General features: G+C 42.5%; 1 protein-coding gene across 1 annotated transcript; it reads right to left on the bottom strand.

The window, feature by feature from the left end:
- Nucleotides 1-43,122: 43,122 nt before the first annotated feature.
- On the bottom strand, nucleotides 43,123-64,853 carry SNX18 (sorting nexin 18). The gene is made up of 2 exons (XM_050946992.1): nucleotides 63,220-64,853; nucleotides 43,123-45,221 (listed from the first exon to the last, which is right to left on the bottom strand). Exons 1-2 carry the CDS (start codon nucleotides 64,781-64,783, stop codon nucleotides 44,968-44,970), a joined length of 1,818 nt encoding a protein of 605 aa, XP_050802949.1. The 5' UTR covers nucleotides 64,784-64,853; the 3' UTR covers nucleotides 43,123-44,967.
- Nucleotides 64,854-72,089: the final 7,236 nt, after the last annotated feature.

Below are 72,089 nucleotides of genomic sequence, written 5' to 3'. Positions count from 1 at the left end.
CATAATTGGGTTGTAATACTGGGAAATGGTTTAGTTTATAATTAAATACTTAAATAACTTTTTTTAAAATAACCAATTAAATATATTAGCCGGATGTATACATTATTCCACATTTGATATTATATATATATATTGTTATATATACACACGGTTACATTTTTATATACTATACATCCTTTGTCTGTCTTGTAAATTTAGATTGTAAGCTTTTTGGGGGCAGGGACTGTCTCACACTAAGTCTTTGTACCATGAGCCCTAATTTCAGTTGGGATCTCTAAGTGCTACTGTAATACAAAAAAATAATAATCAGTGATAAACTGAAAATCTGAATAATGGAAAAGCAGCCGCATTGTCCATCAGCTGGAAATAATGGTCAACGATATTACTCCAGAATATTTTACTTGAATTGAGATGTCCAATGTTTAGCAGGACTTCTGTTTTCATAAACCAACACATTACAGTAAAAAAGTTAGCCTCACAATTAAGCCTGAAATCTTGTCTGGTCCTTCTGCCACAAGTGGACAAAATACAGAGGAAATGCCAAGTTTCTGCTGTTCCAGAAGGCTAGGCCATGAAGAGCAATACAAAGAGATTACGCTACCTACTGTGCACCACAAAGCAGTGGTCCACAGTGACTCTCCATGCCAGTGTGCAGTGGGGCATTGTGGGTCGGTTGGAGAGTGACAAGGACATGGTCTGTGGGTCTACACATGGCACTACAGACAAATACAGAAGGGAAGGTTACAACGGCGGTGGGGGCTGTTGTAGCCAGCACAGGGTGCCTAAGTGGGTAACCCATGCACTATCTCTGGGCTAGGCATGATTCTGTTCCCAGAACCTCTGTATTGTGTCTCCACATAATCAATATTTTTTCAACCTTAAGTATAATTTAGTTTGGCTTAACACTCATATTGAATACATATATAAGTAAGTTGTCTTTAGATATATATTAATGCTTAATTCCTACCTCATGCAAATGCAAGGTAAATAGAACTGGGAGCTGCTTCTTCTAAATGATGATTAGTCATACTGCCTATGTAACCACACATTATTTATACTAGGAGTTACTACACTATCCCATCCTCAGGCTTGTGAAATATGTTTTACTGGTATATCCATATACCCCTTGCTCATGTTCTGGAATTTTTGCCACAGGCTTGTGCACAATTGTCATTGTACAACACTCAGCACAAAGCTATTGCTCTCTCACCAAGGCTAGTGCCACAAAGCCATTGTTGCTTTTTCTTCTTCACAGCAAATTTGTCAATACATTTTAAACAGGAGATGACAATAAAAACAGACAGATCTTTAACTGCAATAAAATGAGGGCAATTGTTCAGGATTATTTTAAAGTGTTAGTCAGTATTTTTCACAATTGAGTGAATGGAAGTGATCAGAAGACTATTTGCCTTCAACAGCAGCAACATGTCCTAACTAAACACGGAAAGAAAATTAGTCCTTAACTAGGTTCAGAAGTCAGTAGATCTCTGCACTGAAGTTCAGACTACCTTTCTTTATATTTTGCAAGCCTAACATGGTTCTTATTACAGGACAACAAATAATTAATGAAGAGGAATCATTCATCATTTGAAAAATACAGTGGGATTTGCCAAGGAAATTATTCAAGACCAAACTGTAGTCCAGCAGTGCAAAAGGCAAAAGTAGATTTAGCAGAGCTATGTCACCCACTCGCGCTAGTGAGTAGGAGGGAGTGCAATGGGGTGTGAACTGGATGGAGTCATGACTTGCCCCATCCCACAGCGTCAGTAAATGAAGCTGAGCCGGTGCACTGGGGAACATACACTGCACTGACTATAGGCTTGATTCTGTTTACTTCCTCCCTGGGTTGGGGAAATAGGGAGAAAGACTGTGACACAGGCACAATCACTCTCTCCTGGGCTGCTCTTGTGGCAAGGGTAAAATGCATTGTCCCTTAGTCTGGGCACATGGCAAAACCATGTTTGAGCCCTCAAGTGAATATAGTCACTAACAATTTGATTAGTTCTGTAAGGAGGGCAAGTGATGAAAACAAAATGTATCAAATACATTCAAAACATGTTGTGAAATTAATCAAATAAATTATTTAACAAATAGTATTTAATCAACTGTAGTTTTGCTAATAATTTCTCTTACCTTTTATAGCATTATCTGCACCTTGCCTTGTCCATTTTCCATGGTAATAGAGGTTTAAATTCAGATTTAGTTCAGATGGTTAGAAGAGCAGAGTCTGAGCCAGTCTGGATTCCATTCAGATTGGATTACCTCACTGATACATGAAGTCCATCAGACTGACTAAAGTCAACATTTGTTGGGGCCTGGTTCTAGTACAACTCATCCCATTTAAATGATATGAGATCATTGAACCCTCTAAATAAAATACGTGCTTACCCTGGTAATATGTGGAAATGTTTTAGCAAAAACAAAGGTTAACATTCAGCAGCTGGCAGTATTTGCGTCAATCAGCAATTATGCTGGAAGTGGGCAGAAAGCCTATTCCTAGCTTTTGGATAGAAAACAAAATACTGTATGGTATAAGCATTTAAAATACTCCAAATCTAAACACAGTGCACATTTTAAATAGGGGTGTTCCTATTTTTATGTTACTGGCATATATTTTATTATATTGAAATACTTAAAGGGATCATTCCATTTCCTCTTCTCCCACCTACACAAAGAAATTCCCAAAGGATACCCCCTCTTACTGTATGTGGTGGAGTATCTGTGAATTCAACACTGAAGCTACATGGGACACAACCACACCCCTACAGATAGAATTGTCAACACTTACTTGTTAGTAAACAAAACTATGATCATAGGATTTATCATCCTTCCGACACCTACCCACTCATTTATCTCTGCTCAAGTCAGTAATCCCACCAAAGTCAATGGAACTACTCACTAGGTCTTATTTTGCTTAGCGTGTTTCTAATCCTAAACTCCAACCTCCACTCCCTTGGGGTGACAGCCATCTTATTGCAACCCTGCTGCACTAAAGACTGACAGAGAAGTTGTGGTTCATTAGTCTAATTTGCTAAATTGTCCATAGATAAGTCATACCAGATGTACATTGCTAAACACACATAAGTGTCTGTAGAGCTACTCTATATTGTCATGTGAATAAGGCTTGAAATCCACTGAACATATCATATATTAGTGCAGTACTTTTCTAGCCCGGAGAAGAGAATTGTTGCATTGTTTCCAGCTAAGTAAAAAAGATACTGAAATTGAACTGGGAATATTTAGCTGCAGCCATGAGTCTGATTTTCCTGCCTCTGCTGCTTCCAAGATTACATTTTTTCAAATGGCAGCAATATTGTTTGAGTATTATGTTTTTCAAAATATCAAAAATAAGGGTGGGAAAAGGGCTAATTTGGATTTTTTTTTCCATATTGATATTTAGTGAGAAAGATTATTTGTATTATACATCCAAATCATGAGGAGAGCTGGCACTCATTTCATTTTCTCCTGTTGTAGAAAGCTAACTGTTTTTTGGAATAAGTAGCAATGAAAGGGAGAGAGAGAAATATGAAGTTATATTTAGAGCTAGTCAAAGAACCATAACGTGTCAGAATATGTGGTTCAGTTGAAATGGAAATGCTTTGATAAATCAAATTGATTTTACCAGAATTTTTTTTTGGGGAGGGGGAGCGCAAGGGAGTCAAAACATCTTATTTCAATTGTCCAGGCATAAGCAAGAAATACCCAGTGCTTAGCCCTAAAGATCATACAGAACTTGTTTATTATAGAAGTGTCTATTACTTTTGAAAGTTGATTGTAACTTGTTTATGTATATGTACCTTAACCTTGTAAATAACCCTTTTGTTTCCTTTTCCTATTTAATGTAGTTTATAATTTAGTTTATTATAGGATTGGTTACAAGCCTTGTCTTTGGTGTGAGATCTAAGGTGCACTTGACCTGGGGTAAGTGACTGGTCTTTTGAGGCTGAGAGTAACCTGAATATTGCTGTGATCTTTGATGTAAGGGACCATCTATCACAAAGGTATGTGCACCTTGGTGGTGAGACAGATCAGAATACCCAGGGGGACTGATCTGTGATGCCATGTTTAGATTGTTGTAGAGCCCCAAGAGTTTATACTTGATAATTGGTTGGTGAAATCTAAGGAACTCACAACCAATTTGGAGTTTGTGCCCTGGTTCTTAGCAGCCTGCCCTGAAGTTGGTACTCATGCTCTTGAGTCATAGAATCATAGAATATTAGGGTTGGAAGAGACCTCAGGAGGCTATCTAGTCCAAACCCCTGCTCAAAGCAGGACCAACACCAACTAAATCATCCCAGCCAGGGCTTTGCCAGGCTGGGTCTTAGAAACCTCTAAGGATGGAGATTCCACCACCTCCCTAGGTAACCCATTTCAGTGTTTCACCACCCTCCCAGTTAACTAGTGTTTCCTGTATCCAACCTAGACCTCTCCCACTGCTACTTGAGACCATTGCTCCTTGTTCTGTCATCTGCCAACACTGAGAACAGCTGAGCTCCATCCTCTTTAGAACCCCCATGCTGGTAGTTGAAGGCTGCTATCAAATCCCCCCTCATTCTTCTCTTCTGCAGACTAAATAAACACAGTTCCCTCGGCCTCTCCTCATAAGACATGTGCCCCAACCCCCTGATCATTTTTCTGTAGTGGGGGGCCTAAAACTGGATGCAATACTGCAGATGTGGCCTCACCAGTGCCAAATAGAGGGGAATAATCACTTCCCTCGATCTGTTGGCAATGCTCCTACTAATGCAGCCCAATATGCCATTAGCCTTCTTGGCAACAAGGGCACACTGCTGACTCATATCCAGCTTTTCATTCACTGTAATCCTCAGGTCCTTTTCTGCAGAACTACTTTTTAGCCAATTGGTTTCCAGTCTGTAACAGTGCATGGGATTCTTTTGTCCAAAGTGCAGGACTCTGCACTTGTCCTTGTTGAACCTCATCAGATTTCTTTTGGCCCAATCCTCTTATTTGTCTATGTCACTCTGGACCCTATCCCTACCCTCCAATGTATCTACCTCTCCCCTCAGCTTAGTGTCATCTGCAAACTTGCTGAGGGTGCAATCCATCCCATCATCCAGATCATTAATAAAGATGTTGAACAAAACTGGCTCGAGTACTGATCCCTGGGGTACTCCACTTGATACTGGTGGCCAACTAGACATTGAGCGGTTGATCACTATCCATTGAGCCCATCAATCTAGCCAGATTTCTATCCACCTTATAGTCCATTCATCCAATCAATACTTTTTTAACTTGCTGGCAAGAATACTGTGGGAGACCATATCAAAAGCTTTGCTAAAGTCAAAATATATCATGTCCACTGCTTTCCCTATATGCACAGAGACAGTTATCTCAGCATAGAAGGCAGTCAGGTTGGTTAGGCATGACGTACCCTTGGTGAATCCATGTTGACTGTTCCTGATCACCTTCCTCTCCTCCAAGTGCTTCAAAATGGTTTACCTGAGGACCCGCTCCATGAATTTTCCAGGGACTGAAGTGAGGCTGACCAGTCTGTAGTTCCCTGGATTCCCCTTCTCCCCTTTTTAAAAAATGGGCACTATATGTGCCTTTTACCAACTGTCTGGGACCTCCCCCAGTTACCATGAGTTTTCCAAGATAATGGCCAATGGCTCTGCAATCACATCAGCCAATTCCCTCAGCACCCTTGGATGCATTACATCTGGACCCATGGACTTGTGCATGTCCATCTTTTCTAAATAGTCCTTAACTTGTTCTTTCTCCACTGAGGGCTGTTCACCTCCTCCTCATACTGTGTTGCCCAGGACAGCAGTGTGGGAGCTGACCTTGTCTGTGAAGACTGAGGCAAAAAAAAAAATAGCATTGAGTATTTCAGCTTTTTCCACATCCTCTGTCTCTAGGTTGCCTCCCCCACTAGGGTCCTACACTTTCCCTGACCTTTTTCTTGTTGTTAATATACCTGTAAAAACCCTTCTTTGTTACCCTTCACATCCCTTGCTAGCAGCAACTCCAGTTGTATTTTGGCCTTCCTGATTACACTCCTGCATGCTTGAGCAATATTTTTATACTCCTCACTAGACATCTGTCCAAGTTTCCACTTCTTGTAAGCTTCCTTTTTGTGTTTAAGCTCACCAAAGATTTCACTGTTCATTCGAGCTGGTCACTTGTCATATTTGTTATTCTTTCTGCACATCAGGATGGTTTGCTACTACGCCCTCAATAAAGCTTCTTTAAAATACAGCCAGCTCTCCTGGACTCCTTTCCCCCACATATTAGCCTCCCGGGGATCCTGCCCATCAGTTCCCTATGGGAGTTAATGTCTGCTTTTCTGAAGTCCATGGTCTGTATATTGCTACTCTCCTTTCTTCCTTTTGTCAGGATCCTGAACTCAACCATCTCATGGTCACAGCTCCTCAGGTCCTCATGTATTTCTACTTCCCCTACCAATTCTTCCCCGTTTGTACACCAGGTCAAGAGGAGAATAGCCCCTGGTTGGTTCCTCCAGCACTTGTACCAGGAAGTTGTCCCGAACACTCTCCAAAAACTTCCTGGATTGTCTGCGCGCTGCTGTATTGATCTCCCAGCAGACGTCAGGGTGATTGAAGTTCCCCATTAGAACCAGGGCCTGTGTTCTGGAAACTTCAGTTAATTGTCTGAAGAAAGCCTCATCTACCTCATCCTCCTGGTCCAGAGTCACTGCAAGACAGCTTGACACAAATGACCCCACCATGTTATTTATTTATTTACTTTTCTTTCACAGGGAATTTCAAATTTTCCAGCGTTCACTCCAATTTGAAATGTAGCCACCACATTTTTAAATCTTGAAATCTTCGCAAATGGAAACTTCCATCCTTCACACAGTTTTAGTTATATTGCCCATAGTCACTGCTTGAGATGGAAATAGGAAGCAATCATAGACGAGATGAAATTCTCTCTGATGCCACAGTCAGATCCTAAATGAACTTATTTTTCTATCTATGCAAATGTTCTGAAGCCCTCTTTTTTAAAATCAGCTGCTGAGGAATTTTCTACATTTGTCTTGTTGGCAGGGAAATTCCTCTTTAAAATGCTGGAAAGAGAAATGCAATATTGGAAACCCAATGTCTGAGTGAGAAAGATCATTGATGTGCTGCCAGCATCATGAATTGTGGAGAAGATGTAGAATTCTTATAAAAAGCAGCCTGGCAAGACACCATGTCTCAAGCTTTTCCTTTAGGATTACACATATTCATAATGGTTATTCCTCTATGATTGGCCTGGGACAGCGAACTGCAGCCAGTGGGACCCGCGATTGGCCGAACCTTTGGACACACTAGGTAAACAAACTGGCCCAGCTCACTAGGGTGCTTACCCTGGTGATCCACGTGCCAAGGGTTGCTGATCCCTGCTATAGTTAAAGAGTTATAAACCATTAAAACACAAATGGTCAGCATCACATGTCAAAATACACAAAATAAATATCCTTAAATCAAACCTGTTTTTACCATTCATTCGCTAGTCCATTTGTGACATTTAAAAGTCAAAAAACACTAGATTTTGACTCTAATAGATTCTCAAGCAACATTTTTCTTTCTTTGCCTATTTGTAAATTTTGATTATTATTGATGGAAATATTTTTTCATCGGTTTCTTTGTGTATAGTGAATTTTAACTGATATTTAATGATAAAAATCTCCCCCTTCCGTGCCTAAATTTACAACAACCTTGAGGATGCAAATTATGTAGAACTAAACCTTCTCACTGCTTATCTATAAATAATATATTGTAAACTAGATAACTCCTGATGATTATGTGTATTCATTGACTATCTGGAGTATTTATGACCATGTTACTTTCTGAAATTTATATCCTGCATACTGGAGAACAACCATGGCATTGTTAATATTATTTCCTGTGAATTACATAACCTCCCATAATAACTACTGTATATTTCCATTTTTTTTTCAGACTTTATGGACCAGGCAAAATTGGTATACATTAATATAGGACCAACTGAGGATCTGGCCCCAGATTTTCAAATTTCAGTGTTTGCCATCATGCATATATGTGTGAGGGTGCCTAATTTATAAGTATTAATATAGGTTCATTGACGCTAATCAGGTTGTTATGAATACATATGGCCAGATGGGTGTCCAGCTGGCCCCATTTGAATGCTACATCCAAATTGTTTACAGACATTTGGTATTTGCTTGTGTATATTAGTGTGTGCAGCTGCAGGCATGTAATTGTTATTGTCTGTGTTTAGAAATATGGCCATAAATGCCTTTCAAGTTACACACAATATCATTTTCCAGGTATTAAATTCCACACCCTATGTTCTAAAAAGCAAATGAGATGGATGCAAATATGTTCAAATTTTTATAACTTTTAGAGACAAGTAAAGCATGACTAAAATAGATGCACCACAGATATTAACTCATAGCTACAGACTTGTCTTTGCCTGATGAGTCTCGATCAATGAAAGCTTTCCTGTGTTATTGTGAATTAGTTTATTGCAGTTGTGGTGCACTGAAAGATAATAACATTAGCTTCTAACATTTCAGGAAAATAAAGAATGAACTATTGCTTTTATTTCCTTGGGGTATATAACAGAATACATAACGAGAATTTGTACTCTGTAGCTCTATCGACACTGAAAGTGAAAAGGCTTCTATTACTTAAAGGTTGATTGATTCTGAGTTCGAAAACCTTGACCTAACTTATGCAGAGGTTCTACCTCCTATGTAGATCTTTATATCATTGTCACAGAAATTCTTAGATAAAGAATTTGCACGTGCACTTCACTTTAATTACAAACCTACCCCGGAGAAATAGTCTCAACAGTTGGCTTTTTTTGTGTTTGTGACCCTAAGAGGACCCCAATGCCAGATGGCTAGGGAATCCCTCATGTGCAACAGTAAAACTCAGCTGGCCTGACCAGCTCAATATACTTCACACACTGTTGTCATTTTTATTTAAAAGGTGTCTTGTAATATATCATTTGAAAACATGTAATGTATCATTTGAAAACTGCTGGTCATTAATACCACTGTGAAATGTATGTAACGAGGCTGTATGAAAATTATGGATACTCTCTGATATTAGGTTTTTGGAGTCTATAAACAAACCTAGGAGGCAAAACAGGTTGTTACCAGGCAAAGGAGAATAGTGGACACCCTTTTGGCTCAATGGCAAATCATACCAGGTGTGGCCAAGAACAATGGCTTATTCATTTGCATCGGTGATCACAGGAAGATCATTTGCATGGTAAAATCACAGAAGACTGCAAAAGTTAATATTGCATCAGCTCCCTGTGGACACAGAGAGCTGAGCCCCAGGACTTTGAAAACAAAGATAAATGCTGAGACTATAAGGAATTGCTGAGATACTTATGGGTATCCATCACCAGGGGTAGAGTGACCAGATGTGGCAATTTTATAGGGATTGTCCCGATATTTGGGGCTTTGTTTTATAGGCACCTATTACCCACACCACCAGCACTCCCATCCCAATTTTTCACAGTTGCTATCTGGCTACCCTGCCTAGGGGGCATAGGTGAGCAGCACCCTTTCAGTTCATGAAAAGTGGATCCTCTTGGCCCAAGAGGCAAGAGTAGCTGGAAACTGACCATAGGTGAGAAAACCTGCTTAGCTGAAGATTGTAACTAGTTGAAATTACGTTTGAGTCACTAGAAAATGTGATTTGTTTTGTTTTCCTTGCAACCATATCTGTCTCTTCTACTGTTGTTTATTATCACTTACATCACTCTTCTTTGTTAATAAACTTGCTCTTGTTTGGTTACAAAACCATCTCACTGCTGTATATGAAACCAAAGAGCAAAATCCTCTGTTGAGCAAGTGTGTTGGTGTGTGCTCTGTCTCTTTGGAGGCAGTGAACTTGATAACTTCTGTGAGGGGTGAGTGAGACTGATTGGGCACTGCAGGGGAGATGGTTCTGAGGAGAAACTTCTCAGACTGAGGCCTTGGCTATGCTGGCGCTTCACAGCGCTGCAACTTTCTAGTTCAGGGGAACGCGAGAGCAAACCGCGGCGAAGCTGGTCTCCTTCCCCGGTTTGCTCTCGCGTTCCCGGAACCACCCAGCAAACCTCAGGGAAGGAGACCTGCTTGCTCGGGGTTCGGGGAACGCGAGAGCAAGCCGGGGAAGGAGACCAGCTTGATTACCAGAGGCTTCCTCAGGTATGCTGGGATACCTGCTTATTCCACGGAGGTCAAGAAAAGCGCTGGTAAGCGTCTATACTTGATTACCAGCGCTGGATCACCAGCGCTGGATCCTCTACACCCGAGACAAAACGGGAGTACGGCCAGCGCTGCAAACAGGGAGTTGCAGCGCTGGTGGTGCCCTGCAGATGTGTACACCTCCTAAGTTGCAGCGCTGTAACTCCCTCACCAGCGCTGCAACTTTCTGATGTAGACAAGCCCGTAGACATGGCCTGAAAGGGCTGCTGGTGTCACTCTGCAAGGAGTAATCGGGCTAGTGGCAGCCAGGGGGCTGGGGATGCCATTGTGCTGTCAGCAGGCTGCTGGTGTCAGGATTCTGAGACAAAGCTGTAGAGCACAGTCACCCAGGCTTACAGGTGGTGTTGCAGCCCCTTACTGGTCTTGGTGAACCCCCAAAGTGTCATAGTGTTGTAGGTAAATTCTCAGGTTTTCTCTCTTAAAAATACTATAGGGACAGATTCCATAAATAGCATAGGGCCATGAGTAAGGGGCATGCAGAATAATACCCTCAGAGGGAATCTGGGAAGAACTGTGTCTCAGTAAGGCAGAGTTCCACCCCCAGACTCCCAGCATGCAGGGAGTACATGCATGCTTCTCACACACACCCCACACACACTATGGTGCACTGGGTTCCCCACTTAGCAGCCTCTGTGGGCTCATATTCTTGTGCGGACAAGGAAAAAGCAGTGCCAGTGCTCTTCTGAACATAGAGACTGCTATTGCCCCTGGCAGTTGCATATAGTATACAAAGGGAGAAATCACTGGTGCAGTGCATCTACATTAAATGTCTGCAGCAGTGCAGCTCCATCAGTGTAGCTGTCTTGGTGCTAAAAGCCCAGCTAAGAGCCTTGCTATCTAGACGTTTTAGTCTACTGGGTTTATTTTCTCTTTAATGTTTATGTTGTGTGGACATTTCTCTTTATTTTCAAATAAATGTCACTTTTATTTAAGCTCACTGGAAGTGACAGGGCAGAAGACTGACTTGGGGCAACCACTGTATTGAAGGAACCTGAGTTCTAAAGGACGCAGAACGAAGTCAAAGGCATGAGTTGGTCGTTATCCTATTGTCCTCCACCCACAAATGGTGCTATGAAGAAGCTGGCTGAAATCAGTATGGGTACGAGAAGAAATAAACGACCTAAGGGGTCTGGTTACACATGACTGGATAAATGAAAGATGCACTTTTGGGCAGTAGATCTTGCGATATCGCAGGCTGAGCTGCCCAGCAGAGAGGTGGTCAATGCAGCCTTTGTCCCTCCATATCTGGCTATATGTCCTTAATAATGGTTTGTCATTTTCTATTCTGCACCTGACACCTCTGCTGCTATTGTTCCCATATCTGGCCTGCATGTTCTGGAAAAATGTCTGATGATGAACCTGGCATTACAAGATGAATCTAATACCAAACAATAAAACAGGGTGCTCCAGAGAGAGATGTAGGTGCCTGTCTAAAATAATATATAAAGGAGTTCAATCTAATTATGCAACAAGAAAATTCAGCTAACCAGTAGTGAAAGAAAGACATTTTCCTTTGTAACACTGGGAGCTATGTTAGGCCAAATATAGGACTGAAACACTGTAGGAAATTATTACTGTATAGAAGCCACTGTCTAGGAACTACATCTGGCTGAAAGAGAAAACTCAAAGATCAAGGAAGATTCTCCTGTAAATCTTTCCTCCTTTACATTTCCTCTCCTTTTCTACATTTGTATCTTCCTTCCCTTTCTGCTCCTTCCTTTTCTGTATCCTTGCCTGTGGTAGGTGTGATGGTTTTATGTTTATGTGAAAATTCCACATCTGCAGAACTCGTTGCCTGTTTTGTTCCCAGAGTTGCTTAGTGCACATAAACCAGGGGGCATACACAGACACTGTTCTCTCATGGAGATTTTATTTTTGTTGTTTTCATTTGTCAAAAATAAAACTCATTTGAGGTTGAAAAATGTATGCTTTGTTCTTTGTATATGGAAGCATAATATCTCCTTTTATTACACTGATCTACAATTTTTGAGAAGTCGTCTGCTTCAGAGATAAAATGTGATATTTATTATGTATTTTGATGTGCTGAATTCAAATATGACAATTAAAACAACTGATTGGCTACTGTTTCTAAGATACTGAAGTTTTTACATTTTATGTCTATGTATATTGTGTAGATAGTAGAGTTTTAATCATAAATTGTAAACCTAGGTCTTTTCAAACCTTTCATGTTTATGGTTGCTTTACATGATAATATTTCACCTGTCCTGTATATGGAACACTTTAAAAATCAGCAAAAGGGTTATATAAATAAAATTTAGTATGAAACAAAAGGCAAAAAACTATTATGTACATAGTTTAGTCCTATTCAGTGTCTACTCGGCGCTTCTTGGCTTGTCTCTTGTATTCATTAAATGGGGCATCTCTTGTCACTGTCCAGCAATAGTCTGCAAGCATTGATGGGCTCCATTTGCCCTGATAGCCTGCCAGGAGATTCCACTGCTGTAGTCTGGAGCCCAACAGCTCTGCCTTACTCTTGGGTAGTTCCAAATCCCTGACAAGGTCATTCAGTTCACCTTGTGTTATGAGGTGTGGTTCAGAGGAGGAGGATGGGAGAAAAGGTGGGTCCTGTGACATTGATGGTTCAGGACCAGAAGTTTCATCCTCTTCCTCTTCCTCGTCTGACTCAAGTGAGAATGATTCTGGTGCATCAGGAACCGGCAGTCCTTCTCCGTGTGGTACTGGGCCTATAGCTGATGGAATGTTTGGATAATGCACAGTCCACTTTTTCTTCTTTGACACACCTTTCCCAACTAGAGGCACCATGCAGAAGTAACAATTGTTGGTATGATCTGTTGGCTCTCTCCAAATCATTGGCACTGCAAAAGGCATAGATTTCCTTTTCCTATTCAACCACTGGCAAAGATTTGTTGCACAAGTGTTGCAGCATATGTGTGGGGCCCACCTCTTGTCCTGATCTCCAATTTTGCATCAAAAATCAAGGTGACAGGCTTTCTTAACCATAGTGGTTAGACTGCGCTTTTGTGATGCAAAAGTCACTTCACCACAAACATAACAGAAGTTATCTGCACTGTTCACAAAAGTACGAGGCATCTCTGCTCACTTTGGCTAAACAGAAATGTGTCCCTTTGCAAAATCAAACACTGACAAATAAGAGAGCATGACACTGTATGATTTCTAGAGCTGATACAGGGCAATTTGTTCAGCAGAGTGATGTAAGCTTCGCTATGATTGCATTATCCATGACTTCTAGGAATAACATGATGCAATTCATATCATGTATGATGCAATACCAGCTTCAGATTGCATCATTCATTGTTTTGCCTAAAAAGCAAGTACTGTCCAAACCCAGTCATAGATTTATTCATAGATCCAGTTAAAGATGTATTTTAGTCATTTCTGGTTTAAATTGAGATCTCTTCTCTTTATAACTCACTTATCTTCCGCCATTCCCAAGTCAAGGGTCGTATATACTGACCCAATAGCATATCTTGAAAACTAGAGCCAATCAACAATTTTAAGCATCATTTTCGTTCTCAGTGACCCAGAATTAGTAAAGTTGGACTACATTTATTTCAGAAGCATTTTGGCTGTAGAGCAGTGTTATAGTGGAAATAAAGTGAGATTTGAACAAAGATCCAACAGATGAAAAATCAGTTGCATTTTGTAGCTTGCCTCGGGGTGTTTAAGCATCTACTCTGGGTTTCATATTAAAGCAGGTTTCCATCCAGAGATCAGATAAGATAACTATTACAGCCTCCAAAATCACACTGCTACTATTTCTTGACTTTAAATCTATGCCAGGGGTTGCTCTAGCACCACATACTGTTTATAGGGCAGCAATGTATAAACATTCAGTAAGCAGAGAAAAATGGCCCATCTGGCACTTCGTGGACTGTTCTTCTAAACTGTGCCAGTTAAGAGCACTCTTGGAAATCCACTTGGCTTCAGCTTGGTATTTTTGGAATCTTTCAAACGTATTTTTAGTAGCAGTTAATGGGACCAGGATAGTCCATTAAAAAGTGCCTAATCTTCATAGAACTAAACAGGCTTATTTATGGTACAAACTTAAGAAATTGTAGGTTGCACGCTCTTTTTCAGATCAGCTTCTTGTATGCATATAGAGGCTTTGGTGTCCCCCCATGTCAGAGCCTTTGCTGTTCCACACTCAGAGCACCATATCCCGCCCCTCAACACAATAACTCAACCTTGATAAGCCTGTGGGCTCGAAGAAATGCTGTTAAATGATGTGAGGCATTTCCTTTAGAGTATGTTTCTCCATAGCTGCCATCAGTCTGCAAAGTGAGAGCTGAGAAATGACAATCAAACCTGGATCTCCACATGGCATTGCATTTATCACAATGTTTTTATTTCCATATGAAATGGCCACAAATATTTTCACACACACACCAGCAAATGGTTCCATTTAATGTAGTTCATAAGCTCTGTTGAAACTGTTCTGACTTAATAATATCCCCTGGGTATATACATCAAATAGTTTGGCTTGCTAATAGCAACATCAGTACCAGCAATTTTATATATCAAATGTCAGGCTTTAATATCCTACAATGAACGTATTTGTAAATATTTATAAAATTAGATCACCTCAGTGATTATAATACTAAGCTTAAATAGTAGAAGTTAGCCAAAAAGACTTATCTATGGCTTATACAGACAATGCTGCCCTCAGGGAAGACAGAAGATTAAAGGTAAGCATCTCTAAGACAAGAGAAGATTAATACGCTGACTCCTATAAGGAGTCATATAGACTCATAGACTCATAAAGCTATATGTCCCATAGGAAATGATTTCTCCAGCCAACTTGATTGCTGAAAAGCACAATTGATTGGGTGTATGTTTTACTATTACCGGTATATGAAATTTATAAGTGTATTGTAAAATATCTGTGAACCAATCTGAGATCTGGAGCTCTGTTCAGCCCTTTAATGAGACAAGGGATAGCTGTGAAATTTATGTTCAAATTCTTAGTTTCCCCAATTTCAAGGGAGTTTGGATTATTAGTTTTAGAAACCTTGCCTTTAGTTTCAATAGCAGCAAATCAGCGCTTTTCATAAAAAGCAACCAGCTACCATTTAGGAGTAGAGGTGGTTGAAAATTTTTGTTAAAAACTGTTTTTTTCCAGTTGAAACTGATCATTCAGCATTTTTGGTGAAATTTTTCAATGTTATAGAAATTGTTTGGCTTTTCATTGAAAAACTGAAAAATATTTACCTCTTGAAGCTTTCAATTAAAATTCAAAAAATGCAAAGAAAAAATTAGTGAAAACAGAAAAAAAAATTGTCAAAACTTTGCACAGGAAAGAACACAATCTGCAAACCAGTTCTGTGCAGGAATAAATGTATTCATCATGATGTTAGAATTTGGCTGCACAGTGTTGTTGCTAAGTCCCTGAATGAAATGTTGAATATTTACCCCTAAATCTCATTATTTTCCCATCTGAAAGATGCAGCATTTCCCAGTACGGTCTCAGGATGCAGGGTCATATTGATAGGTACATGTTAGTGCAAGTATTTAGCGTTTTCTCTTTATTTTGGTCCAGGAATGAGGGTACTGAAGCAGTCCAAAGTAACCAAGAAATTTCCATGTGCTTACTTTAACAATCAGTGTGATGTCTAGGATTATCATTCTGTAATGCAGCATTAACATTGCACAGCATTGAAACTGTATTTCTTGATTTGATTGCTTGCTACATTGCTAACCCACTGAGCAATGTGCTAAAAAAAGTGCCTATATTTTTCACATGGAAGGTTCAGTCTGAACAGTAGCCAACCAAGGAAACCAGTCAGAATGTTGTAAATAATATTTGCTAGTCACTTCAAGATTCAGGCTTCTCTAAAATGTTCTTTAGTGCATTAATTTCAATACAAGAAAAATCCTTGTGTGTTTCTTTTTGCTTACTCATGAAAAGGACACATTTCAGTTGTCAGCATGATTTGCACTAAAAGTATCACCTATGTTAAGTACTAGTATGTCGTATCTAGTTTTCCTAGAGTTCTAATACATGTGTTCCTCTACTTACAACAATTCCATAGGTTTCTAAAAGACTTTCAGTACTGAATGAAGAATAAAGAAATATAAACCACCTTTTTTGTCAGCCAAAAATTTTACATAGTAAAATATAACTGAATTTATCTTGTGTCTTTCTTCCAATTATCTCAATATGCTTTACAGAGGTGAGTGATAGCATATTTCCATTGTGTAAATGGGGAAAGTAAGTCATGGGCAGGTGAACTGCTTTGCTTGAGGTCATATAGAGAGTCAGTTCCCTGCTCTAGCTGCTAGCCTTACACTTCATGTAATAACAGTGACATATAAAGAGGTTAGTTATTACAAGAATTTAATGTACTTCAGAGATAGAAGGTGTGATGCATGGACAGAAAGGGTTAAACAGTCAGTAGGATGAATTACTCAAATTCAATCCTTAAAGACATATGGAGAGATAATGTTTGTGTTTTTGTGTATTTACATATATATGGGTAGTGGTCAACAATGTAATCAACAGTTCCTGTCTATGCTGTATTCTGATAATTCAGAGATCAAAAGAACATCCTAGCATTTCAATTAATTTTAAATATGGGATATCCTCTCTTTGAAATGTATAGCAAATCATCTGTGAATGATGGCGACACAGGCCATTGCCTTATGCTAATCTGTGTGAATAATTAATAACCATGCTTAGGAAATGAGGGCCTATTGTTCCCTGAGGGACTCCAGCTTGTCAAAGAATGCCTGAAATTGTATAAAAGATTCTTGGTCCCAATCCTTGCTACCTCAGATCTGCTTAAGCTTCATCAGAGGAAGTCTGAGTCAGAAGACTGAGGTCCCAGTTCAGCTGGAAACACCCTGAATATCAGGGCCATCCTTAGGCATAGGCAACATAGGCAGCTGCGTAGGGCACCTGAAAATTTGGGGCACCACTGGGTCTTAGTGTCCACCCTCTTGTTTTCCTATCCCTGTTCTGACCCTTCCTGCAGGCTCCCACAGATGGCTGCTCTAGCCTGGTGAGTCTTCCTTGGGAGGAAATCTAGTAGTTAAAAGTGAAAAAACCTCCAGCCTGCCAGACCTATTAGCACAACATTGAAACTGTTAAAGAGACATTCAAGGGGTAATAAAGCCATTTAACAGACATTTGCCAACCCCAAGGTATATACTGACAGGTTTCAGAGTGGTAGTCCTGTTAGTCTGTATCAGCAAAAACAAGGACGAGCCCTTGTGTCACCTCAAAGACTAACAAATTATTTGGGCATAAGCTTTTGTGGACTAGAACCCATTTCATCCGATGTCCATGAAAGCTTATGCCCAAATAAATTTTTATACTGTCAGTTTCTGACTTTACTGACAAAAACAGTTGTGCATTAATGTAATATTTACACAGAACATGTCAGTCTACAGGACCTTAGTTTAAAATTTGCTTTAAAAATATTTCATTAGTGAGCTGGTGAAGGTTATAAAATCACATTTCTAAAAAATGCTTGCATAGAGTTTTAGATGCACAATCATCTTTAGCCTTAAATGCGTGGATCTTCAGACATACAGTTTTTTAAATAAATCCTTCAAAAGACCTTCCTTATCTAAAATACACATTTTAATTACTATAGTTAAAAAAAAAAGTGCTTCCAAGTCTTCGGCCATGGCTACACTAGAGAGTTGCAGCGCTGGTGAGGGGGTTACAGCTCTGCAACTTAGGATGTGGCCACACTTGCAAAGCACGGCCAGCGCTGCAACTCCCTGGTTGCAGCGCTGGCTGTACACCCGGTCAAGCCTCGGGTGTAGGGATTCCAGCGCTGGTGATCCAGCGCTGGTCAGCAAGTGTGGACGCCCACCAGCGCTTTTATTGACCTCCGGGTTTTAGGAAGTATCCCAGAATTCCTGTCCACAACAAACCGGAAGAAAGGGAGAGCTCGGAGTTCAGCCAAACTGCTTATTTAAAAAACAAACACAGCTCCTGTTTGCTGAGCAAGCGGAGGCAGGCAGGGGAATTACTTTGGAATGTTCACAGCTGTTTGCTTGAAGAGAGAAACAGCACTCTCACATGGCAGAGGGGGAGGGGGAAGTCCGTGTTGAGCAGTTGCTTATCTGGTCTGACGGCTATTTAAAAGTACATAATTTGCATTTAGTGAATGAAAGAGCAGTGAGGGAAGGGAGTTAGAACTTTTAAAATGATTGAAGGTAGGCACTGTGTGTCTTCCAGTCCTTAGAACTTGCAAGGCAGGGAGCTGAGAACAGTGTCAACTCCAAAAATCCATTCTGTCTGTCTCCTCCACGCTCCCTGTCACATTCCACCCCACCCTCCTCTTTTGAAAAGCATGTTGCAGCCACTTGAATGCTGGGATGCACCACAATGCACCACTCTCAACAGCGCTGCAAGTGCTGCAAATGTGGCCACACTGCAGCGCTGGTAGCTGTCAGTGTGGCCACACTGCAGCACTGGCCCTACACAGCTGTACAAACACAGCTGTAACTACCAGCGCTGCAAAACTGTAAGTGTAGACATGGCCTTCCTGTCCTTTCTGTCCATCCCTTCACCACCTCTCCCCCCACTCCCCACTGAAGAGAGCCCTTAAAGGGACAACAGTCCTTCCCTTCCAGATAGCTGGACAAAGAGTTTCCCTTTCTTTACTTCTGACTATCTGACGAACTAGTTTTAAAAGAACCCTCCAGCAAAATCAGTACCTTAGTAAGACAAAATCCTTGTTATACCTAAAATCTTTGGAAACATATTTTTTTAAAGTTGGTGAAATTTCATAACCATGTCTCTTGTTATGGAGATCACACAAAGTAAATTACTGTTCCCTTTTTCTAAAAGCAATGAACATTGTTATGAACACACTAAACCTCTCTGATTAATTTAGAAGAATGTCTTTGTTTCAGTGAGTTAAATATGTAATAATCTGGAATGCTGGCTTAAGATTTGAGTACATTTAAAATATAAATTCAACTTAGAAATACTGAATAAGAAAATGTAAAACAGAGAAGAGCTGCATCATGTAGTCCATTATATGTAATGTTGTATTCAGCAGGACAGCTGACTCAACCTTACTATGAAGTTTTTGCAAATAAATCTCTGACAAACTTCAGGGCATATCAAAAAACCTGTGACTGACATTTTTTATTCCCAAATTTTAGTGCTTTTAATTAGTTACTTTCTTCATGTCCATTCTGCATGAGGGAGAAGGCATGGAAGCCTCTGCGGGGAACTGTGACTCTCCGCCACCATGAGGCAAGCCGGGCATCTCATTATCCTTTGCTGTCAAGTCCCTCCTCCCCCTCCCCCACCAGGCTGTGAGCTTGAGCTGCCATCCGGCACAGGGGCACCAGTTTAATAATACTGCGTGGGGCCCCATAAATCGTAAGGACGGCCCTGCTGAATATGATATAGGACATAAGATTATAATTTATGGACTAAATTCTAAAAGAACTCTTTGCAACTACAAAACTCACCATCTCTGCCACGTATCTGAATCTCAAGAATTGAACTCATGTCTGTATGTATATTAATCTTTTAACCATACCCTCTCTCTTTTGTTTTTTAATAAATTTTAGTTTAGTTAATAAGAATTGGCTCTGTGTGTGTATTTGGGTAAGACCTGGAATAACCATTAACCTTGGAGATAATGTGTCTGATCCTTTGGGGTTAGTAGAACCTTTTCTTTTATATGATGAAATAAGATTTTCAGAAATTTTCACATATTTGACTTGGGTAGCTGGATGGAGGCATGAGGCTGGGTTACTTTAAAGACTCTGTTGTTGGCTTCTGGGCAACTAGTAAGGTAATAAAGAAGCTGTTTTGTGCTGGCTTGGTAAATCCGTTCCCCCTAACTGAGTAACGTCAGCTGGCCCCCACTGGGATCCAGGTCACAGAAGGTTAAGTAGTTATATCCTTAGCTGTACTGTCAGAATATGCAATGAGGTAGGTGCTATGTAAAGCAGGTGAAATCATTCATTGCATTACTGTTTGTATTTTTCCATCACCTCTAATGCTATGCTGCATCCACAACTACTTCAGCAGAGCTAAAGTGCCTCCTTACAATAATGAGTCTGATCTCACATGAGTTTTACACTAATTTGACTCCTTCGGCCTCATAATTATTCCTGATTTACTCTGAGTGAGTGAGAGCAGGCTCATGAAGTGGGAGTCAAACTTTTCCTGCTCTGTATCAGAAAAAGTATCCAAAATGTTTTGGCCTCTGCACAACCAAAAACATCCTCTGTAACTGCTGACCCAGGAGTATTGCCATCCTTAGAGAAACATCTGAATCTATGAGATTTGTTACTGTCAAAATCTTCTTTCCTAAATGCCCAGTCATATATATTTGTTCAATATATATCTTACTGAATTTAATTGATGTCCAATGTTAGCACAAAGTGATGTAAATTCCCTCACCAATCTCCAACTGAAAACAAGGGGACACGCTTTGGCTGTAATTAAAATACTTGTCTGTTTGTTCCATTTAGTGTGGCCCAACAGTTCCAATCCTAACAGACTTGCTTTGGTAATTGCCTCCAGGGAGATGCACCAGATGTGAACTCCTTTCAAATACAATGCATTCAGAATCTGATGCAGAGCCCATTGAAGCCAATGGAAAGATTACAATTAATTTCAATGGACTTTGAAAGAGGTAGTCAAAGAGCAAATAGGATGAGTTATTGATCTCAGTTTCAACATTCCTTGGTTAAAATATAGTTTTCAACTCAATAGCAGCCTTATCCTCCTATCTATATTAGGAAATCACTAATGGACTGTAGGGAGGCAGAGTAGCCTCCCTCCGCACTCATGTGCAAGGGACCACTGCTACCGAAAGTACGAGGGCAGGACAGGAAATATAAAAGGAGAGCCCTGGAACTCAACTGGTGCTGAACCATTGGAGGGACCAGACAAATCTTCCAGGGAGCTGAGCTCTGTGCAGGATCCCAGCCCAGCCCCCGAGTGGAGCAGTGCTCTGCTGACCAAGAAGACCAGAGGCTCTGAGGAAGACACTGCCCCACTATGAATCAGCCCCGCTGAGCCCAGTGTCAGTGGAGCAATGCTGCCTGAGTAGGGTAGGAAGTAGCCCGGGGGAACCAAAACATTGATCTGGTTGTGCTGCCAGAAAGCGAGGCAGCATGGTTCATTGGTTCTCCCCCCAACCCAGTGGTGGGACCACTTGCATTTTGAGGGCCTTGGGCCAGGACCCAGTGCAGTAGGATGGGTCCAGATCTCCCTCCCTCTGCTGTCAGCTCCACCCCTGAGGTTGGCATCCTAGGCACCCGAGGCCAGAGAGCCTCATCATAGACTGTTTATTGTTGTCTGGCCCACACCAGGAGGCTCTGGGCTAAAGACTGTTTGTGTTCTGCTCTGAACAGAGGGCTAGAGCATCCTGTAGATTGTTAATTGCTGTTTGCCCCCTCTAGGAGGCTGCAGATCATAGACTACTTGTTGCTCTGCCCTGGCAGGTGGCCCAGGTTTGACTACTGTTACCTACCACAGTGAGGTGGAGTGGCCTCCCTCCTCACTCAAAAGAGAGGGACCACAACATGGACCAGCCAGAAAGACAGTGGGATTTGAATGACTGTTTCAATAAGAGATGAAATAAGTGTGTGTCCAAGTTGGACCCAATCCAAGAGATTTGTTATAAAAGGAACGGTGAAGAAAAATGCCTCTAGATTAATTTGCTCATTTAAATACATGACATACATAACATGGCATTTAATATTGTATTTCTTAATCCTGGTGCACTTATCAGACACTTTACAACATTATATTGTTTAACCATTTGTTTATTTATTTACTATTTATTTATGTATTTATTCTTAGTTATCTATGGACCGTGATGGATTGACTTCAGATCTTCAAATCTCCTTTGCATTAAAGGAAAAAATAGCATAACTATCTATTTTTAAAGTTGCAATGAATAATGGGCTATGCAAACTTTCCTAATTTCATATGCATAGCCAAAATATTATCTAAGTAAAGATTTATGGTGCTTTCTCAAAATGATGTATTCTGTATTCCATATATACAAATAGAATACTGTGACTAAAACTCAGAATCAAAGAGACACCAAATCAGCACAGAGTTTAAGCTGCATGCACGTTTGGGACAGGTATTCAAAAGCTTCAGTTGTGCAAAATCAACATGCAGTAGTGGGATGCCTAATTTTCAGGGGCAGTTAACACCAATCAGTGCACAGTCTGGTAAATTGCACAGGCAAATGTCCAGAAGTGGCAATTTGTATGCACAAGTACTCATCATGCATGTACAGCTGTGTAAAATGAACAGAAAACATGTATGTTATTGTGCATTAATTTAGAGCCAAAAATTGTAGACCTGAAGTTTTAGAAAATTTGGCCCTTGGTGCTTTATTAGAGTCTAAAAACCAGAAAGTGGTTTGTGGATGTTATCAGTGGTGGAATTTGTGGAACAGGCAAGTTTTCAATAGAGATATGAAGGAGAAGAAGGACAGTACTTGGAATATGGTTAATCGACAGTGAATTCCAAGTGTAGGGAGCAGCACAAAGTCAGGAGTAAGAGGAGACAATGGGACCAGGAAGGAGAGAAACTTGGGCAGACATTCAAAGACATTTTGCTGATGGAGGCTGGTGACATCTGAAATAGGCCCGGCAGAACTAAAAGGCAAAGCTGTGTTCTATGCAAGTTAAGATCATATTAGATCAGCGTCTAACTAGCATAGCAAATCCCACCCTCAGGAGCTTTCCATACATTATGTATGTTTGTTGCCAAATGTTTTGCTTCAAGACATAATCACTCCAATTATGGATCCTGTAGTGTGTTTGTAGAGCCAGGGTCATACTGTAGCTGCCAAAAGCACAAGCAGTTTAATAACTAGCAACATAGTTCGGGCCCCTATAGATATTTGCATTTCAGAAAACAATGGAGTATTGAGAAGTAAATGGCAACAATTAAGGAAAACAAATACTTATGGTTTCTATATTTCTTAACCATGCAAGAACAGAGGCTGTGAGTCAATTTGCACAATCCACACAAAGAAAAGGAAATAGTTATAAAAGAGGCAAAAACAGAAGTGCTGAGTCTTATTCTCTAAACAGCAGAGATCTCTCTCTCATGGATCTTTCCTCTTTTATTGCCTCCTTGTTTCATCTACTCATCTAACACTGTGCTTCTCTTGATTGTCCCATACCATCCCACCGCATTTCTGCTAAGTCGTCTACTTTTCAGTCATCCGCCACAACTGCTCTGTATCTCTTCACCCTCATTGAGTATCCCTTCCTGTTCAAATATTAGCTGAAACCTTGTTTTCACCCTCACATATGCCTCTTCCTTATTTCATTCTGTATTGGGAGAGTCAGAATTGTATCAAAGACACTATACAAAGGAAGGCTGTATTGTAATTTATTGTGATAACTTTTTGTATACTCCGTATAAGAGCGTCTACAGACAAAATTGCACCTATGTGAGGTTGACCTCACCTAGCGCACCACATGGTAAAACTAAAATGCCTTGTCTTCACTATGTTTTTATCTGAGGATAGCTCACACACATTAGTTAGCCCAAAATAATAATAATAATAAAAAATACACCTTTTTTGACAACGAAGACAAGGCTTTTGTCTCCCTTAGCTGAGGATTTTTCAAAATGCGAATTAAACTTCCACTGTCCTGGTTAAAGTGCCAAAACAGAAAAACGATGTCATTGTGATCATTTTAAAGGTACCATAATTCCATAACAATTATAATATAGCATCTGATATCAGATATGATTTTTCAGTGAGTGGTATTCCTAAGATCATAGGAAAGGCCATAGTGGGTCAGACCAATAACCTATCTTCCAATAGGGCCAGATGCTTCAAAGGGAATGACCAGAACAGGGCAATTTATTGAAAGATCCATCCCCTGTTGTCCAGTCCCAGATTCTGGCAGTCAGAGACACTCAGAGCATGAGGTTGCCTTCCTGACCACCTTGGTTAATAGCCATGGACCTATTCTACATGAATTTACCTAATTCTTTTTTGAAGCCAGTTATACTTTTGGCCTTCACAACATCCCCTGGCAACAAGTTCCACAGGTTGACTGAGCGTTATGTGAAGAAATATTTTGTGGTTATTTTAAACCTGCTGTCTATTAATTTCACTGGTTTTTGTATCATGTGAAGGGTAAATAACACTTCCTTATTCACTTTCTCCACACCAGTCATGATTTTATAGACCTTTATCATATCCCCCCTTATTTGTCTTTTTTCTAAGCTGAACAGTTCCAGTCTTCTTTAAAGTCTCATTATATGGAAGTTGTTCCATACCCCTCCTCATTTTGGTTGCCCTTTTCTGTACCTTTTCCACTTCTAATATACGTTTTTTGAGATGGGATGACACAACTGCATGTAGTACTCAAGGGTGAGCGTACTGTGGATTTATATAGTGACCTTCTTAATGGTTCTTAACATTCTGTTAGCTGTTTTGACTGCCCCTGCACAGGGAGAAGTTGTTTTCAGAGAACTTATCCACAATGACTACAAGATCTCTTTCCTGAGTGGTAACAGCTAATTTAGATTCCATCATTTTGTACGTATAGTTATCATTATGTTTTCCAATCTACATTACTTTTCACTTATCAACATTGAATTTTATTTGCCATTTTCCTATCCAGTCACCCAATTTAGCGAGATCCTTTTGTAACACTTTGCAGTCAGCTTTGGATTTAAATATCTTCAGTAAATTTGTACTGTCAGTAAACTTTCCCACCCTCGTTTACCTCCTTTTCCAGCTTGTGTATGTTTCATTATATTGCTGCTGGAAAATTCAGACCAGAAATGGACCAAATCCTGAAGCTGGGATCCTCTTGATCCTGGTATCAGGAACTGTGGGTCTTAAACCCTGATCCACAGGGCTCTTTGTATTGAGCAGATTTCAACCTGCCACCCAGGGACCTGCTCTACTTTTAGCAGAATAGCAGACAGAGGACCCCATTCTGGGAGCTGATTGGCAGAACACGGGTTCCTGACTGGTCCACAACTCCTATTTAAGCCCAGCACAGGAACAAGAAGTCATCCATACAACAAGGATCCACCTTGCTCCTGACTGTGTACCTTCTGACCCCTGCCGTGACTTCCTGGTATCCCAACCTGACCTGACTCTGGTTATCGATCCATGGTTCTGTTCACACGTTAGTCTGCTGTTTCTGAGTTCCTGGTAACCTGACCCTGCCTGCCTCCTGACACTTAGTTTATCCTCTGGCCTGTCTTGGACTCTGGCCTCCTGAAATCTGACCTGACCGGACTCCTGCTCTGATAACTAGATCAGACTGCCTACATCTTTGTTCTGACACCTGGGCTGCTCTGGGAACTGGAGAAGCCCCCCTGGGTAACTTAAGCCTGGTCTACACTGAAAAGTTATATTAGCAAAAAAACATTCCTGACTGATGTAGTTAAGCTGACTAATCCCCAGTACAGCTACAGCTATGTTGATATAAGAAGGCTTCCACTGACATAGCTAATTTTGGTCAGGGAGATGGTGTTCCTGCACTGACAGAAAAACACTTCTGTAGGTGTAAGCTGTCTACACTACAGGGTTATGCTGACATAGCTATGCTAGTAAAACCTCCCTAGGATAGATATACCTGTAGACAGCCTCTGCTTAGAATCTTCACCCATGTGGCCCCACTGCTGATAAGTTCCCCACTTCTCTTAGCCACACCACTGGCTTGCTCCCTATGCCAGTTCTGGGGCTTGTTAGTTGCCCCTTTATATTGCTCTAGCTCTCTTACCCAGAGAAAATGGGGGGCCCAAATCTCACCTCTGGGGGACAGATATAGAGTCTGCAGCATTGTACTATTCCTAGAGACTCTTATGGTCCCTTCTGATGTCAGATAACTGTGGCTTTAATAATCTAGGTCGTCTAACAAGATTGGACCCTTTGAAGTATGGATGTTTTGCCATTAACTTCAACAGGAGTGAGACAGGGTCCTTCTCATTTCAAATCTCCACATTCCTCTGATAATTTGTATTGATCTTTTCTAGTCTTGTGTTGTCTTTTTTGAGATAAGATGACATTTAGTACTGAAGAAGAGTGTACCACTGATTGCTACCTTTTCATACTACTCTTCATCCTCTTCTTAATCGAGCCTAACATGTTGTTCCCTTCTTTGGCAATCATAGCATATTGAGTCTTCAGTGAGCTATCTACAAAGCTGCCTCAATCTTTTTCCAGAGACGTTACAACAAATTCAGAATCCACCTGTGCGTGTAGCTAGCTTAAATTGTTCTTTCATACCAAACATATTGCTCAGAGCCTGTATTGTTTTACACAACACTGACATTTCAAGTTGGCTCAACTTGTTCTGATATTATTCTATAGTTTGGGCTATATTATATGCATGTTTCAGACAGATAAAATTCTGCTCTTCCTTGATGAGAAGACCCATAAGATCAGCAATAGGAGGAAAAAAACCCGTACAAAAATATTTTAAAGGATTTTTTTAAATCCATATATTATTTGAAAGACACACTGTCAGAAACTGAGGTTTTTTTAAAGTCAGTTAAAAAATAATAAATATTATTATATTCTTTTAATTCAACTCACATGCTTTGAAAGGGTTACAGGGATGTTATAGTTACCATATGACTATTTTCTGGGGGGAAAAAGAATTCAGGGGAGCAAATATAGTTTATTACCCAAGAGTAATATGCAATGTGATGATTCATTTCATCTACTGCTTTCTTTGTCATCTTGGAAAGCAGTATTCATTTTTCTGGCATGAGCGCAATTTACAAATTCATCCCATCTTCCCTGAGATTCAGATATCCTCATTAGCATATACTTTGAGATAGAAGATAATGAGCTGCAGGTACAAATGGCTGATTAACTCTTCAGGCACTCTTCCAGCCTCTGTGATAGGAGACAAGATTGACACTATAAGGTCTGTCAGTCACAAACTGATCAACAGAAAAGAATAATAAAATAGCTTTGATGTGGGGTTCTGACACATTCAGGGACATGAGTAGCTAGGCATGCAGCAGCCTATAGGTAGAATTCTAGCTAGAACAAATCTTTGCCACCTGAATCATGAGATCTATCTTTCTTTGCATTGCACCTTTTATGTTTTGTTTTGTTGCAGTGAGCTGCCAGTATCACAAATGTACTGTACATCTGTTGCCTGCTGGCAACTTGGGTAATAAATATTCAACAAGCCATAGCTGTCAGATCATGCTGTCAACATGAATTGGGTGTTTTCACTCTCTCTAGTGGGTATCACTCTCCTAACATATGTTGCTATATAAATGGGCAAAGGTACCAGTCAAGCCTGTCCTGGCTCTCTTGTTTAATCCAGTGTTAGAATGCATAGACTGTTACTGTAAGTGTCAAAGCCTTTTCATAAACTGGGCTGAAGCAAGTAGCACTGAAAGCCAAAAGGAGAAGAGACACCTAGAAAAGAGTGGAACAATACAATCAGAAAGTTTATTGAGAATTAAAGCTGTAGCATCCCAAAAGGAAAGGCTCACACCCTGAAGGCAAAGGAAGGCTGTTTTTACACAGGTGATGTTTTCACTTTTAGCCTAGTCTTATTTTTTTTAATGGTTGTGACCCGCTGGTCAATGAGACACATAACCCCTCTAAGGATTTGCTTTTCTTGTGAATTTCCATTTCTGCTGCTAATGATTAGTAGCATCAGAAGTAAAAGCTCATGAAGAACAGAATATTGACATTTTGTTTGATGTCTGTTGTTTGTCTTTCATAACAATGACAGCCAAGCAGTGACACAGTTTTGTTGTGTAACTGTTTGGCCCAAACCATTTGGAACATATATGATAATCACAGTGTGGTCAGGAGATGCTCTTTATGTTCTGCATTTAAAAAAAAAAATCTTTTGCATAGGAGACTCCTAATTGTACATACACAAGACTGTGGTCACTGAAGTTCTTAGACATGCAGATGGTGCTGTTCTCCAAGGACATGAGTAGTAAATTCTGTAAATGGATTAATGGATTTTAAGGCTAGAAAGGGCCATTATAATTATCTAGTCTGGCCTCCTTAACCGAGGCCATAGCATTTCACATAGCAATTCCTGTATCTTGATTTTAAAACTTCAAGTGATGAAAAAGCCTCCACTTCCCTTAGTTTTCCTCACTGTTAAAAGATTTGCTCCTTATTTCCAGCTCATATTTGTCTAATGTCCACTTCCAGATGTTGTATCTTGTTTATGCTACATTAAAAAAATAAACCTTTATTGGAAATCTCTTTCCAGTGAGCTACTCAGACCATGAGCAAGTCATTTTGTTTAACTTTCGCTTTGATAAACTAAACAGATTGAGCTTTAAGTCTCTCACTCTGAGACGTTTCCCAAATCTCAAATCATTCTTAGGGCTTCTACCGGAAATAACCCTTTTCATTATCTCAACATCCTTTTGAAAGTGTGGACACTAAAATTAGACACAGTTTACCAGGAATGGTGTCACCACTGCCACTTACAGTGGTGGAGTTAACAGCAAGGCAGAAACGGTGAATGTTCGCACCCATGGCCTTTAGGTGTATGTGTGGCACCTTTTCAAGCATTTGACATACAGAGGCCACTCTACACATATGCAAGCTACGCTGTTGGCTGCCTGTGGCAAGCTGGGTTGTGTGCTAACCACCCTGTCTTAGTCTTCCTGTCCCCCATGTCCTAACCCATCTGCCAGCTGGGGTGTTGCCTTTCCATGTAAGTCCCATACCATGTGACCTCTGAGGCCCCAGGGTCTTCCCCCTTCTCCAGTCCTCCTACTGCACAGGATCTTGCCCCCCACCCTATCTGCCCCAAAGTCCTGCCCCCCAATGCCAATAGCCTCCTTCTCTTGTGTCCTGCCTCATCTGCCCATGTCTATCCCCTCACCCAATCTACCTCATGGGCTGCCCCTGTTTTCCTAGCCCCCCATCCATCTGCCCCTTTATCCTAGTCCCCCCCAATGCTATTTCTCCACCACTGCTTCATGAACCCCACCACATCTGTGCCCTTGTCTCCCTCGCTCCAGGACCTGGCCCCCACCCCAATTCTCTGTCCAGACTCCAGTCCCACGGCATTATCCCCTCACTGTTCCACCAAGGTATTACATGCCCCCAATTCCCCATGTCAGAGACCTCCCCCCACCTGCAAGCTGGCCCACTGCAGCTCCTCCTTGCACCCTATAGTGACCTTCTGACTGACACCCAGAGGAGTTCACTTGGGACGGGAGGGGTGAGAGCCCAACCGAAGGGAATGCAGATGGAACTCCACATTGTGAATTTCAGCACATGGCACTGTTGGGGATCCCTAATGTGGGGCTGGGCAGGGGGCTGCAGGCTCCTCAGGGTGGATGACTCTAGTGGAGGTTTTTCCAGGGAAGCTTGTGTATGGAGAATGCAGCTATATTTCCCGCTCTGTCACCTCAAAAGGGGATCAGCATGAAGGAGAGAAGTCAGATAAGTTGAGTGCAGTCAAACAGCATGTGATTTAATACTGCCAGTTCCAAGGTCATACATCTAGGAACAAAGAATGCAGGCAGGATGGTGGACTTTATCCTGGAAAATAGTGACTATGGAAAGGATTTATGGGTCATGGTGGATTAACCAACTAAACCTGAGCTCCCAGTATGTTGCTGTGACTAAGTGGGTGTACACGAGTCTTGGCTGCATAAACTGGAATATCCAGTCGAAGTACAGAGGAGATATAACAGCTGTATGTCGCCAGAGGCAGAGCCGGATTTTGCAGCCAGTGTAGATAATGGGTCATTGGTGGTGCCACCCTCAATCATAACGATGGGCTTGCTAATTTCACACCTTTTCCTTCCTGTAGCAGGGTGGCTTGCCAATTTTAAGAGCCACAGGTCTGGGCCCAGTGAACCCTAGTTACTCAAGAGGTACACCTGAGCAGAGATCAGCTGAGTCTCTATAAAGAGTAGCAGAAAGCAGAAGGGGGTAGGGCAGTGCTAGAAAATTGTATGATCTGTCTAGAAAGGAAGGAACTACAGATGTTGCAAGAGACAGGAGGCCTGGAGTAGCCTTGGATGAAAAACCCTAAGGCAGAGACTGAGGCCAGCAGAGTAATTGCCTAATGTTCTTATTAGCATTTTGCTTTGTTCTTTGAAACCTTTCTGGAAGGGCTGGCAAGACTGATCTCTGTGGAATTTAGTTAGGGAGCTAAGTGGGGAGAGATTGATGGTGGGGGTCTACAGAGTGACCTCTGGGCATGAGGGGATGTGCTGGAGGAGGCCACCCTCCAACAGACCCATTGCTCACCACTGTTTTCTGCAGTAGGTTAATTTCTTAGTGTAGGCAAAGGTTTCAAAGAACAAGCAGGCAAGAGTTACATGCCCCCAATATTTAAACTACATGTTTCTCAGAGCAGAGACCCCACCTGCCAAGTTTCTGATTTGGAGCTGTTAATAATGTGCCTTGCTGCTGTAACAGTGTGCATGATAGTTCTAATGATTAAATCTGTATCACTTTGACACTAATGCATATTTTAATTGCATATTTTTTAGCATTAAAAACAGATGACTTGGGAAAATACTTCACTAAGTGGGTGGTGAGCTGAGGAAGGAAATAGATAATGGTATGTATTTGCTAGCTTAGAATTGAAAAGTGGAAGTCATCTGAGAATATTGCACTAGGTGAAGCCTCATACTCTACAAAGCTCAAGTGCACAAAAGGTAAATGAGGAAAATCTCACTTTCCAAATGAATCCAAAGCTTCAAGCATGTATGAATTTAATACACTGTAGTAGTTGCTTATAGGACCATTTGTGGGTCTCTGCAGTGCAAGCTTCCCCATGCTAATGTGCCTTTACATTGCCCTAAATAACCTGTGATAATCAGTTTCTCTCCAGCCCTAGTCAGACCTTTGTAGCTATGATGAGTACCTGTCCTGTAGAAACTGAATTGAGACCACTAAACTCAAAACAGCCATCACAGAGAAACACTTTTTGGTTACTTGTGACCCACAATAGATTTAAACCAGTGACCTAGGAGTAACAGGGACGTTCTTCTATTAGAAAACCTCTTAGCCACCTCGTCCCTGTCAAATTTGCTTTTTGTGGAAACTGATGAAATCAGAATCTCTCATTATGCTTTACTCAGGTCTAGGAAACCTTGCCAGTTTTGGTTATAAGGATAAAGTTTATTGAATCACACGAATGACAATATGGGCAGTGCTGATCTCAGTAGTTAGAGCTAAACCTATGGTTGACATTTAAAAGAACAGAAGAACATGGGAAATATTTGAATAATCTTCTCTATTTTCTCACGATACCGTGGTGTTTGACAGAAAGCTCAGCTTTGCCTGGGAGTGGGTGGAATGATCAAGTGGCCTTGATCTACAGCACTTTATTCTAGCACCTGGAATATAGACATGCTGTGCATACACTACATGGTAACTTGGACCCTGTGTGTGTGTGATTGTTATTAATTCACTGGAAATGTCTGTTTACAGGGGTAGTGGAGGAGTTAATTTGATCCAAATACTAGAACTATGAGACAGGCAAAACTATGAGATTTAGCAACTCTGTTATCTTCTTGCATATTGTTGCAGGCTAGTTTCAGTTAGTATGCAAACTGCTATCAGTTACAAGTATCCAACTGAGATTTGACTAAGCCTGAACAATAATTAAAAATGTACAATGAAGGAGTCCAGAAGGACATGCATTTGCAGCTACAAGGCATTGAAACAAGACTTCACCTATTCATATTCACACTATAATTGGGGAGGAGGAAGGGGCGGCACAGGGAATCAAAGGCAAACCTGAAAAATCCCTTGAATATTTATTCCAATATAAAAATGTAGCCTAATGAAGTAAAGAGAGAATCAGAAAAGTGTAAAAATACCATCTTATCCAACAGATCTTCTCCTTGTATTTCTTCCACACCATATCTGCTTAATTACCAAAAATGTGTTGCTACTCCCTCCCAACCCCCGCGTTTAACATAAAACTATGTGGATAGGTTGGATTCTTCTGGCTCTGGCACCTTCAGCAGAATTTTAATTAAGTTTCAGTTGAAAAAATCTTTAGCTTGATGTGTTTTCCTCAATAGAATCATAACTAGCCCTATGTTGGGCCAGAGTTCTTAATGACACATGAGCCAGGAGGAGGATAGCTTTATTTTCAGATTGTTTGCAGTACTCACAGTGGGAAAACCATTTTTTTGCTGATCATGGGCCAGATTCTGTCACTAGTACGCAAACTGAGCAATACTTTATCTCATGGTAAATCCCACTGAAGTCAATGGGAGGGGATCCTTAAGGCATCCTGAAGTATAACTCATACACCATACAGTGCATATTCTCTAATTTGTTTATATTTTCATGTCTACAAAGCTATGTTTAACATTACTGATGTCAATGAGACTTCTGCAGCATATGGTGCTATGCAATGTAAGGGTGACAGAATCTGACCGGGTGATCTTATGCTTTCCTTTAGATTGCTGTCTCCTTTCAAGATGTGATCTGATATCTCAGTGGTCCTCAAACTTTTGTGTTGGTGACCCCTTTTGCACAGCAAACCTCTGAGTGCGACCCCCCCAACTTTCAAACTTTTTTTATGTTTAATACTATTATAAATGATAGAGGGTGAAGAGGGACATGTGGGGGAGGCTGACCGTTCGCAACTCCCCATGTAATAACCTTCCCAGTTAGAACTCCTGTGATATCTCACTCCCAGTACTGGCCTGGTTGTCTCATCTATATGGTAGTGCTTAGATATCATGATAGATTAGACAGGTGTGCTGAAGGTTTATGACGATATATTCTCCACTTCTGCATACACTGTACTATTACCATAACAGCTGCATACCACAGACTGTATGCTACAACCTTATCTCTGCCTCCCTTTTTCCTTCTGCATGCAGACATTCATCAGATTATTCTGCTCCCACATCTCCATTAGTAGCTGCCCATGTACAGTGTAGTAGTTGGTTATGTTGGGAGATGGTAATTTGGTAAAGGGTTGCACGCAGAAGGATGACCTCCTTAGAGGGAGGACAGAGCTATTGTTGTAGTGCAGAGCTGGGCAAACTGGCCCGTGGGATTGTCCTGTCTGGCCTTGCAGCTCCCAGCCGAGGAGGCTGGACTGAGGCCCCTGCCCTGCTGTCCCCGTCCTCTGCTGCAGCCTCAGCTCGACATGCCTCCAGCACTCTGGGCGATGGGGCTGTGAGTTTCTGTCGGGCAGCATGGTGCTGTAGCTGGCTCTGGCCAGGCGGCGCAGCTGCCAGACATGCTGCTCTGAGCAGCATGGTAAGGGAGCAGGGGGTTGGATAAGGGGCAGGGCATCCTGAGGGGCATTCAGGGGACAGGGAGCAATTGGATGGGATGGAGGTTGGGGGGGACGGTCAGGGGATGGGGAATGGGGGGGTTGGATAGGCATGGAAGTCCCAGGGGGCCTGTCAGGGGGCAGGGGTGTGGATAGGCATCAGGGCAGTCAGGGGACAGGGAGCAGGGGGGTTGGATAGGGGATAGGGTCACAGGGGGCGGTTAGGAGCAGGGATCCCAGGAGGGGGAAGTCAGGGGACAAGGAGCAGAGGCGTTGGATGGGTCGGGGGTCTTGAGGGGGGCAGGTAGTGGGAGGGGGCAGATGGAGGCAGGGGCCAGGCTGTTTGGGGAGGCACAACCTTCCCTACCTGCCCCTCCATACAGTTTTGGAACCCCACTGTAGCACTTAGGCCACAAAGTTTGCCCATCCTTGTTGCCGTGCACGGTAGTTGCCATGTGTGGTAACTGTGGTAATGATAAAGAACATCCTGTGGTATGTATTGGTAGGTAGCTTAACTTTTCTTTGCTTTTGCAGTTTTGTGGCAGGTATATTGTGTGAGCAACACTAACTGCTTCATAATAAAGTACTTCTAGTGAATTAATAGGTTTTTTTAAAAAATGTTAATGAGGGGCAAAGACATGGACCTGCGAGAGAGAGGAGTGCAGCAAATTGTACTCTCAAAATAATGAGTAAATACACTGATGCATGACTCCTCTGTGTACTTGCCATCACAGCCAGTGTGTTTTCTGGGTACAGCTTCTATTGGAGAGGGGACTTGGACTGCCATAGGGCAATAGAAAATGCCACCACTAGTTGTAAAAGATGTTCAAAAATCCACCAGAATGTGAGGGGAAACTAGTATTTAACACCACGAGTCCAATTTTAATGATACATACCTGCATGAAGGTGGCCAGGAACTGCAGCAACATGCACATTAGGCCATATTTTTGCTATCTGGAGGGAGCTTCTTCACTCAGGAGCACATTTAATGAAAGTGAAGATCAAGGGCTTTCTTCAGCCTGTTCCCAAGGGAGAGGCAACTGGTAAACAAAGACCAACTTGCTTTACTGCAGGAGTGAAGAATAACAGTGAAATAAACAGATTTAACTGAAGTGCAAGTAAGGACTCCGGTCCTCCTGAGTACAATAGTCTGCTTCATCGGCCCTTGATCAGAGAACTGCTAGCCTGTTGCTTCCTTAGCCCTTAGCCTGAGGGGGGAAGAGAGACAGAGAGAGAGAGAGAAAACACGTTCTCCTACCTTCAGAGCCCCCTTTTTGCTATATTCCTGCTCTAATGTGCCCTACCTGGGAACATTTTCCAAATGGCAGGTTAAGCAGTTTTTCTGGGGTAAAGCAGACCCTCTGCCTGGTAGCCTTACTGGGCAGTTTTCCTCATTAGCAGGGGATATGTATTCCTCACCATTCTGTGCAAATGTGCTCCTTAGGGTGTGGTTTCAGCAGAGTGTGAGTAATCTCCTCTTAATCAATGGCATCTGTTCTTCTTTCACTGTGTATGTGTGTGCGTAGTGGAGCTAATCAGCTAACCATGGAAAATTACACATTTCCCTCAATATATCAACATGAGAAAAGAGCTGAGTATTTGAGTTGCATGTGTCCATCTGGAAAGATAAAGAATTCTTTTGAAGATAGTTAAGACTGGGCTATCGACTGCAAACAAAAGAACTGCTGCAAGCCAATGAATAAGCCTCATTTCTTCCATGGGTTTAATTTCTGCCATTTCACCCACTTCTTCAGTCTCACTCTCATACCACCCAAAATTCACTTCAAAAGTCCAATGACACATTGTTTATCTAAATGGAGGTATCTAGCTAGCCACATTTTTGGCAAACAATTTGTGTATATGTAACCTATGGAACAGTTTAAACTACTTGTGCAACATATTTGCTTATGCCTTTGTCATAAGGCTAGCTGAAGTGGGAGAGCTAAATGGACTGAGCATTTGACAAAACTAAAAGCAGCCAAAAGGAGAAATCATTTAACATTAGATAGTGAGATTACAGACTCTATCGTACACGGTAGTTAACCAACGATGGGTATCCCTTTTCCAGTCTCTTGGCAATATTCCAGTAAGTTTTATTCATCCAACCCCCCACACCGTTTCTGTGTTTTAACTATCTACAGATACATGGACGCAGCATGGAAATGGTACATAGGTTGAAAATGAAGGGAATGGAATATATATGTGTTCTCTTTTAATACTACTATTTCCACAGGCATCCAACAGGATGCTTGACAAAAGTAATGCACACAAAAAACGAAGTACTTTTTATAATCATTGTATATAGTGATCTCTACTAACCATGGATAAAAATTGGGAGGAACTGAAACTGTAGGAATCTTGTCCCTCTCATTTAGCAATTGTCTCGTAGATTTCTTCAGTCGGTAATAATGTAGCTTACTGGCCAAGACAAGGTGAGAAATGAACCCAACACATTCAGTCTCTGTGACTGCTTTTTAGAAGTCTAACCTTATTTCTTTTGTAGAAGAGTATATACGAAAGTTGAAGTTCAAAACATAGCTACTGTGGCCCATCAGAATGTACCTTTAAAAACCAAAATAGGCATTTATAGCATCAGTGCATAAACTGGTGTGGAAGAAAAGTTACAATCAAAGAGCAGTAAATTTCTTGGCATCTTTTAGTCGATTCTGTTAAATGTCTTCGCAGAGAACAGACTGTTGGAGTAGTCATGTGACATCACATCAGTATCAGATTGTTTCCTTGGCGCCCTCTATGAATGGATATCTTGTCCATGGGCATCCCAGCCCAGGTAGACAGCTGAAGCCCCACTAGGGAGAGTCTATCATGCTAAATATAGCAGTAGAGATGCTGTGGCTCAGGTTCTCAAGCTTCCAGCTGCAGCAGACATACCCACAGGGCCCCTATGCAGATGGCCCTGTAGCTCAGGGCCTATTGTAGGAACTGGTAACTGAAGCCCCTACTGGTTCTTGAGGTAGATGCAGGTACAACTGCCGCTGTCTCCCTGTGAACAGAATGATTGGGGTAACCTCCATGACAGGAACCTTCACCCACTGTGAGCAATGCAGCTATTTTGACTCATGCCAGTCACCACTTATACCACCCCACACTCACATGTTGTTCTTATTATTCATACCCCGTCTTTTCCCCGCTCCTTCCCCTATGTGTGCAGATCAATTGTGGGAGGAGAAACAAGCTTTAGACTCTCAGTGTCAATTGTGCAAGTGAAAAAAAAAGTAGTTGTTCCTACTTTTATCTATCTTTGAACACACAGTGCTTTTGTGTTCCTTAAAAATCAGGATATATTCTTGGAAAATATTTAAAACTAAAAAAAAAGATAAAAATGTGTTTTTCTGGAATCTTACTTCAAACAGTAACTTTATATTTCCCAAGAATGGCAGAAGTAGATTAATTCTCAATACAGTTACAGAAGAAAGTGGGGGAGGAATTTAATACTGTTACTAATTAGGAGAGGAAGAGGATGCTATGGAGCAAGTCTGTCCTGACCAACATGGTGATGTAAATTAGACAATTGTGGCTTGATCATCTTCCCACTGGAGACAGAGGGAAAACTGCCATTTACTTCACATAGGAACAAGATTTTATAATGTTCAGAAAATGGGCACAAGTGGCAAAATGCTGTAAATTGTTTTAAAATGATACTTTGCAGTAGTGCAAAAGAATCACTCTACTTGCACTTCTCCACCTACCCATCACAGCATTTGACCGAATGTAACCGAAGAAAGGGCCTGGCTGAAAATCTGTCCTGGGGTGGTGTGTGCTCCCAAAAACCAGCTCCCGGGATCGGTAAAATAAAGCAGCCCCCATCTGCCCCAACATATTTTCTGCATTCCCGTAGCCATCCCCAACACTCCAGGAATCTCATAAAAAGATAGGGTGACCATATTTCCCAAAGGGAAAACGGGACACTGCACAGGGCTGGCCTGAGCCCTTCCCCCTGCCCCACGTTGCCTCCCTGAGCCCTGCCTCCCCACTGCATGGGACTGGTCAGAGCAATGTCTGCATCCTCCATGGGGGCTGGCATCACAGGGCCGGTGCAAAAATTTAGACGACCTAGGTGGTCGTGTAGGGCACTGGCATTTGGGGGGCGCCATTTTCTTTGGCAGCAACTGCGGCGACCGGACCTTCGGCCGCCCTGGTCGCCACTGGCATTTAGGTGGAGGGAACTGGGGCAAGGGAGCGTGGGGAGGGCCGCCTGCAGCAAGTAAGGGGGGGGAAGCACGCAGGGGAACTCCCCGCCCCAACTCACCCCTGTCCCGCCTCCTCCTCGAGCACACCATGGCTGCTTCACTTCTTCCACCTCCCAGGCCTGCGGCGCCAATCAGCTTAGGCACCGCAAACCTGGGAGGCAGGAGAAGTGAAGCAGCCACGGCATGCTCGGGGTGCTCGTGCGCGGAGCAGGGGTGAGCTGGGGTGGGCGGGGTACCTCAGGGCAGAGGGTGGGGACCTAACATAAGGGGGCGCCTCAGGGCAGAGGGGAGAGCAGCCGCAGGGGGGGCACCTCAGGGTGGGGGCTCAGGAACGAGGGAGGGCGCAAGGTGGAAGTTTTGCCTAGGGCGCGAAACATCCTTGCACTGGCCCTGGGCATCACCATTTGACCCCGGCACATTCCTCTGCACTGCAGCCAACTTTTTTGACAAAAGTGGGTATTTGTTCTGTTTGCTCTTGCCAACTGCTCAAGTCAGCAACAGTAAATGGGGACAAATGCCCACTTTTGCCAAAAAAGTTGGGACGGTCGGGACAGGTCTTAAAAAAGGGACTGTTCCAGCTAAAATGGGACATGTGGTCACCATACATAAAGGTCTCACTGAGGTCCTTAAATGTTGTAGGAAAGTCTAAGACTTTTAACATGAGAACTATTTCCTCATATCTAAATATGGTATACACTGAAAATAAATGATTCACATGAGTTTTGTCACTAACTACAATGGGAGTCAAGTATATTTATAACAAATATACCTGATGTGTTTATTTTCTTCACTTGATTTTATTAAGTTAATAAATTGATTAATTACATTATCTGGATCAGATATTTTACATCAGGTTTCTATCAGTATACTATTTTACCCTACAATATTGTATTAATACAAAAACAAATTTAAAAGAATAAGATTGCAAAGCCACACACTCAAAAGTCAGGAAATGTTCTAATTAAGGTTCCCTGTGAATTTTTAATTCAGCACCAATATGATTATGCATCATGATATAGTCTTTAATGACATGATCCACACTATTCTTTTCACAGGACCCCTACCTCATTCTGTGCACAGACTGTATGGTGTTCAGTTAATGAGCTGCTATGTAATATTTTGTTTTTTTGTCACCAAAGTGTGGCCCTGTGATTTATTTACTACACATCATTCAAACCCTGTTCTGAAGACAAAATTACTGATTTCCTCCAAGGCTTCTAGCTGGTGCTCATCACTAGTATCTGAGGCCTTCACAAATATCACTTTATCTTTACAACCAACACCCCTGAGAGATGAGAAGGTATTACCCCTGTTTCACAGATGGATAGCTGAGGCGCAAAAGGACTAAAGGTCAAGTGTCCACTAATTTTGGTGGTACAATTTGAGGTGCCTGTCCTGAGTTTTCAGAGAACTTTGCATAATACAGAAGTTTCTTTTGAAAGTAGAGCTCCCATTGACGTCAGTTGCAACTGTGACTGCTCAGCACTTCTGCAAATCAGACCCTGTATCTCAGCTTATGCACATAAAAAATGAGGAACACATAGCTAGTGGTCAACTGTAAAAAGTCTGGTTTAGGTGATTTGCTCAGCATCACGTAGGCTTTCTTTGGAAGAGACACGGATAAAATTCAGTGGCTCAGTGATATTACTCTGCCTGAACAATGAGACCATCTTTTCTTTTCTGTTAATCTCCTGCCTCATATACTATAAACCTTCTAACTTCTGCAAAAAAATATGCAGAAGTTCTACTGGCAGAAGTCTAATTACACAACCCTAATTAATTCAGAGCACAGTCCATCCTGTGCATTGAATGAGGGAGAGGCTCTTTGGAAAAAATAGTATGTGATCATATAATTAAAGACTGTATCATAGTGTGTGTACAAGGGTGGAGGGGGAATTAAAATTGAAACCTTTATTCTGGCTTTCCTATCTTTGAGTGCCTGATTTGACTTTAACATTATTTTTATGTAAGGTTTTTTGGTATGTAATTTCCTAGGTTTTTAAGAAAAGCAAACTGCAACAGCAGAAATTCCATGATGTGGAACTATGCTGACTCCTACCTAGTTAAATTCGAAGCCTGTGCTACACAGGTCCAACTAGATGAGCATAATAGTTCTTTCTTGCCTTAAAATCTGTGTGTCATCAGCAGAGTTAGAAACTTTAGGTCCACTTCACAGCTCTCTGCCACTTGAGCTAACAGAATAACTGATAGCAGTAGTAGGCTGTCCTCCTTACTACTAAATGGAGATGAAGTGCGTACTTTGCCAGTACTTTCATACTATGCGGACAGCTGAAGAATGCTGAGACTCCTGAATGCTAATTCAGGCTCTGAGGGAAGTGTGTTCTAATGGTTACAGCCTTTCTGCCCCTTGTCCCTCTCTCCTGTCCTCTTTCCCATCTTCTGCCTCATCAGCTCCGCATCGCAGTCCTCCACACCCCCAAGCTCCTAATTCCAGGATCATACCTTGCTGCCACCCCCAAGGTACGGCACTCCCAGTGTTCCCTCTACATTTTCCCACACATGTGCAGAATGAACTTTGTTATGTGCACCAATATGGAGGTGTTGTGTGACACACTACCTTCATACTGGTGCACATAGCAAAACTAATGTGGTGGGGGTGGGGCTGAGCACCTGTGCGGCGCTAAGAAGGCTGCTGCACAGCTCACAGAGAACTTAGGTGCTCACCCCTCAATATTCCACACTTACTCTTAATCACTTCTTGGGCACCAGTGTGTGTGTGTGGGGGGGGACACTGAGGGCACAGGAGAGTCAGTGCTGTGGTGTGGCACTAGGCACAGCCTGGCCACTGGAAGGAGTAATTAATAATAATAGGAGATATACCTATCTCCTAGAACTGGAAGGGACCTTGACAGGTCATTGAGTCCAGCCCCCCTGCCTTGACTAGCAGGACCAAGTACTGATTTTTGCCCCAGATCCCTATGTGGCCCCCTCAAGGATTGAATTCACAACCCTGGGTTTAGCAGGCCAATGCTCAAACCACTGAGCTATCCCTCCCCACAGGTAGTCTTGCTCAGCCCAGGCCATCCTCAATTGGAAAATGCCCAGTGCAGATGGAATCTTCAGGGAAATTTAGCTGCCAAACTCGTAACAAGTCTGTACTGAGCAAGTGCAAGCTGGGATTTACAGAGGCTCATAAATTGACCAAATGTGGGAGGATTTTTGCTGGAACAGCAAGAGGCACATCCGACTCCAGGGTGACATCCCTGCCAAATTTCAAGTTCTTGCTTCAAAGAGTTGAGGCACTGAAGCTTGTCAACAAAACTGTTTACAGAATTTTTTTTACATGGGCAAAACCACATATTTTCCCTTAACCTCATTGTGATAAACAGCTGAACCAATTATCTTGAAGTTTTCCAAAAGAATTCAGGCTAAGGGAGAGCTTGGAAACTTTCAGAGTGAACAGTTAAAGCTTGGTAAAGTTATAAGCTATTGCAAACATGGTCTTAGAATAGAAAGTCAGACTATGTCAGCATCGCCTATAAAAAAGGATTTATATATTTTCACTACATTTAACAGTCTAAAAATAATCCAATTTTATACATAATACTTTCAATTTTGACAATGTTTTCTGAAATGCTTCTGCTGTACCAGAAATCCAGGAATAGCTATGGACTGAATCCCTCTTGAGTATCTCATATTTAGTGGCATGAGAAGCTACAAAAGGTTATTCACTCCTCTTTCATGCTTCATTCCTCTAGGTCAGTGGTTCCCAAACTGGGGTTTGTGAAAAGTTACAGGGAGTTCTTGGCGGGGGGTGGGTGGGATCCCTAATAGCGGACAGAGCTGTCACTAAGGACCCCGGGCAGCACAGGACACAGCAGCCCGGAGCCCCGGACTTCCAAGAGCTAAGCAGATCAAAGCAAGCATATCTATCACACTGAGGATCTAAACTTCAAGACTCATAAGAAATGGAAAGGGAGGTGGGTATTTTTTGCTGTTTTTAAAATTAAATAGGTAGCTGGTATTGTTTTTAAATTATTATGAAGAACAAGTTTAAGCTTTGTTGTAACGTGCATTGTCTGCCTGGACTGCTGAAGACCTGAATGCTTGTACAGGAGGGACTCTTTGAGTTGGCTTCTTAAATACCGTTATGCTGTTTTACATCTGATACTCCTTGATGAAACATAGGAGTCCCTTGTCTTGTAACAGGCTTACTCAAAGTGATACAAGCTACGAAAGTGAGATTTTGGAATAGTGTTGCCATCTTCATAATGTAATAAAAATACTGTAATGATAAATAATAAATAGTGTGTAATAAGCATGTCATAAAAACAATTATTTCCAAGATCACTGCTTTTATAATTTAAACTCAGGTAAAAGAGAAAATCCCTGGAAATATTCATTTCTATGAGGGAGTTCGCCAGACTTGACATTTTAGTGAAAGAGGTTCACAGATTGTTAAAGTCTGGGAACCACTGCTCTAGGTTTAAATGTTTATCTGAACTATTGTCATCAAGTGCTTTCCTATGGGTCTCTGCAGGCTGGATTGTGTAACACTCCTAAGTCTGTCAAACATATTGCCCTATATGACCCTAAAGGTTGTAAAGAAATCTAAAAATGTACAAAGAATATAAACTGAAGAGGTTGTCTTGAATTTGCAAGCATCCCTGAAGTCCCTACCTGTTTTAACAGGTTGTTAACTCTTAAAAATGACAATTAAAATGGCAACAGTGTTCAACATTTCACTGCTAGTAATTTTTGAACCAATACATAGCACTCACACTTATCCACAAACCTACACTGCCCCCAACACCTTCATAGAAGCCAAAAGCACTATTTTCCCCCATCCAGCTGCCAAACCCCTACCATAAAATTCTACAATAGTTATGTATCGTTGATAAAAATACCTATGACACATTAAAAACTGAAAATGCAGAGACATTACAAAATAACTGGAATTTAACATTAAATAGAGGGTCCTGTGCTGGTTTATTCTATTCCATATTTAATTCAATTATTTTTAATTTAAAAAACCTGCTGCAAGATGTTCAGTTTGCTGCATCAGAGTGCACAGAATCCAGGGACGCTACCAAAGAATATAGATCCATCTTGAGTACATTTGGGCCTTGGACCTCATCCTTCAATGTTCAGACATCCATTGATGGTTATTCAGTATGATGCTTCTTCACCAAGAGGATATTTTAAATTAAACAGAGTTTGGACTCCTCATGATAAGAAGTAAAATTAAGTGTATTCTCATTTCCCTTTTTCTAATGTAAGGACACTTAACAAAAAAAAGGCATCTCACTGAGTTTAGTTAACCAAGATATTCAAGCAACTTTTTTCTCACTAGACCAACTAACATAGAAGTTACAAAAGGTTTACCACAAAAATGGGCCAAAATCGCAAAGTTTGGACCTGGATTTGAATCGTTCCAAAGTCTGAATCTCTTCAGATCCAGGGTTCAGTTCAGTCTTATTTATAGTGTCAAATTTTAAAATGTCCCCCTCCCAAAAAACAAAGCAAAACTGAGAATGAGAGGAAGGGCATGACAGTTTATTTGTGGAAACTGTACCGTTCTGATATTGTACTGTATATAATATAACAGCTTCATTTTCTCTTGGATATGAACATTTCAGAACTGTTAAGTTCCTAAAATCTTTAATTGGACCGAGGTAATTTTCTGAGAAGTCTTTTAACTGCTGAAGCTGAATGAATTTGATTACAGCCTCATATAATTAATAACCACATAAATATTTATTAAAACAGTATCTGGCTTAACCAAGCACAGGCTGAAACTCCGAACCTAACCCACCACTCTCTTAAGTACACCTCTACCCTGATATAACGCGACCCTCGGGAGACAAAAAATCTCACCATGTTATAGGTGAGATCGTGTTATATCAAACTTGCTTTGGCCCTCCCGTTCCTTGTTCTCTGACCGCTCCCTCCAGAGACCCCCATTTGCATGATACCCCAACTGCCTAGTTTCCTGGTTTTTGTTTGTTTTAAGCTAGCTCTTTACGTGTGTGTAAATTAAATTCAGTTTTGTTGGTTTTTGTTTACAGGAAGGAGACAAGATAAAGGAAAAATATTCTCGTAGTGACCTTCAGAAAGTGAACTGGTAGGTTAAGGATAAAGTTCAGACTGATTTCCTTGGTTTAGCTCAGACAACTGTTATTTTGAGACAGCGTTTGTGTGTGTATACACACAATCAACTTTGCAAAAATCCTTATACAAAAAAGTAAGACAATCGTTTAGTTAATTTCTAACTGAGTGTTATAAACATAAGAAATGCTTCCTGTTTCCTAGTCAGTTCAGCCAAGACTGCTTTCAAACCGTTTATACCACTGAACATCCCTGAAAAATTGTGACTGAGTAAACCAGTGAATCACAGTGGAGTCTCAATTGACCATGTAGGTCTGTATTTGAATTTACACTGAACCAACAGCCAAACAATGAGCAATCATCTTCAGCTATCAAGTACACAAACAAGTGCTAGTCACTTTGCCTGTATACATGATCCCTTGAAACATTTCATTCCTCTGCTTCCATTAGATTAGGTCTCCAGTCTCTACTCACAATAATGTATTCTAACATAAAATTCCTCACTGTGTAATCATGGTAAGAAAGGGAATACACTGGTGCTGTACTCTTCACTTGTATTTTTAAGGTTCTGGCAAATGTAATAAATAGTCTTCATTTTCAATTCTAAGAAAGTGTGAATTGATTTTAAATCCTGCTTTTTGGAGCCAACATTTATCACAGGACAATACTTGCTGTGCCAATTAGATGGTGGCAGCTGATTATTTCAGTCAATATGAGATTTCACAATCTGTTCCTGTCACAGGCACCAACCCTTCATTCAGTCATAAAAATGTGGCTTACTAGAAAAGGAAAAATCAAAAGTCTAAAGGCACAAAGTCGCATAGCTGCTCTAGCAGGAGTTTGTAAACAGAGAATTGGTTCAATTTAGGAAATCCAAATCTAGGAGAATAAAAAGGCATCTGAAGCAGGCTTTTATCTAGCCAGCTTTCTTAAAGACCCAAAAGGTTTCAAGGTCTACAAAGTATGTACTAAAATATCATACTTCAAAAAGCAATAAGGCAAATAGTATAATCATTATTTCAAAAAAGTTACAATGGTAGTGTAGGCATAAACAGCATAACTTAGTTACAATGTGTGGTACTGTTTCTATTACATAGTCATATTAACCATTTCCTTCTAACTTAATTAGAGATTCAGCTGGGACTCCAGATGAACACAAAACCATTCTTGTACCACCAACAGTTGGCAACAGTTCCTCTATAACAGCGATTTTGACTCTGCTGCTTAAATCACTCTCATACTCTGAACAGTCCACAATTCAAAGTTAGGAGATTAAACACTGTCATACTTGTGAAGAGCTTCTTCTAACTTTTGCGTCACTTTTTGGAAAAAAAGTATTTGCTGTTTTAAGAAATGTTGCATTTGTGACTTAAAGTCCCTCACTCGAATTTGGTGGAAATGATGAATTTCTGCCAAGGTGGCAAAAGAAATAATGTTACAGCGATCTTGAATACCATCAGCCTTCTGGACCTCCATCTTCCCTTCTTCCACATGCCGCTTACTCTCCTTTACTTTGGTAAGGGCTCCTGTATAAAGAACAAAAAGGGAATATTGAACTAAATAGATTTAGTTAAACTAAATAGACTGAACTATAGATTTAGCTACTGTACTTTATCAATACACCTCTACTAGATATAACGCTGTCCTTGGGAGCCAAAAAATCTTACCGCATTATAGGTGAAACCATGTTATATTGAACCTTCCATACTTAAATCTGCAATGCAGTTATTACCTACCTCTCAGGCATTTCACACTTCTAGAAACGTGTATTTAGGATAGCTTAAAACTCATTAGCTGTAAAGATACACAGCTGTAAACACAGTAATATCTGTGCCATATACTCTAGCTCTCAAAAATATGTAGACAATAAAACTGTTATCAGTGCTTTCTTACAAAAGTTTAACTGAAAAAAAGAGGAACTGATGTCAGTGACAAAGGTTTAATAAATTTAAACAAACTCGTGAAAGAGATCACTGAAACTGAACTATTATGCTACAGAACAGTGGTTTTCAAACTGTGGGTCATGACCCAGTATTGGGTCACAGAATGTAAGGCACTGGGTCATGGTGGCTCTGATCAGGACTGCCAACGGGGTGGTTAAAAGTCCCATCAGTGATGCTGCCCAGCTAAGGCAGGCTAGTCCCTACTTGTTCTGACACCACGCTGCGCCCCAGAAGCGTCCAGCAGCAGATCCGGCTCCTAGGCAGGGGAATGGGGGGCACTGGGCTCCGTGCACAGCCCCTGCCCCGACCACCAATTCCACACTCCCATTGGTCAGTTTGGGTGGTGCCTGTGGGCGAGAACCACCTAGGAGCCTCTTGCATGCCTCTGCCTAGGAGCTGGACCTGCTGCTGGATGCTTCCAGGGCACAGCGCAGTCCGCAGAGCCAGGACAGGCAGGAAGCCTGCCTTAACACCCACACTGTGCCGCTGACTGGGAGCCACCTGAGGTGCAAACATACGATAAGTAGCTGTAGTCATAGGGTTTTACCAATACAGAGTTGCTCTAAATACCTCAAAAATAAACTATGGGAAGCATTACACAAGCAACTCTTTCTGACTGGATTGACAGATAATGAAGAAAATAGCTAAAAATAAGCTAAGATTTTATTTTGCTGAAGTTGGTTCTATGCCCTATCAAACCCAGGGTGGCTATAAATACTATATTTATATTTCAATATCTTAAATCAGTCAGTATGCTTTTCAGAGAAAGACAGAGAACACCTACGTTAACAGTGGGGAAAACAAAATATTGCAAGACACTGACTAGACAGATGAATCTTAAGCCCACATGAATGCCATTAGAATAGTCTTGAACATACAGAAGTCAGACTACATACAAAAGAAGATGTCATTAACAGACTTATCTTTTCAAATTTCAGTGAGTGTTCAAATATACCATTCAGCCCTTATGTTCTGCATAGAGGGGTTAAATACTTAATACACAAAGAACCTGAAAAGTTTGTTGCAATATATTCCTTTAAAAGCTAAGAAATACAGAGGTAGATAGTAAAATCTTTCTCCCTCACCCAAGTGAATACAGGACAAAATACACTGTAGCAGTTCAGGCTAATTATCAATAAAAACAGATTAAAATACTGTTCCTGGAACTCGAAAACTTCCACTAGACATACTTGGATCTGGTCCACACTGCAGACCTATATCAGTATAATTACATCGCTCAGGAGTGTGAAAAGTCCACACCATACACAGTTATGCCAGAAGTAGTACTAGAGCAGCTCTGCACCAACTCCTACAACTTCAGAGCTGCTGTAGCTCGCATGGATAATACATTCCAATGAAGAGGTGGGTATTGCACAAATCAGCTACTAAAACAATCCATTGGTCTCATATCCACTCCACCCTGGTCCATCTAAAAAAGTAAACCAAACCCCCTGTATGTGAAGCACAGCGAGCTATGGAGCACATGCCTATGCCTATAGACTGTCCCCTTCCAAGAGTCAGGTAAAATATACTTCTAAATCTCCATTGATTTCAGTGTTCTTTGCAAGCAATGACACTTCTTTCAGTGGAAAAAAAAAAATGTAATTTGGGGCTTGTGCAGAAAGAAGCCAGATGGAATTGTTTAATTTGATCATACTATAGTTGCAATGTGGGAAATATTGTTATGTGAGATACAGAATATCCAAATAATTATCTTTCAATTTGATTTTAGAAACCTTACACACCAAGAGTCATTAATATTGCTAGATTTTTAATACTCACTTTATAGCACATGCTCTCCTCAAACAATTCCACAGTAATATAACTTCTCTATAATCTATAGTTCACACATAAACCAGACAATATTATAAGTGTAAAGAGTTTTAAAGTTATATTGATCATTAGAAACAAAATACAATTAGAAAAAAGATCCTAAGTAGAAATTTTAGCATAATTGATATTGTTGACCTAATGCAGCAGGATTCATGCAGGTACTATAACAGAATTCTCCATTAACATCTAGAAAAGATTATAGCCCAGGGTCAGCAATATATGTAATGAGTGCATATCCTTACATACGAACTTGCTTGCTTTTTAAAAATTCACAGATTTAGAGTAATAGAATAAGAAAGCAATTAACCTTCAACTAACCTAAAAAGAATAAAAGGGGAAAAAAGTCAGTTTGATCTCTATTTGATTACCAAAACCAAAGGTTCTATTTATTTTTAAACAGCATTAAGCATAAAGGAAACTGACATTCACTCAATAACATAATTTAGTAATGAGTTAAAACTGAGCCTAGTGAAATTAATCCTAACAAAAACTGATTTGCTTTTGCATTCTCAGTAATAACATCTTGCATTTATGTAGCACATTTCAGCCCAAAAGGTCTCAAAACACTTCACTATAGCTCCATTTGGATCCACACAGATGGACCCAGCCTAACTGATTACAATGAGGCTCTGCACAAGCGATGTTAAGGTCCACTCATGCAGATGCAACTGCAGAACTGACTAGGGGCTATAACACTGATATACAGTCACATTTGGGGCTGATGACAGCATGGTATACTGCTTGTTAACAACTAGGGAGGGGGAGAAGGCAGAGAAAGTTTGGCCAGGACACCAGGGCAAACCTTTACTCTTTATAATTTCTTTAATCTAAAATGCTGAGGCAAAGCAAAGAACATCATCAGGCACATTTAGTAACCAGGCAGGGCTGCAACACACTTTAAAAAAAAAAAAGGTCTGGAAGAAGTCATTGAGCTAAGGTGCATCAGGACATGAAGACTTCTGCTTAGTGTATGGGGGAGGGGAAAAAACAAGATGTTAGGATCCTTAAGGTATGGCATAGAGAATAATATGAAATATATTCACAGGAGTACAATATAATAGGAGTATTAGTATATTAGCAGAAGGGACATTAAAATGGGGCTGATCTAAAATTGTGCACACTGATGCCTGTGCAGATATTAATTTTGGCATTTCCTAACTTTTTGAGTGCTTATTTTGCAACCATAACATTCTTTTAATGTATTTTTGTGTGTGTAATAGAATATTCAATCCATTTCATTTCTACATATAGTACCATTGATCCAAAGTATAGGATTATTAGCAGGAGAGATGGACTAGATGACCAAAATGTTTCTTTTCTACTTCCAGCTATTACGAATCTAGAAACACTTGCTCATGCCTCTAAAGCTTCTAGTTTAGTGAACTGAGCTTTTGTTATCCAGCTTTGAATTCAAGTTCTAGGAGATTAGGATCAGCCCTCAAATAGCAAAGAGGGCATGGATCAAAAGCCCTAGAAAAAACTGCATCACTGAACTGAAAAAAGGAGGGGAAAAATGATGGAAATGCTATTTTTTGTAATCCTCAATCCAAGGTCCAATGCTACACAGTCAGATGTTCAATGGATACCCCTTAGAGGCTTAAGGACCACAGGTTCCAGTAACAAAACCTCATGTTCTGATGGGGGGAGGGATAGCTCAGTGGTTTGAGCATTGGCCTGCTAAACCCAGGGTTGTGAGCTCAATCCTCGAGGAGGCCATTTAGGGACCTGGGGCAAAAATCTGTCTGAGGATTGGCCCTGCTTTGAGCAGGGGGTTGGACTAGATGATCTCCTGAGGTCCCTTCCAATAATGATATTCTATGATGTTTTATTGTAATAAAAGAGGAGACTAGAGAATGCAATGATGTAACAGGATTTAATAATGAAATTTATAATTGTTACTAGCAACCAAGAAGACTGACAATTTAAAATTCATTCCAGAAATAAATGCTTCCAGTTGTGAAACATATAACAAAAAGTTGCAACATCTGGTCCATACAGAAGCTCTGAGACAGCAAAAAAAAAAAAAAAAAAAGTGGAATGAGACAGTAAAAGGGCTTGCAGTGCAAATGTCTGTGGCTTTGAGCAGAGGGGGAAGAGACAATATCATTCTCAAAACAAAGCAAAGAAAACCATAGTGAACACTGTTCAAATCAGGACAAAAATAAGTATTTTTCCCCCTTTTACATGGAGGGTCCTTATTACATTAGAAATGCCATTGGATGCACAAGCTATACAGAGAATGTATCATTCACTACTGAAACAGGCACCTGTAAGGTAAAACAATAATGCATTAACAGCATACAGCAACAATACAGGGTTCATGGGAACAATGATAGACCTAGGCCAGTTGGGAACAGCAGAGTAGTCAAAGGAAGATATCCTGGTCACTGGATAAGCAGTTTTTTGTTCCCTAAGTGACCAGAGATGGGGCTGTTCCAGGTTAATGAGAACACCTGACTCCAATTAACCTGCTAAAAGTTAGGTGAGGCAGTTAAGCACCTCACTCTAATTAAGGCCCCTCTGATGCTATAAAAGGGCTCACTCCAGTCAGGCCAGGGGAAAGGAAGTGTGTGTGAGGAACTGGGAGCAAGATGCTGAAAGGGTGTAGGTATGCTGCTGGAGGACCGAGAAGTATAAGCGTTATCAGACATCAGGAGGAAGGTCTGGTGGTGAGAATAAAGAAGGTATTTGGAGGAGACCATGGGAAGTAGCCCAGGGAGTTGCAGCTATTGTGCAACTGTATAAGGAGGCACTCTAGACAGCTGCAGTCCACAGAGCCGTGGGCTGGAACCTGGAGTAGAGGGTGGGCCTGGGTTCCCCCCAAACCTCCCAATTTCTGATCAAACACAGGAGGAATTGGCCTGGACTATGGCTTCTACCGGAGGGAAAGGTCTCTGGGCTGTTTCCCGACCCATAAGGTGAATCTGTGAGGTTAGCAAATCTGCCAATAAGCGCAGGACCCACCAAGATAGAGGAGGAACTTTGTCACAGTGGGTATACATTTCCTCTGAAAGATGGCACTTGAAGCAGCAGTGAATATTTTCTGACAGCATGGTGAGTCTTTGGTTCACTACCAACTTACAGGAAAGTGTACCTACTATCAAATCACCAATACATGGTATTCCTAAACTTTCCCACCAAACTCTGGTTGTAAGAACTGACAAGGTAACACACTAAGGTCCTCTGACCATAATATTTCTGCCTTATATTGGCAACTGAGCTGTGATTCTGCTAATATAGTTCAAGACAGACAATTTGAACAAGACCTATTTCAACATGAGCCAGAGATAAAAGTGACAAATTAAAACTGGTCAGCTTGCTTATATAACCTTGCCTGTTTTCAGCAAATATCAGATTTTTATCAGTCAAGTGAAGTCTTTACTTTACTCTTCAAATTAGAGATTCCTTTCAAAACAACTGTACAAGAAGTATGTAACATGAGAAGCAGGGGCAGAGTTCCAGCAAAAAACGGGCTACAGGAATATCCTCCTCCACATTATGGTACCAATACTGCTATTTTATGCAACACCATTTTTAACTGGAATCAGAGAAAAAAGTGAGGAAAAGAAACAACAGTTGAGTGTTGCATGTTTTGCCTCTCATACAAGACCATAATCAGGCTTATAGAGCTTAACTGTTCCTAAAGAAACTATCAGCGTGGCATCCAAGCCAGGCAACTTGGGAAGAGGACCAAACGCTCACTCAGTGCTCTTTTCTGAACTAGATAATACATGAACGTCAAACAACCAATGGACACATTTTGAGTGAGTAGTAAAAAGGCAGTAGCCACAGAATGACAGAGCTGGGAAAAATCAAGGGAGCTTGAATGTTCTGGCCTTTGTATCAGTGAAAAGTATGGCAAAAACAAGGAAAGCCACGTTCTTGAATACCTCCTTTGAGAACTCCACCAGCCAATGAGCCTCAGTAGGAAATCCTCCCTGATGAGTCTGTGCAGAAGTACAAAGGGTCTTCAGAAATACTGCTCTCTCAAAAGCAAACTAAATTAGAGTCAGAAAACATGATGGTCTTTGAAGAAACTCTAAATTTAACAAAGAATATCTTTCAGTGGTTACAACTGTGAAATCTTGTGAAAATAAAAAGGTCTGTGTAATGATCCCTTATCCCTATCCAATCAGTAAACTATGCAATACAACTTGGTGGATTATTAGAGTAAAATAATGTAACTTTTTGCTGCCATCAAACTGACCCTTATTTTAAATCTGCAGGACTACTAGTAGGCTTCCCGGATTCCTCTTTGAATACTGAATAGTGTGCTTTTAAAGTGGTAACCTTGAATTCTAACCTCTCCTTTCCCTTGCCTGCTTTATATTAAAAACAACCCATTTAAAATAAGGCCATTTCTACCACGTAAGGAGAATATAGATATCCATTCACTTACCATATCACTTTTATGATATTGTATACAAAGTTGCAAAAATGAAAAATGCAATTTGAAACAGGCTTACTTTTTTCTTATCTAGGATCCAAACCCTCAGACTATTTTACTGCAATGTCTGGCCTAGAGTTCTGAAAAGACAAACACTTGGTAGCCCATGAATGCATAATGAAGCTTAATGGTTGTATTTTTTTTTTTTTAACCTTTCACTCTCAAAGGACAAATGAGTTTTTATGTGAGGTATTCGTCCCATTCACTAGAAGATTCTGAGAGCAGAAGTGAACTCTCAGTAAAGGCTGAGAGCAAATTAACCTTAAACTGCCTGCTCATTCTTCACAGAAGAGCTACCTGAATCTGCATATTAAGTTTCCTCAGTAATAGCAGCCACGATAAAAAGTGACAAAGAGCCCTGTGGCACCTTATAGACTAACAGACATATTGGAGCATGAGCTTTCGTGGGTGAATACCCTCTTCGTCAGATGCATGTACTGGAAATTTCCAGAGGCAGGTATAAATATGCAGGCAAGAATCAATCTAGAGATAATGAGGTAAGTTCAATCAGGGAGGCTGAGGCCCTCTTCTAGTAGTTGAGGTGTTCACACCTCGGGAGGAGAAACTGCTTTTGTAGTTGGCTAGCCATTCACAGTCTTTGTTTAATCCTGAGCTGATGGTGTCAAAATAGCAGCCATGATATCCACCCCAAATTCACAGTCCATTGTTTATCATAAAGGATTTAAAATCCCTTCTCCACTGGCAAGTGCACAGCTTCCTTGGTGAGCATAGGGTCCGAAGCAAGCAATTACTGCAAAAGTGAAGACATTATACAGATATAATAATTATAGTCCTTACAGTTGCAAAGAAAGCCCACTGAAACAGACCAATACATCAAAGCATTGTTGTTTTCCTGAGTCTACAGAGAGCTCCAGTTCCTCTGCTACATAGGTTTGCCAACCAAAAGAGCCCCAAACTAATCCAATTCTAGACAATGTTCACAAGTGCTGTTGTACCTGTGTTAGTCCCAGGATATTAGAATACTTCACCCACTCTCTCTCTTACTGGACCAACTTCCGTTAGAGAAACAGACAAACTTCTGAGTTACACAGAGCTTTTGTAATCTGAAGAAGGGCTCTGTGTAGTTTGAAAGCTTGTCAATCCAATGACATTACTTCACCCACCTTGTCTCTCTAATTCTAGACAGTCTCACTACACCTGTGCAGTGAGGTGAACCATCAAGAATTATGTCAATTTCATGTTAATCCTGGATATTGTACATGGGTTTACAACAGTCAAGTTTTAGCCGCTACTCTAGTCAGCTTCCTCATATTAAGAGGAATATTAGCCGTTCACATGGATATTGTGAGGATTCACCTTCATTAACATTTGTACAGTACTTTGAGATCCCACAGACAATGCAGTTGAAGCTAAATATCATCAAAGGACCTTTTACAATTCCCATTTACTTTCTTAAAATGGAATTTTAAAAAAGGAATATACTCTCCTCTTGCACTTCAAAATGAAGGTATGAAGTGGTACAAGGGATTTCACTATTGACGGACTATTTGCTTAATGTCATCAGCACAGATTAGAGAAATTTGCTCACAGTAAATTAACACCTTGTATAGTCTGTACATTAACCAGGTTATATCACAAAAAATAGCTTAATAGGGTTTTTTGCCTTAAATTGAAAACAGAAAACCTCTCTCAGCCTTAAGTGTTGAATAGACAGCAAAGCTGTCACAATGAAAAACTGAAAGCACAGTAATGAAGAAGGAACCAATTACTACCCTACCTAGAACCTGACTTTGGAGTCAAAGGGGTTGTCTACATTGCAGTTAAGACACCCACGGCTGGCCCATGCCAGCTGACTTGGGCATGCGGGGCTTGGGCTAAGGGACTGTTTAATTGCAGTGTAAACATTCAGGCTTGGGCTGCAGCCTGAGATCTAGGACCCTCCAACTGTATCGACATCTATGCCACAATTACACAGCCCGAGTCAGCTGACACAGGCTAGCCACAGGCATCTGGCTGCACTGTACACATACCTACAGAGAAGGAAGCAACTTGTCTTCAACACCGCAGGGGGAAAATAGTGACTTACCTCTTCAGAGCTAGCCAACAAAATATATACACCCAGGGCTGGTGCAAGGATATTTTGCGCCCTAGGCGAAACTTCCATCTTGCGCCGCACCCCCCCCCCCCCAATCACATACATTATACACGATACACGGTCACAAAATTGTGCCCCAGACCTTTTTTTTTTTTATCTGCCATGAGGCTGCATCAACTGTAAACGAAAAAAAATGAAATTTTGTTCCTATCAGTCCTTTTTCTTGTTCACTATTAAAAGTAAAGGACAGAGAATGCATGTCACTTACTATAATTAACTATTTGAACTTCATCAACTGTTTGACGTAAATATTGATTAAGAGATCAAGATGACTTTCCCTTAAAATTAAGCAATGTTGATTGTAATCAGAAATACACCTTTTTTAGTCACGTATACGTCCTTCCCTCATATCAAAATCTGACTGGGAGTGCTGCGGAACCCATTCTGCCTAACTAGCCATGCACCTCCAAATGATTAAAAACATCAAATGGTACAAACTCAATTTGAATGAAAAATTCCATTTTCTAACTAAATAGGTCACACACACTCAAATGGTTGCCAAGTGCTCTCTGTGGTGGTATGTTCATCTGCTCTAAATGCCTACGAACTTCCCTGTGAAAATAATCTTTGACTTTGATCCAATGAAAGCAGGATGGAAAAGCTCCCCCCCCAGAAGGCCTAAGACATGATGGCTGGATGACATAAACAGACACCTGTCCCTCACAGGCACTACCTCATAACATGACAATTGTGCTCAGGACAGAACATCACAGAGGAATATTATTCATTCAGTGGTCTCTACATTGGCCAAGCAACAGCACGACAACTAACCTAACCAGTCCATCCAACTTTTTTGACTGCTTCTTGGGCACTGGTGAGGGGTAACGGTGCCAGACTGAGCCCGGTGATGGGTGCAGTACAAGTTCACAAACTGAGGCAAGGTGCTGGGCCTAGAGTCCTGCTGAGACTGCTGTCCTGCACCAAGTGGAGCACAGCCTCCATGAGGAGAGAACTCAAATAAATATCATGCTCCTTCTGTATGATTCCCCCAAGCACTTCTTCAGGCAGCTGCTATGGGGGTCACTCACAGGCTTAGGCCTGCCTGTTGCAGGCAAAACACAGCAGCAGGGCTTAAAACTCAGACAGGGTCCCCCAGAGGATTCAGGGGGCCTTGGGCAAAGCAAAATTGGGGGCCCCTTCCATAAAACATTTGCAATACTATAGTAACATGTATTAGGAAATGTAAAAAATAACTAGTGAAATACATTCAAAAATTAACTTGTAATAATTTGAAAATACACTAAATACATTATTTAAAAACATTAAAAGCTGTATTGGTCTGTATACATTTGCAATTACATAATGGGCAGATGATGGGTGATTGTGATGGTTGGTACCAATGGGCTGTCGCTGCCTGGGGGTGGTGCTCTTGTTGCCCAGGGCTGGGTGGGGATGTGGGGAGATAGGGTCAGGGTGGTGTCTAGCTCAGAGGGGCTGGGCTCGGAGCTGGGGGACAGGGCTGTGGGGGGTGCCTGGGGGCACTGGGGCAGCTCAGCTCTGCAGGCTGCTGTTCTCTCGAGCCCCCCACATACAAGGGGAGCAGGAGCAGGGACCAGCCAAGGACCAATGGGGCAGGAGCACAGGCGCCTGAGGCCGAGCTGTGGGGAAGCACTTGCTTACCTTGCCCAGCACATGAGCGTCAGGGTCTTCTTTCTTCCTCCACTCCACCAGACCACCGCTGAGGCTCTTTTCTTCTCCTGCCCCTCACTGGGGTTGATGTGGAGTCTGAGCCAGGGGGCAGCCACCGCTTTCCTCCAGAAGCCCTTATGTCGCGCCGTCGCAGGGCTCCTACCACATGCGCTAAGCAGAGCTGCGCAGCTCTGCCCAGCCGCCGCCGTCCCCCGCAATGAGAAAAATTGCATAGGCTGGAGCCCCTGCTCTGGGAGGGAGAGGGATTCTGATTTCTGAGCCTCTGCTAGCAGCCCAGGGATTCCCCTGGGTCAGTGCGCCGCTGGCAGCCTGAACCTCTGGGCAGTCGCAGCGGCACCCTGACCCAGGGGACCCCCTGGGCTGCCGGCTGCCGCGGCGGCGCCCTGACCCAGGGGACTCCCTGGGCTGTCGGCTGCCGCGGCGGCGCCCTCCGCAGCAGCCGGCAGCCCGGGGTTTCCCTAGGCCAGGGGATCCCCTGGGCTGCCGGCTGCCGCGGCGGCGGCGCCCTGACCCGGGGGTCCCCCTGGGCTGCCGGCTGCCGCGGCGGCGGCGCCCTGACCCGGGGGACCCCCAGGGCTGCCGGCTGCCGCGGCGCCCTGACCCGGGGGACCCCCTGGGCTGCCGGCTGCCACGGCGGTGCCCTGACCTGGGGGACTCCCAGGGCTGCCGGCTGCCGCCGGCAGCTCAGATTCCCTCTCTGTCCCAGCAGCAGCGGCCGGTCAACCATTTAAAAAAAAAATTGGGGGCACTTTTTGGCACCCCCAAATCTCGGCGACCTAGGCAACCGCCTAGTTCGCCTAAATGGTTGCACTGGCCCTGTATACAGCCAAACTTTTTAAACTGAAGATGATGCTTCTTCAACACTATAGGGCGAAAATAGTGACTTACCTCTTCAGAGCTAGCCAACAAAATATATACACCCAGACTTTTTAAACTGAAGATGATGCTTTTCTCCATGAAGGTGGAAAATATAAGAGGAGTTCTATCTTTCAGAAAAGGAAAGTGGCCTGCACTTCAAAAGGCAGTTTTACAAAGGTTACAAGTGCTTGCAAAGTATCTGGCAGACACTGGTTTAAAAAAAATAACTATCCACCTCAAAAACTTGGTCCTGCATGAGAATACTTATTTGTTTTTGTTCTTTAAACTCCACGTCCCCTTGTTGGAAAAATAACTCTTACAATGTTACGCCCAGGATCCTGCAAAGGCTTTTGTGGGAAAAGTTACTCACATATGTAAATGTCTGCAAGACTGGGGCCCAATTCAGCATACTAACATCATAGAGTCTACAGTGATATAATAGTTAAGTGTGACTTCTTTCTTTTTGATGCCTGCTTGTTCATCAACTGCTCACAATGATATTAGAAGAAAATAGTTATACTCAAAAGCTGAAAGGACTAATGTTGTACTAACCATTTAAATTTGCACTATGATTCACTACTCAATGATCAGATCAGGTAGGGGATTCCTTACATTGGGTGCACTTCCAGTCACAGCAGGTATGATGTTCATAGGAAACTGCTACATATATTCCAGTGCAAAAGGTTAGTAAAATCAGCTTCACACCTAGATCCAATTCAGATACCATGCAAATAATAAAAGGTGATTGATGGAGGGGTTTAAAAGTTCTATGGTTTCCAATTTTTTTCTAGACTTAATGGTTACATTAATTCAGTTTATATGTAGCCAATTAATGATGTAGAGAGCAGATGGTGTTAAATGAGTGTCTATTTTTAAAATGCCTAATGTAAATAAAAATTGTACATATGTGATTGTAATCTTGTCCTTCCCACACTCCCACTCTTCAAATGTCATTTGTCTTCTTAGGGTATGGCTACACTCGCAGCCATGGAGCGCTCCCGCGGCAGCGCTTTGAAGTGCAAGTGTGGTCGCAGCGCCAGCACTGGGAGAGCTCTCCCAGTGCTGCAGGTACTCCACCTTCTCGTGGGGATTAGCTTACAGCGCTGGGGCAGTGTTTACACTGGTGTTTTGCAGCGCTGTAACTTGCTGTGCTCAGGGGTGTGTTTTTTCACACTCCTGAGCGAGAAAGTTGCAGCGCTGTAAAGCACCAGTGTAGCCAAGACCTTAGGAAGTAAGCTCTGTGGGGCAAGGGCAGTGTCTTGATGGCCCCTAATACAATGGACTCTGAATCACAACTGTGGTCCTTTGGTGCTACAGTCATATAAATATTAAATACAGATTTAAGAGACCTCTGCAGATATATTTAGTATCACTGATTACCTTGTGATGACTGACCTCCCTTCTGCCACTATGCCTCATCTTTATTAAAAGTACACTTGACAATGTACCTCGTCAATGGAAACAGCTAATTCGAGATGAAACATTTCAAAGTCCACAAAGGTAAATATACCACTTTTGACAAGTACCATCACCAATAAGAATGTTTAATTAGTCTAAGCTGCAGTATAAGACTAAACAAGTATCTCAAATCAGCTATGATGACTACAAGTGAGAGCAAGATAAATGAAAGGAACTCTAGAGAAATATCAGCCTATTGAACATTCTACCTCCAGCTACAAAAAGAGGAAAAAAAAAAAAAACTGCTGTGCAACAACAGTGTGTAACAAGCTAGATGGGTTTGCTTTTCAGTTTCATTCAAAATTCAACTTTAGCAATTTTAAAATAAATGTATATCCTATCCTAAGCTATGCTAGACCTACGTGTCATTTTCAGCAAAGGGTCTTGTCCTGCAAACATTTAAGCACATGCTTACATTTTACTCAAAAGTAGTACTATTGACTTTATATGCAATATGCCTGGACAGGCATCTGTCATAATATAATCATACAATAACCTATTCTTATACAGCGCTTCTCAGCAGATCTAAAAGCACTTTACAAAGGAGAGCAGTATCATCACCCCATTTTACAGATGGGGAAACTGAGGCATAAAGAGGCAAAGTGATTTGCCCACGGGTCAAGTACACAACAGGCCAGTAGCAGAGCCTGAAATAGAATCCAGGTCTCCTGAGTTCTAGTCCAGTGCTATATCCACTAGGCCACATTTTAGATGGCAGTGTGCTAATGGCATAACAAAAGCTCCAGCTAGTTGCTGCTGTTTCTATTTTCCTTTCTTACTCATGTTCCCTCTTGAATCTCTCTTGAAGTGTGTACCACATCGCACCAGGCTGGCATTGCTTAAGTGTCCAGTTCTAAGATTGGCTGCCTTTTCAAGGTCTTTGACACCATTTCGGACAATGACTTACATTTTCAAAAGTGACTAAGGACTTTGGGTGCCCCAGTTTGAGCACACAACTTGAGACACTTTAAATGGGCCTGAATTTCAGCAATGTTCAGCACCCACCCTCTGAAAATCAGACTACTATAAGTGGTCTCAAATTAGGCAACCAAACCCACTATTCACTCGAAAATACAAGCCACTGTGTTTTGCAGAAATTGTACAGTTTATGCATAATCTGGCATACAGTATCTATATATGAATTCATAATCCTAAAGCAGCACATGAACAGACGGATGGTCTCAAATTCCAGTATATAGTTCTTAGCTTCTCATGTCTCTTGTGACATGAGGACTTTGTGTTTGACAGTGTCTATGAAACCACAGTACATGACTGATTATACTGGCATGGACTGACTTTTTTCATGATCAGTTGTCTATGGTGAGGGCCCTACCAAATTCATAGCCATGAAAAATGTGTCATGGATCAGGAAATAAGCCCTCCTCTGTGAAATCTAGCTATTGGAGGAAAGGCAGAAGTGCAGGGCTGGAGGCACCTCAGCCAGGGGCTCTTGGGCTCCAGCTGCTACTCTCTGGGCTGGGGAGGTCAGACCCACTTCCGGGTACCTCCCCCTGCTGCAGGAAGCTCCGCAGCTGGGCAGCAGCCCTGGAGCTTCCTACAGCCGCAGGAGATTCATGGAGGTATGTCTGACCTCCCCCATATTTCTGGGAGCACCCCAACTGGGGATTCCCAGCTGCTCCTCCTATCCCTTCCCATCCTGGGTGGGACTAGCAGCTAGGAGTCCCCAGCTGGAGCACTTCCAGCAGCACAGGGGAGATCAGACACCTCTGCATCTCAGGGACTCTCCTGCAGTTGCAGGAAGTTCTGAACGCCACCCTCACTTTTGTGCTGCCATCCCGCTACAACAGCTTTGCGAACCCCCTCCCAAACTCCCTTTTGGGTCAGGACCCCCATGGTTACAACACCATGAAATTTCAGGTGTAAACATCTGAAAACATGAAACTAATTTTCAAATCCTATAGCTGTGAAATTGACCAGAACAGACCCTGAATTTGGTAGGGCCCTACCTATGACAAATCGTTGTTCTTCCAAGATCTGAAATGGCAAGTGTCTGTTATTGTTTGTTTCCTCTGAAAAGAGCTGATCACTACTTAGATCAGGGGTCTCAAACATGCAGGCTGCATGAGGCCCACCACCTCTTCCCATGCCCCCACGTTATTTCCTGAAGCCACCAAGCTCCCCGCCCCCCCACCCCCAGCGCACTGCATCCCTGCTCCTCTGCCTACCTCCAGGCTCTTCCCTTAGTGCTTTCCATGAGGGACAGCAGAGAAGCGGGGAGCCACACGCTCAGGGGAGAAGGCAGAGAAGAGGCTGGGCAGGGGCAGGGATTTGGGAAAAGGGCTTGGAATAGAAACAGGGCAGGGGCAGGGCCTGGGCCTCATGGAAGGGGTGGAGTGGGGGCGGGGCCGGGGGTAGCTTGCAGGAGGGTCAGTGATGCGGCCCTAGGGCCAATGTACTAGTCTTCATGTGGTCCTCATGGTGATTTGAGTTTGAGATCCCTGACTTAGACTCAGGGCTCCCCAGAGGATTCAGGGGGCCTGAGGCAAAGCGGGGGAGCTGCGGCGCTTGTACTCACCTGGCAGCGGTCCAGGTCTTCGGCGGCATTTCGGTGGGGAGACGGGGGAGGGGCCTTCAGTCGCTCCGCATCTTCGGCAGCACTGAAGGGCCCCCCGTCACCGAAATGCCGCCGAAGACCTGGATCGCCATCGGGCCAGGGCTCGCGGGCCCCGGGCAAATTGTCCCACTTGTCCCCCCACCCTCTCAGGCAGCCCCTGCTTAGACTGTAAGGGATTGAGGGCAGAGACTGTCTTTTTGTTCTGTTTTGTACAGTGCCTAACTCAATGGGGTGCCAGTCTATGATTGTATCCTCATAGCATCTAGGAGTTCCAAACAGCCAGGTCCTACGAAAAGGGACAGACATAGCTCCCTTCCTGTCAGAGTGATGCCACTAAGTCTACCAGCACTTTTGAAAATGCTCTGACTAACTCAAAAGACAACTACCTCTACTGAAAGTGCTTCACCTATGGATGGCAGCAAAGGAATGTTCTGTGAGTCAGAATAATAGGAATGTGCAGATATGCCCCCTTCAAATCTATGGAAGATCTATAGTAAATGCTGCTTTTATTGATGGCTACAATGGTGAGTGTCTCCATCTTGAATGCTGATTTCCTCAGGAATTTATTGAAGGTCATCATATCAAGGTGGACTGGTGAAGGCAGCAGCAGGAGGTAGTAGGGGCATGCTACAGTTAATAGCAGTGACTTGATACAGGGTAATGCCAACGAGGGGAATTTTCCAAAACAAAAAGATTAGCATAAATTTCCCCCTCTTTTCTTGAAATAATGTTGTCACTCTCCAAAATTTTACAGTGAAACAAATCTGATTTAGATGAGTCTTTCCTTGTCATAAAAGACACACAACAAAAACTGCCCTTGCACTAAAGCTGGAAGTGTAGTACAGTGATACCTGTGAACTCTGGTTCCTCAGATTTTACCAGAAATCTGTGATTCCAACATGGACTTTATAAATACCTCTCTCTTTCAAATCAAACTGTTTTGCCTTTGTTCTGAGGTGGTGTTCTAGAAAGCAAAAACTTGGAGGCATGTGATTTAGGAAAAAACAAAAGATGAATTTTTCTACCATGGTGGGTGGCAATTCATGCCCTGCATCTTACTGTACAGAATGCATTAGTGATTAGATTACATCAGGAACTGACCTATCAGGGTCAGGAGTCTAGTATGGATAGCATCTGTACTGTAAAGTTAAAGTTAAGGTTATCTAAATAAGATTTAACATAAAAGTTTTATGTATGTGAAAAATGTTACTGGTTACACAGTTCTTTTACAGTATACGACAGGGGTGACCAAACTTACTGATCATCCGAGCCACATACGATAATTTTCAGAAGATTGAGAGCCATAGCACATGCCTGCCAGGGTTGAGGTTTCTGCCTCATGAGGTGCCCCTGCCCCAGCTCCTGATGAAGCCCCTACCCCCACCACAGGACAGAAGCTCCCCACATCTGGTAGGCAGAGAACGGTGAAGGGTGGGGGGGCTCCACAAGCCACAATTCAACTGCAACAGAAGCTGGTTTGGCCATGCCTTCTATTGAAGGGTACTTTCTTTCCCACCAATGAATCCCAGTGTCTTACAAACAACATTCAGAAACTCTGAGACAGAGTTACATCTCACGGCGAAGGTGGTAGCTACGAGGACAACAGTGAACAGAAGAAGAGGAAGAATATGAAATTTTAACTAAGAACACTGCAGCAAACTATTACACTCACCGAAGTAGATCCTTAGGCTATGTCTACACTACAAGTGCTACAGCCCCATAGCTACAGCAACATCATAGTTTAGACATCTACTACAGCCATCAAAGGGGTTTTTCCATCACTGTGGTAAATCCACCCACCCCCTCAAGAGACAGTAGCTAGATTGACAGTGCTTTCTATACAGCTGGGGTTGGAGGAATGGGGGAGATGTGCTAATTTTTTACACCTCTGAATGACTGACAGTGCTCTCTACACAGCTGGGGTGGGGGGGGAAATGGGGGAGATGCATGAATTTTTCATACCTCTGAGTGATGTAATTAAGTTGACCTAGAGTTTTAGGTGTAGACCAGTCTTAAGTGTCCAGCCATAACAGACAAGACACCAGCTGCTTTCAATATCTAATTCAAAATCTTGCACCGTAAAGCGCACATAATACAAGGTTATATTGTGATACCTCAGGCAAGTCATTCTTGCTCTGTGACTCAGTTTGCTCGTTTGTAAATGAGAATATTTCTAAATGGGTTCTTGTAAATACTGTTTGTAAAGTGCCTTGACAGGTTGGGATGAAGGAATTATAATTGTATTATGTTCTCAGGTAACTTCAGATTAAATCTTTAAAAATCAGTTAAACTGTTTTAAAGTATTAATTATACTAATAGATGCTTTTACAGCACTTAATTTGCAGGATGTTTTATAAACAAACTCAATGATCTTCAACATATCTGTACCATAGGCAGGTAATAATTCCCATTTTATAGACGAAGACGACTGTCTTAGGGCCCAGACCTGTGGCTTTTAGCCAGTCAGAATTCCCACTGAAGTGGTATGGAATGAAACTTTTGTATTATTGCATTTAAGCTCAGTGGCAGTTCTGCCTGAGTAAATGCAGCAGGCTTTAATTGAAAACCATTGATACTGACTGAGCTAGGAGTTCCTGGTTCCTACATCTGACCACAGAGGGATAGAGATTGAATGGCATGTTACCTTTCTGGACATGGATGATGTCTGGGAAGTTGGCCAGATGCCCCTGATATAGTGCTAACAAATCCATCACAGGGTCAAGGTCCTGTCGGGGCTGCTCTGCAAAGAATTCCCCAATGGCATCGTAAGCTTCCCCCGTGAAGGCAAGGGCTTGGTTGAGGTTGGCAGAAAAGGCCTGCTGGTCCAGCTCGAAGGCCTGGCTGAGGCCCTTGAAGGAATGCCCCACCTTCTGGTACTCCTTCTTGAAACCAGTGACCTGCTTACGGGCAAACTCATTGGCGGTGTGGGTGAGCTGCATGGTGCTCTCATCCATCTTCTTGGTGAAGCTCTTGAAGCCATCCACCCGGCTCTCCACCTCCTGTAGATCCAGGACAGCGGCAGGGCCGGTGGGGACACTGATGGTCAGGAAGAAGTTGGCGCCCACCATCTCGTCCTTCTCAGCTTTGCGCTTGCCCTGCTTCCAGGCCTTCTCATCGGTGCTGGGGCAGGTGAGGAAGTGCCGGAAGGCATCGCACTGAGCCAGCACCGGGTGGCTGCACATGTGGTCCATCCACCAAGCCAGGCCCTTGCGACGCTTGGAGATAAAGTCCTCCTCAAAGCGGCCCGTGGCCTGCTTCTCAGGCAGGTGGGGCACAGAGATGACAGGGAACTTCTCTGCCAAGCGCCCGTAAAGCCAGTCAAAGTGCTTGTAGCGGCGGTGCACCTGCTGCCCGGTGTGGCTGGGTACCAGCTTGTAGGCGATGTAGCTCTTCATGCCCTTGAATTTGGTCTGCTTGGTGGGGTCCTCGATGGAGCACTGGAAGGGGTAGGGATTCTCCTGCCACTCCGGCCCCCAGGGGCCCAGCACCACACACAGCTTGTCCCCGTCCTTCACGAAGCCAGAGGCCTCGCCCAGTACGAAGGCCTCCCCGCCCGACTTCACGAAGGTGGAGAAGCGGTTGAGGTTGCGGCTCACCGTGGCTGAGCTCTTGGCCCCGCCGCCGGGGTGGTGGTGCGGGTGGCCGGGCTGCTGGCTGTTGCGGGAGCCCAGCGAGAGGTCGGAGCGCGTGGAGAGGCGGTACCGGGCTGAGGCGGGGCCGCCGCCCCCCGCCGCATCGTAGTCCGGGTAGGAGCTGCCCAGTACGCCCGGCTCGTCCGCCACCGTGGAGGTGTCGTCCCAGTCATCGTCCCAATCGTCGTCGCTGCCCTGGCTGGGCTGGTAGGAGCCGCTGTAGGGCGCGGGCGGGAAGGCGGGCGGCAGCGGGAAGGGCTCGGCCGCCGCCGGAGGGGGGAGCTGCTGGACGGGCGCGCTGAAGGCAGCCGGGGGCACCAGGGGCTCGAAGCCGCCGGGGGGCAGGTTGGCGTAGCGGGCCCCGGCGGCAGGGGCGGGCGGCTCGGCGGCCGGAGCCCGGATCACCTGCACGTAAGAGGCCGGGAAGAGGCCGCGGTCGCCGTGGCTGTTGACCCCCTCGAGCCAGCCCTCGATGTCCTGCTCGCTGCAGAGACTCAGCACCTCGTGCTCCCGCAGCGAGATCTCCCCCGGGTTCTCCGACCTGAAGTCATAGAGCGCCCGGGCCCGCAGCGCCATGGCCCCGCCGGGCAGGGGCCGGACCCAGCCCTGCCCTCCCGGGCAGCCCGGCCGCTTCCCCGTGCTGCCTGCGGCGGCGGCGGCGCCGCCTGCTTCTCCCGCTGCTCTCCCCGGCGGTGGGGGCGGGCGGCTGGCTCCGCGGCTCTGAGCTCACAGCGGCGTCTGCCCCCGGCTCGGTGCTGGACCGTCCGCCTTGCAGCGCGGCGGCTCCCAGACCCCGCTTCACCCCAGCGGGGGGAGCAGGGGGGCCGGGCTGGGGACTGTCCCACGTAACCAGTTTCGCAGGCTAATCCAGAGCCGAGAGCAGGGCCGAGGAGCCGAACGCAGAGCGGCCGCCCCCATCGATGGGCCGCTTCCCTTCGCCGCCTGCCCCCTGCTGTCCAGTCTGGCGGCGGCGCGGGGACCGCTGCGGGCGGAGGAGACAGGCGATCTCAGCGCTAGGATGGGGCGGGGATGCCAAACCCGGCAGCGACACGCGCATTTCCAGCCATTGACAGCGGGAGAAGCGTTCGGGTCTTACACGCTTGCGGCGCCTGCGTTTGCCTATTGATTCGTTTGTTTATCAGTATACGAAATTAGAAAATACAGCTTCCATCCTACGCGCCGGGCCTCTCTTCAGCTACGCTACACAAACGAATGTAATACCACAACCACCGCCTGCTGTCACAGCTGTACCCGCCAGACGGTAGAACCCCTATTTTATTTTGTTAACAAATAATGCAGGATTGAGGAGTTCCTAAAAAGAAAAAGTTTGTGAAACTGACTATCTCAAAATTGGTATAGGAATGGGGCATGTATTGCGATAGGGTGCGTTTCATTGCTGTCTTGTCTTTCAGAGTGATGCAATGTGACGTTCAATGCATCAAAATGTGAAGGGATGTCCAGTTGTTCTTCATTGCCATCACCTTATGTTATTTTTCTTTCATTGTGAAAAATGTTTTATGTGATTGATGGCAAGACTGGTGTTCATAAAAAATGAAGATTCTGTTATCCTTGCAACCACTCCCATCTTCAGCCTCCTTCCTCCATAATATCTTGCAAAAAAGAAAGAATAAAGGATTTGTTTTGCAGCACATCTGGAAGATTAACAAATCCAGGCTGTGGTGGACCCAATGAGAAAGTAACACATTTCAGTGAGGTTCTAGCTGGAGCCGGCCTGCTGATCTCAACTCTCCCACTATGTCTTGTGGAGAGAGAGGCAATCTTTCAGATAATCGAGTCACAAACAATTTAGGCCATCAGTGGGACTCTGCTGAACACATGGGTCCACCAGCTCACAGCTCATCACAGGAGCAGGACTTTAGGTTATGAGAACCAGAAGTTAAACTGCCTGGTCTAGTTTTAATTTTATGTTGAGCGAATTGCTGAAAATACACAACCAGCATAAATGGCTGAACAGGTATTTTATATTTTTAAAATTGTTCCAATTGTAACAATCTGGGTATTATAAATAAAGGAAAAGGTTTTTTTTAAAATATGATTTCTTTTATAACTTTCTAATGAATTCTCCTTCTCATCTTTGTGTAAAAAGAGTCTTTTCTGACTTTGGCCAGTGTTTCCTTTTCTCCTCAGAGTAATAAAAACCTAAATTGAATGAACAGAACTTCAGTAAAATTGTTTTTAAATAATAAATGAAGTTAAACATGATACAGTTGTAACTTTTGTAACATCCCATTACTGTAAAACAGAGTTGCAGTAGTTTAAATATTTTACATCACTTTTAAATTCTGAAATGTTTAAAAATTCAGCCACTTTAATAGTATCCATTTGTTGCTAGTAGTTCTTTACATGCATCTACGTGCTACTGTTTAGGCTTATTTTCCATAGCTAGCAATAGCACTTCGTTTATATTTTCACTTTTATGTTTGTTTGCTTTATTGCTTTTTGCCTCTTTTTTTTTTTTAATTTGCCAGTTGTGTGTGTCTTACTTGCTTTAACAAATATCGTCAGATGGGCAGAACAAAAAAGGCGACTTTATATTACATCTGTTTGGGTTTGTTTGTTTGTTTGTTTTTCAAGTTCATTGCTCTTTTTACTTAAAATCAACTGCTGGATCTATCTGTCTAGAAACAGTTTGAAATTATTACTTGCTATTTGCACAGTGCCAAAAATTTGTTAGGCTCTTTACAGAACAAAGAATATTGTCTTTGCCCTATAGAATTTACAGTCTCATGACACAATGAAAGGTAGTAAACAGTAGGTGGAGAGGACTGGGAGGACATGGGTCACAATAATAAGCACAATAAGGTTACTCATTTATACGTATGGATATCATGATTATTCCATAAAAGTCTGGTTTGCAGTTTTCTGGGGGGATAAATTCACTTCTTGTAGTCCAATACGCTACAGATAGGTTTCTAGGAGAGAGATGAGAGGAAGGGAGATGATGTCATGAATAGCTGAGATAAATTATTAGTTAGGGTATCTGGAATCAGCATAATTGTTTGGCTATATCTAGCAAATACCAGCTGGTCTATTTGCCATTTGTACAAAACAAAACCTAATAATTCATGTCCTAAAGTATCTACGGCTGCCTAGATATCATTCACATATAATAACTCCTCACTTAACATTGTAGTTATGTTCCTGAAAAATGCAACTTTAAGCGAAACAATGTTAAGCGAATCCAATTTGCCCATAAGAATTAATGTAAATTGGGGGGGGGGCGGTGTTAGGTTCCAGGGAAATATTTTTCAACAGACAAAAAACTATATATAAAATACAATTATCATTGCTGTGTACAGTATTAAATTGTTTGTTTAAAACTTATACTGTGTGTATATATACACACATACACACAGTATACGTTTTAAACAAACAATTTAATACTGTACACAGCAATGATGATTGTGAAGCTTGTCTGAGGTGGTGAAGTTAGAGGGTGGATATTTCCCAGGGAATGCCTTACTGCTAAATGATGGACTAGCATTTGGCTGAGCCCTCAAAGGTTAACACATTGTTAATGTAGCCTTGTACCCTACAAGGAGCACAAATAGAGGGAGGGAAGACAGCATGGCAGACAGAGAGAGACAGAGAGACACACCCTTATACCTTCTCAGGCATCCTTTTCTTGCTTACAAGCCTGACTCCAGTCAAGTTGAAAATAGTGTTACATTTCAGAGCTCTTTTTCTCAAATGCTGCAGCATAAAATTGTGGTGCTTTATTTCTGCAGCAATCCAGTGCCTACCTCAGTGCACCATCACTGGTTTCTGGTGCTTGATACTCTTTTGGTGCTAAGTTTTTGTTTGTTTATTTGTTTTTGTTTTTTTTTCCTGAGCATCCTTTTTTCTTTGAATTTTGATGTCTCTTCTATTGGTTCCCCAGTGCTATCACAGTACTTTCCTGTCAGTATTGTTTAAGGGGTCCAATACCAGGATTTCCTTGGTGTATCATTGCTAAGTCATCCCAGAGGGGTCTCCTGTAAATCCAACATGAGGCTAGCCCAGAGTGCTTTAAATTGTTAACTCTGGAAGCTTTTGCTTGAGTTAGCCAATACTAATGAAAACCTGGACTGTGTGTCAGAGTTGCCCACAGTGGCAAAAACCCAACTCCCCAGTAGCTAGCCCAGTGGAACAGCTTCATCCTTGAAGCACCTTTACCATCATCCACCATCCAAGGGCTCCACTTAGAATCTCAATATTTGAAGACAGTGGCACTGAGCACTGGCCTTCACATGAGAGACTAGGGAAAGAGGCACCAAGAGAGAGCCAGTAGCTCCCCAATATTATTCTGTTGAAGTCCCTGACTTGAGACAGCTCTGTATCCAGCCCTCTGGATTTTCCCCTCCAGCTTCCATGTATTCAAAGTAGATACAAGGATGATAATTCCGGATATCAGTACATGCTTGGTGATCCAGCCCAGCCACTATTCTTCCTCTATGAGGCTGTCACAAAGCCCTCCTGTACTGGCTTTGAGACATTCCTTAGCTGTGTGTGTCAGCAGTTGTCAGAACTCTTAGCACTCTTTGAGCACAGTTCTCACCAAGACCAGTTACCACAGCCTTTGAGTAAATGCTTTCAGCACAAGAAGCTCTGGCTTATACACAGACAACACTTCTCTTCTGCCAAATGTAGAAACATGGGAACTGCCTAATGGATCAGACCCATTGTCCATATAATCCAGTATCCTGTCTCTGACAGTGGACAGCACTAGATGTTCCAGAGGAAAGTGTAAGAACCCTGCCTCCTTAACTCTCCAGCTTGGGCTGTCTCTCACAATCCTTTGCTAGTGATAAGCAGCAAACCCCTCCAGGCACTACTATCACTCAGCTCAGCAGCATGTGGAGCCCCACACCCATCTAGACTGCATGAATGCTCTGAAAGCCACTCATGAATCACGCAGAGAAAGGCACCAGCCAATTCCCCCCAGCTTCCCAACCTTGTACCCTAGCGCTGTACTGTCCTGCCCTGGTCAGAAGTCTTACCAGTGTACGTTTATTACCCAATCTGCACCTCCCTCAGTGTGGAGAGGACATGCACCAGCGTTTGTACCTGAACTAAGATTTCCCAAGCATTTCAAACCACACTGTTTTATATAAAATAGATTTATTAACTAAGGAAAGATAGATTTTAAGTGATTATAAGTGGTAGGCATAAGAGATCAGAGATAGTTACCAAAGAAAATAGCAGATAAGCACAGAGTCTAAATCTTAGACCTTATTACGCTAAGCAATATTTAGATCAAGCAATTTTCTCACCCCACTGAATGTTCCCAACCTACCTTCTCTAGACCGTTCATTATTTTATCTCCTTTCAAAGTAAACAATCCCATTCTTTTCTCCCAATATGAGTTTTCTGTGATCTTGATTATTCTTGCCTCATTTCTCTGTATCCATTCTACTTCAGCAATGTCCTTTTTGAGATCAGTGACCTATACTGCACACAGTATTCCAGATGAGGCCATCCCATTGATTGATGTAAAGTCATTATAACATTATTCATATTGTTAATCATCCCATCCCTTAGGCATCCTAAAATCTTGTTAGCTTTTTTGACTGCACAGGTTCTACAGTGATGCCCAGGTTCCTTTCTCGAGCTTATACAGTAAATGTGGACCTGTAAGGCATATGCATAGTTTACATTTTCCCTTAATGTGTATTTATTTGTATTTCTTGACACTGAATTTCATTTGCCATTGTGCTGCCCGTTCACTTAGCTTTTTTAGGTCTCTCTGAAGTTCCTCACAGTCATCTCTGCTAATGACTAATCTAAATAACTCTGTGTCATCTGCCTTTTGTCGCCTTACTGTTCATCCCACCGTTTCCAGAACATTAATAAATATATTGAACAACACAGGACCTGCTAAGGAACCTCGAGGCACCCCACTGTTAATCTTTTGGTATGTCAGTGTTTCCTAAAGCACACTCAGGCCCTCCATCACCTAGAAAAATTCTGCAGTTTCTATAGGGGTTGCTATGTAGATGTAAACAAGCTGATGTACTCCTCTGATGCTTAATACACTTCCACTATCAAACAGCAACAAAACAGTGACGCTGCAGGGGAGCACCTGACTTTGCCTAGGTCCTAGAGAAGCTGTCCAAGACTTTCAGTTGAAACTGGTCTAGGAATCTACAAGAGCTAAACATGAGAAGGCCAAGTGTACGGCTGTTCAACAGGGTTTCAATGGACTGTCTGGTGAAGAAGTATCAGAGGGGTAGCTGTGTTAGTCTATATCCACAAAAACAACGAGGAGTCCGGTGGCACCTTAAGGCTTAACAGATTTATTTGGGCATAAGCTTTTGTGGGTAAAAAAACCCACTTCTTCAGATTCATCTGAAGAAGTGGGTTTTTTACCCATGAAAGCTTATGCCCAAATAAATCTGTTAGTCTTTAAAGTGCCACTGGACTCCTCGTTGTTTTGATGAAGGTGTACCAAAGGCTGCTGAGAAATAGGATATCCTCTTTAAGGATGCTGCTGGCAGTACCTCCCACCCTCCCAGCAAGGGGTCGGTGTTGGAAGCAGGCCCAACTACTGCCTCTGTCACTGACATACTGACTGTACCCGTAGTATATTCAATAATTCCCATTGGCTACTGCCAGGTCCAGGGAAACAAGGGAAGGTGGTGGACAACTTTTTGGGGGGGGTTCTTAAACAGTATTAGATGGAATCTTGTGGGTGAGTGGGATGTTAAAGGATGTGAAGAGCCTATACATTTCATCAACTGTGGGGTTGACGGAATAAAGGTATGTGTGTTAATGGGGTGTATTGGGGCATTGCTGAAAGAGCAGAATTAAGGCTGCATGGGAAACCTTAACTGTGCATTTCCTTGTTCTCAGAAGTTTGAGATTTGCTCAACTCGACTGACTGCAAGGGGGCAACATACCACTAAGCAACCTTAACTCTGCATTAACAAAGTTTTTGTCATTGAATTTCCTTATTTTTTGAACAGGACAAGATATATGTTGATAGCAGTTATTAGTCATTTAGGCAATTATACATGTCGCGTCTGACAATTTGTATACCAAGCCAAAACAACTTGTACTCAGAAATCCACATATCATGGTGTACTCCTTGCTCTCCTGCAAACTTCTGATCCAGGAATCACCCAGAATCTACACTTGGCAACCCTGACAGCAGATGTATAACTGTTGCCTCAGCAGTCAACGTACCTGCACTGTGAGTTTCAAACCTGCATGCTATGTGTTTTTAGAAACAAATGAATCTGCCCTCAGATTAGGAAGTGGCCACTTTGCACCCCGCCCCCTCAGAGGCTAGTAAAATACAGATTTTCTCAAACAACCAACTCAAGACTTGCTTACTATGGCTCATCATTCTCCAGCCCCTCTGCAGCCACAGCCTCTCTCCCTGACCCATTCCCCCACACAAAATCCTCTGTCTCCAGTTCTTCCCCACCCAATATAACAAACATTTTGGTTAGACCAGCTTCTGACTACTCTCCTGTGTTCACAAGAAATCTCCCCATAAAATAAAAAAAACTATATTATAACAGAGACAATGTGTAGCAAGCAACGTGAGTTATTAAATCTTTATTGCACAGATGTACATCAGTGGTGGGGTGTTCACCGGGGAATAGTGTTGGCATATTCCCTTGAACTATCCAGGCACGCGTAAAGTGGCTGCACAGAAACACTGGTTTTTAATTTATCGGTGTATGTGCACTGCAGTCTTTCCAGAGTGCATATCTATACAGCTGAAGAGTGAACATGTTTTAAAATACCGTTCACAGTTTGGGTCCCTGAAGATATCAGGGGTGCCCCGCACTGCCATGCATAAAAATTGACTAGTTGAGATTGTTTTGATCAGCATCACAGCAATAGTTTGATCTCTAGCTCTGCCTCCATCCCC

This window comes from Gopherus flavomarginatus, chromosome 3 (genome assembly GCF_025201925.1).
Source record: "Gopherus flavomarginatus isolate rGopFla2 chromosome 3, rGopFla2.mat.asm, whole genome shotgun sequence".
NCBI lineage: Eukaryota > Metazoa > Chordata > Testudines > Testudinidae > Gopherus > Gopherus flavomarginatus.
Note: the sequence above shows the minus strand (reverse complement) of the source record. Positions and strands in the feature narration are given on the sequence as shown.

Coding starts and splice junctions, on each gene's coding strand:
- SNX18 (XM_050946992.1), bottom strand. CDS start 64,783: ATGGCGCTGCGGGCCCGGGCGCTCTATGACTTCAGGTCGGAGAACCCG. Junction 45,222..63,219: donor CATCATCCATGTCCAGAAAG/GTAACATGCCAT, acceptor TTCTTTATACAG/GAGCCCTTACCAAAGTAAAG.